This window comes from Silene latifolia, chromosome Y (assembly GCF_048544455.1).
Source record: "Silene latifolia isolate original U9 population chromosome Y, ASM4854445v1, whole genome shotgun sequence".
Taxonomy (NCBI): Eukaryota; Viridiplantae; Streptophyta; class Magnoliopsida; order Caryophyllales; family Caryophyllaceae; genus Silene; species Silene latifolia.
This window is the reverse complement of record NC_133538.1, coordinates 436,443,212-436,515,300: the sequence shown is the minus strand read 5'-3', so window position 1 is coordinate 436,515,300 and position 72,089 is coordinate 436,443,212.

Genomic DNA, 72,089 nt, shown 5'->3' with positions numbered 1-72,089 from the left:
AGCCGCCTAACATTTATAGTCACACCCCCACTTGGTTGTTTAATATTATAAGAAGTACATCTTACCCAGTACCCAATTTATGTAATATGGTATATATTCGACCCGTCGCAAGCTTGTAACGGGTATCGTCGTCGCAAGTTTGTGACGGATATCGCGGTCACAAATTAGAATTTGTGTTTTTCTTAATGAAGTTCTGATAAACTGATAACAATGAAGTATGGGAAAGATTGGCTTGAATAGCCGAATTAATTGATAATTAAAGAGACGTACAAGGCTAGCTTAAATACAACAAGGCTATCTAGGTCAAAACTAAATCCTACATACAAGGAAAATAAGATAAGAAAAGATACATTTATCAACAATATGGTAACTAATATATCCTCCGAATATCCCGAGCATATCTGCCACATAACTCGTAATATACAGTGATATATTTCCATACTCCCCCTTAAGTTGGAGCAGTAGGAGCCCGAATGCCCAACTTACGTTGCAAATATTCAAACGCATCCCTACCAAGAGCTTTAGTAAAGAGGTCCGCTATTTGCTCTTTACTTGGCACATGACTAGCTTCAATGTTTTTGCTTACCAAGTGTTGTCGAATGAAATGGCAATCGACTTCAATATGTTTTGTTCGGTCGTGAAAGACAGGGTTCTTAGCAATGCTCAAAGCAGAGGTATTATCACATAGCACACGCATGGGATGTGCATGAATAATGCCAAGTGAATGGAGAAAGGACTTTAGCCAAATAAGCTCACTAGTGACCGCTGACATTGCCCTATATTCTGCTTCCGCGGTCGATTTAGCAACTGTGGGCTGCTTCCGAACTTTCCATGAGATAGGCGTCTGACCCAAAGAAACAAAATACCCGGTTAACGATCTTCGGGTTAGTGGGCAACGTGCGTAATCCGAATCCGAGTAGCCATTGAGCTGAAAAGCGGTGTCTCGATGCATCACTATTCCCTTTCCCGGATCATTCTTTAAATAACGGATGACTCGTAGGGCTGCTTCCCAATGGTCCTTCCTCGGATTTTGAACAAATTGAGATAAGGTATGAACAACATATAACAAATCTGGCCGGGTTATTGTGAGGTAAACTAGTCGCCCAACCAGTCGCCGATATGCCAATGGGTCCTTCAATAAAGGACTAGTCGAGAGAGCTAATTCGTGGTTTTGAATAATAGGTGTAAAAACAGGTTTAGCTCCTTCCAACTTCGCCTCTTTGATAATTTCCATTGCGTATTTTCGTTGACAAAGGAACAATCCTGACGTTCCATGCGCCACTTCAATGCCCAAGAAAAATTTTAGTTTGCCAAGGTCTTTGATTCCAAATTTTAAATCGAGAAAACTCTTCAAATCAGCACTAGCTTTACTATTATTGCTTACGATGATCATATCGTCAACGTAAACTAAAATGCCAAGAAAAACGCCAGCTTTGTTCATCGTAAATAAGGAATAGTCAGCTAGGGATTGTGTGAATCCATACCCATTTAGAGCATCCGTCAATTTAGCAAACCAATTTCTCGAGGCCTGTTTCAAACCATATAAAGACTTCAATAGTCGACATACCTTTCTCTTACCAGTCGCTTCAAAACCTTGTGGCAATTTCATGTATACTTCCTCGTCTAAATCCCCGTGAAGGAAAGCATTATTGACGTCTAATTGAGCGATATTCCAATTCTTTGCTACCGCTACTGCCAAAAGGAGTCGAACGCTAGTCATTTTTGCCACTGGTGCAAATGTCTCATGGTAATCCACTCCTTCAACTTGAGTGAAACCTTGGGCTACCAAACGTGCCTTGTAACGTTCTATAGTTCCATCCGCCTTATGTTTGATTTTATAAACCCATTTGCATCCAATTGGCTTTTTGTTATCCGGTAAGTCAACAATTTTCCAAGTGCCATTCTTTTCAAGAGCCTTAATTTCATTTGCCATTGCCAATCTCCACTCTTCAGTTTTAACGGCTTCAAAATAATTTCTGGGCTCCTTAATCTTATCAATAGCACCTAGGAAATTCCTGTGACAAACGGAAAAACAAGTACTTGTGACATAATCAATTATTGGATAACGAGTACCTTTCGAAGGAGACGGAGGTTGAGACGAGGTGGCAGTCTGTGTGGTCATGACACGAGTGGACTTGCAAATGTAGTCTTTTCTCCATGCCGGTTCAAACTTCTTCCTTTCTCCTCTCCCAAGTCTCTCTTCTTCTGCAACTGAAAGGTCCTCCCCCTCAACACCAGAATTAGGAGTGCCATCATGATCAGCCTCGGCCGTGGCTGTGTTTGAAGGGTGCTCCTCTACCAAAATCTCCTCTCTCAATTCGGGTGTGCTGGGTTCTGTTTCAGCAGGAGTTGTTTCGACACCAGGGGCATGGGTCACGGCTTGAGGCATATCAACAGGGGTTGGTATATCAATGTCCGCATATCGGTCGTCGGAAGTAGTCTCATTATTTGTGATGGCATAAGGAAAAATATTCTCATAAAATTGAACGTCTCTGGAAACAAATTGACGTTTGTTTTTTAAATCATACATGCACCACCCTTTTTGAGTTTTAGGATAGCCAATGAAAATACAACGAGTTCCCCGTTCTTTAAATTTATCTTTCGGTCGTTGCTTATTATGAGCATAAGCGAGACATCCGAAAACCCGCAAATTTTCAAGAGTGGGAGCCTGACCATGTAATAATTCATAGGGTGTGTGGCCATCTAAGAGTCTCGTGGGAGTGCGATTAATGAGATACGCAGCGGTCAAAATACATTCTCCCCAGAATTCGATGGGTAGGTTGGCTTGGAAACGTAGGGCTCTTGCTTTCTCTAATATGTGTCTATGTTTCCGTTCTACCCGTCCATTTTGTTGAGGGGTGTCAATAGTACTCGTTTGGAAAAGCATTCCATTTTCTCTGTAAAAATGTTTCAATGGTCCCGAAAGAAATTCGGTCCCATTATCACTTTGAACAACCTTAACTTGTTTTCCAAATTGTGTGTGTACCATTGTGCAAAAGTATTTCATTAAGTCTCGAACTTCCCCCTTATCTTTCATAAGATGGACCCAAACACTCCGACTATGGTCGTCTACGATAGTCAAGAAAAAATGTGCCCCCGATAAACTACTAACATTGTATGGCCCCCAAATATCACAATGGATTAAATGAAACAAGGTATCATGCCGTTTATTATTAGGCTTAAAAACCGAACGTGTATGTTTGGCACGGCAACAAGGATCACATACAAAATCCAAATCAAAAGACAAAGGTTTCTGAATTAAATTACGTAATAATGGAAAAATATGGCGTGAAGGGTGACCTAGGCGTCGATGCCAGATTCGACCTTCATTGACATCAACTCGCGCTATCAACTCTCCAACCCGTGTCATGTAATAGACGCCATCTCTTAGCTCACCCCGTCCAATCTCCGTCTTCGTAGATTGGTCCTGGATTATACAATAATTAGAGTTAAAAATCACAAAGCATTTGTTCTCACGAATGAGCTGCGGTATCGAAATTAAATGACAGGCCAAATTAGGAACATATAAAACATCCTGCAATTCGAAGGATTTATGGAGTAAAACGCGACCATGGTCCTCTGCCATAATTATGGACCCATCCGGCAGCACAACATTGGATGGAGGTCCTTTCCATGGGCTCTCAAGAATACCCCGACAACCTGTCACGTGGTGAGAAGCACCACTATCGAGCATCCATTCGTTCAGATTAACACAATGCGTACCTTTTAATTGTTCGTTACCTGCAGCCTGTGTACTGAGCAAAGCTCTTAACTGATCAATTTCGTCAGTGGTAAGATCCTTCTTTGAGGATTCGCCTTCGCTGGTGGTGGCCGCATTGACTGCCTGGTTGTTATTTCCAGGTCCTCTTCCACCACGGCCTCCTCCACGGCCTCCACGCCTGCCCCTACCTCGACCTCGACCAGTAATTCCAAGCTTTTCCCAACAGTTGTCCACCGTGTGATACCATTTTTTGCAGTGGGTACACTTCGGTGGTTCATACTCCTTATTTTCTGGTTGAGCATAATTGTCAGAACCTCGCCCTCCTCCGGTACGAGTGCTCATGGCAACTTCAACTGTTGGTTCTTCGCGGACACGAGTAACAGCCTTGTGACGCTCCTCTCGCAGAACCAGGGCATACACTCGATTGAGGGAAGTGAGATCGTCATCCATCAATAAATTTGAACGCAAATTATCATATAAAGCAGTATTGAGTCCCATGATGAATTGGTGTACCTTCTCCTCCTCTTTCTCTTTGAGAAATTCAGCGGCAGCGCCACAAGTGCATGCAGGGACACGACTGTAAGTGGCTAATTCATCCCAAATTGATTTGAGATTGGTATAATATTCAACGACGGAACGATTTCCTTGTCTGCACTCGATTAAATCACTCTTGAGTTGGTGCACACGAGGTGCGTTACCTGCAGCATACCGATCTTTGAGTTCCTTCCAGATTTCGTCAACAGTGCCAGAAAAAGCAATACTTGGAAGCAATTTTTCGTCAATCACAGCACGCAACCAAGCCTTAATCATGGCGTTACACTGACGCCAAGCCACCACTTCATAATTATCTTCTTCCGATCCTGCAGGTTTCTTCACGGTTCCTTCAACAAGGCCTAACTTGTTCTTTGCGTCAAGCCCATTCCTTACCGCGTCAGCCCAGAGATCGTAATTGTCTCCATTGAAAATCGTGTGAGTCAGTTTTAGACTCGGACTATCGGAAGGGTGTAAGTATAGGGGAGATGACAGAGGTATTGATTCGTGGCCACTGCCGTTCCCTTTGTCACTCTTACCGTCTCCTCCAATTTTCGTCATTGATTAAAATAAAATATGTAAAAAAAATGACGGATGCGAGGATCAAACCTGCTCCGATGATACCATGTTAAATTCAACAACGGGCCTGGCCGCACCCAAACGGAGGAGAAAGAGTCCACAACGTAGGCCCAAGAGGGTTCCACTCTAAAACCAATTGGCGATAGAGGGAGTAGCCCCTTGCCTTATAAAGTGGTAATTCTTCTCCTCTTTTATCAATGTGGGACAACCCTCACATGTGGAAACTTCGGGTTTCTTCACACTCCCCCGCACATGTGAGGCCCACTTGAGGCCCACTTTTCACACAGACTGGACAAATTCATTCAACTGAGCAACTTTGCTCGTCCGACTGCAAACTTTGGCCCATGAAACCCAGGTCTTTAGCCATGGGCTCTGATACCATGATAAACTGATAACAATGAAGTATGGGAAAGATTGGCTTGAATAGCCGAATTAATTGATAATTAAAGAGACGTACAAGGCTAGCTTAAATACAACAAGGCTATCTAGGTCAAAACTAAATCCTACATACAAGGAAAATAAGATAAGAAAAGATACATTTATCAACAATATGGTAACTAATATATCCTCCGAATATCCCGAGCATATCTGCCACATAACTCGTAATATACAGTGATATATTTCCATAAGTTCCAACTTTGAGGTCCTTCTAAGTGTTGGGCCCTGATTTTGAGAACCTAATCAAACGTCCTATTAGCCGCCTTCGATTCATAGATGGTAAACCAACTAATACAAGAGAGGACACATGACTCCATCATTTATAACACTCAGCGTGATCTACCTACAACCGGTGATTGCGAATGTGCCAACTCATGAGCAACCTCATTCCATGTCACAATATCAAAATACGAAACTACCCTTTTATGACTGTACTAATAATGGCTTAGTTTAGTTAGCTCCAGTGATGGAGTCAGGATTTGACGTTAACGGGGCCGAGAAACTACATCAGGAGTGAACTACTAATGTAATTGAGTAAAATAGATTAAAAAAAAGTCGAAATTTTTCAACTAAAAGATTCAATTTTTTTCATTGTTCAACAGGTCCGACCATCCCTACTACACCCTGCCTAGCTCTGCTAGTGTTTATCTCACAAAATATGCAAATGTAAAAGGGACAAATTTTACATCTTACTTCCAGATTACAGACTTGCATATTGTGGTTTATACATTCATATAATCATGGATAAAAAAGCGGTCCACAAAAAATGATTACACAGTAAAATCAGGAAAAGTCTTTGGGCTTATGACAAAAAAAAAAAACAAAAAAAAGAGGCCAAAAATCAACAAATTTCAACCAAAATGTCATGTTCAGGTTACCCTATATGTCGGACAAGTTGGTGACCATGGTGAGACATGTTTACTTAATGTATACTACTCTCTCCCAATCATTATATTGTTCCCGTTTGATAAAGGCACAATACTTAAGGAAAGTATTAAAATAAGAGTAAAAGAGTTGTGTGGGTTGGTGATAGGAGAGAGAGATGAATTATTAGCAGTTAAGTAAAGAATTATGGGGTCAAAACATAAAGGAAAGTAATAAAATAAGAGTAAAAGAGTTGTGTGGGGTTTGGTGATATGAGAGAGGAATGAATAAAATAAGAGTAAAAGTTACTAAAAATAGAAAGGGGAACATTAGTTGAATAATCCGTTTCGGGAAAGAGGGAACATTACAGTGATTGAGAGGGAGTACATGACAATTGACATGGTACCATTTATTTCAAGGGACTTGCTAAATCCTACACACGCTTTTACTAAATCCTACACAAAATTTACACTTTTCCCGACTTTGCCCTCCCATTCCATACCCACAAACAACCCTTAATACAGAGAGAAAAGAAGAACGTCTTCAACAGTTCTACTACTTCAAATTCACGGTGTTAGGGACGCCTCCGGCGAGCACAAACGACGCATCCAATTTGACCATTAATTTCTCCGGTGTGAAAATTTTTACCAGTAATGAAAAGAACGTCTTTTGCTGATGCAATCTACGTCACACAAATCGATTATATTATAGGCGACTCACGCAAGTATATCTCCGACGACGCCAACCCTGACGCCGCACTCCTCCGGTCACACTAACTCCCTCCAATAGTGACCCACGACGTCGTTTTCTGCAGATCTGTCAGTATTAGTCTCGATTTTTATGTGACGGCGACGGTTTGGAGCCATAAATGGTGGGGCTTCGAATTTTATGGTTGGGTGCTATTTTTGGGCATGAGGAGACGATAGCACACAAGGACACCGGCGAAATCTCCGACTTCCGATGCATCAACCGGTGGGACCAGAGGCGGTGACTGTTGCTAGGTGGCGGTGCCGGCGGGAGGGGTTTGGGTCATTGGGTATGGGGGCTATTGAGGGGAGAGAGTTATTTTTTTTTTGTGTTTTAAGAGAAAGGGTATGAGGGGAAAAAAGTGACAAAATGTGTAGGATGTAGTAAAATGGTGTGTAGGATTTAGCAATTGCGTATTTCAAATTCCCACATATCCGCCTCCGATCCATCTTAATTCAAAATTGCTAAAGATCGCCCCTATATTACTCATTTCGTCCCTAATGTTCGTTTCACTTTCCAACTTTGCCCTTTACTCTAAAACATTCTCAAAACTAATTTTTATCGATAATTCAAAATATGAGTGACGGTGACCCATTTTACGATAATTAATAACCAAGCACGATTAAATTAGTAACAAAATTGACGATTAGAAACGTAAAAACTTCAAACGATCATAACTTTGTGCTCGGGTATCCGATTTTAACGAATTTTTTTTTTCAAATCACTTAACTCAACGAGACGAACGCAATGGTAAAAAAAATAGAAAATGGGCTCATTCGTGTGAAAAACACGAACTGGCCTATGCCGGTTCATGCCAGTTCATGTAAATCACACGAATGGGCCTAGGCCAGTTCATGTGGATTACACGAACTGGCCCTGGCAGGTTCGTGTAAACCACATGAATCAGCCTAGGCCAATTCGTGTTTTTTACACGAATGGACCATTTCTCAGTTTTTTTATTTTTTCATTGCGTTCGTCTCGTCGAATTAAGTGATTTGAAAAAAAAAATCGTCAAAATCGGACACGCGAGCACAAAGTTATGATCGTTTGAAGTTTTTGTAATACCCGTCCTTTTAGGGACTCGTTGACCAACCTTGAGCGACCTTGGGATCAGGTGGTATCACTTAGTGATGCGTGCTAGAGTTACCGTTTGCCTTGTTTGCCTTTATATGTGGGTGGTACTCAATAGAGTAGAGGGTACTCGATCGAGTAGCTTGGGCACTCGATCGAGTAGGGGCCACTCGATCGAGTACGTTAGTTACTCGATCGAGTACGTTAGTTACTCGATCGAGTACGTTAGTTACTCGATCGAGTAGCGTCTTTTCAGCGAGGGTTTATAATCGTGTTTTGTCAAAACCGCAAATAATTTCCGCCTCTTTCCTCTAAACCTAGATGTCGTCCCTTCCTTTCCCTTCAACTTAATTCTTTCCATGGGAGCCTTTGAGGATGCTAGTGGCTTGTGGATGGGTTTCTTGAGTCGGGTAGCGGTCTTAACGCTGATCTAGGATGCGTAAGTATGTCATCATCATCATCTTTTTCTTTGTTGTTCCTTGTAGGGTTGTGTTGGTAGTAATAGGCTTGTATACTGTTTGTATAGGGATTACTTGCTTGGTTGATGTCGTATGGTTGATCGAGGAATCGCTGCTTTTGGTTAAAGGTAGGTTCGCCTACTCAGTCTCTGTTGGTTGTTTAGAGTGTCGGTTGTTGTTAATGATTTATATTGTCGTTGATGTGGTTGTTGTTGTTGTTGTCGTTGCTGTGGTTGTTGTTGTTGTCGTTGTGGTCGTTGTTGTTGTGATACAGCTTTTTGTGACCGTTTGTCTGTGGTTCTCGAGGTGCGTCCTCGGCTGAGTGGAGTCACTTGTGGGAGTGGCTTCACGCCCTAGTTTCGCCCTCCGTGGAACCCGCCACGGGAGGGGATGTGCACATTAATGGGATAGGGTTATCGCTCAGTATGATGAGCGGGGATTTGGTGGGTACGGCTGCGGTCCCCCACTGGCAGGGCTGGTCCAGTGGGCAGTCGGTGATGGTGATTGATTGGAGTGGGTGTGCTTGTGTGTGTGTTTGGTTGGTTGTGTTTGTTTTATGTGACAGTTGATTGTTGTGTTTCACCTCAGTACTGACCTTGTGTGGTTGTCTTGTTTGTCTTGTGTGTCTGCCGTGATCCCTTATGGTGAGCAGTCCGTCTTAGCAGGTGCTGTCTTGGATGCCAGCTGGAGTCCGGGTTGGGATGAGCCCTCACGATAATGTCAGAAGTAGTTCTCTAGCTTTGACGAGTTGTACCTTTGTTTATTAGTATGGCTGTAACACTTGTAAAATAACTGTAATTGTTCTTCTATCGACTTTTGATGATTACTTACCTTGGGTAACCGAGATGGTGATTCCCTTATATGCTAAGGAAGGTCTGGATAAGGCTCCTTGGTATATGGGGGTGTCACAAAGTGGTATCAGAGCGTCGATTTTGGAACCTGGACAAATGAACCCAATGAACGTAGTGAGTCTAATAAAATGAACCTGGTGTATGTATAATGGGAGCTCCAGCTGATGCTAGATTTTGGGTGAGTAGGCGCCCTCATTTCAAAATCTTGGCCCCATTGTGCTTAAGCCAGTCACTGGGTATGGAAAGGTAGAGTCGGTAATCATGTGTTTAATGTGTACGGCGATTATGTTGAAATTGATTGTGATCGAGTCTATATGGTGAGGTGTACCTGTTGAAGTTAGCATATGCGTAATAGTTAAGTTAGAAGTCTATATGGTAAAATTTAGTTGGAACTTATATGTGAGTGGGATGATAATGAGGATCGTAAAAAGGTCTAATAAAATAGAAGTACGCGAAAGAGTAGAAATGTGTGATGTGATCCGGGATGTGGTAACGGCTATATTTGCTTCATCTTGTTGGTAATGGTAGTTTTATGCGATTTTATAAGTTCTATAATAGTGCTAATATTAGTAATTGAGATAGTTATAGAATTGTAATGAGAATTATAAAACGTTAATGGATGAATGTGATACATGTATGGCTGAAAGTTTCCGCGTATGATGTGATTAATTTGAGTAGATTAGTTGTTTAGGTTGAAGCATAATCACGTTGCTAGTACATTTGAATGATACCTGTGAATTCAATGTTAAAGGAGCGATTAGAGTAATGTGTTTATAAGTTCGTTGGCGGTATGGTAGGCAAAGGTTTAATTATAAGGTAATGCGTTAAATGTATACAGGAACGATTTAATAATGTGGTAAATAATGTCGTGTGAAGTTCGTTGTAGAATAATATGATATGAATCCGAGTGATGAAACCATTGCGAGACAATTGAGTAGTAACGGTATAATGTGTATGAATATGATAACAAGTGACGACTTCCGAACTTGGTTTGGATTCGGCACGTGATATTGTTTTGCAGGAATCTTTAGTTAACCTTGTAATTCCGACCGTGTACCCAACCTTACTTGACCGAGTGTAAGAGCTTACTAGACCGAGTAGACCTCACTTGATCTAGTTAGGAAGCTATGACGTCGAGAATGTAGGAATTTCCTACGAATACTCGATCAAATAGCGCCTACTCGATCGAGTAGAGGGCACTCGATCGAGTACCCTAGACACTCGATCGAGTAAGCTATAGTACCGGAAATTATACGGGTTCATAAACCCCTTTTCTTCTTCATTCTTCTTATTTCTTCTTCACATCTCGCAAACCCTAGCTCCTAAACCCCTCTCAAACTTTTGAATCCTTGTGTTTTTGGTGATTTATTTTGGTGATTTTCATTGCTTTTGTTTGCTTTTTCACTTCTTATTTGATTAAGGTATGATTTCTTTCCTATTTTAATGCTTTTCATCAATTAAGAGACAATTAGAATGATAGAAAATCCAAAATTTCGATTTATATGAAAGGAAAGTTGCTTGTAGTTGTTGTAATATGATCCACATGCTTCCCTTTTATGATTGTTATTGTTTATTATGCTAAAAATTGAATAGAAATTGCATAAATTGGGGCCGAATTTTCTAGGGTTTGAGAAATTAAGTTGATTTTTGGTTGTCTTTTACATGTTATAGGATGGAATTTGAGTAATGTATGTTGTATATATGATGTGGGAAGTTGATTTTTGTGATTTTCACCTCAAAATTTGCCTTAAAACTCTGTCTTAAAATTGTCTCAAATTGATATTCGTTTCATATGATTGAGATTTTGTGTTGTACATGGATGTAATTTGAATGTAGGAGTCCTAGGAATTGTAATAGGTGAATTAATTCATGTTGATTTTGACAAAATTTTCGCAGCTGTAAAGACCGTCTGAACTTTGAAAATTTGAATTTTACTTGTAATTTGGGAAATTGTTGGTGATAGTGTGTACTTAGATGATTCTTTCATGGCATAATTGGTGTAATTAGCATGTTTTGGTGCATCCACGTTGGTGTATTTAAATTATGTGTTGAACAGATGCCGAGACTAAACTTGGGAACCCGACAAAGTAAGAGGGGAAGGGCTTCTCAGCCCGAAGTTGGGGAGGGTAGCGGACCAGTAGTACCGGCGGTACCAGAGTACCCTTCGGTAGTTTTTGTAGACTTTAACCAACGGAAGAGGTTTGTAGCTTTACAGTCTCGCAAGATGAGACCAACCCGTTGTGTTGACACGACTATCTTAGAGGACCTGGGTATTGAGACGGATGTCCGTCACATTTTTGAGACTTTGGGGTTCACTGGGCTATATCGTCTACGGAAGAATTCTTATGCTTTTCTGACCCTTGAGTTCATGAGCTCGTTTAAATACGAGCCGATTGAGCATACTGTACAATTCCGTCTTATGAACACCAGTTTCCTTTTAACCATGGACATGTTTGCCTCCCACCTTGGTTTAGCTAAGCCTCCCAAGGGATCTCTCCGTGACATTCCAGCTGAGTGCGGGGTTTGCCTCCTTATGCCCTACATTACCGGGAAATCAGCTCCCACCGCTAGTAACATGTTGATTAATGATGTGCAACATGTTACCTTGAGGATCTTCCTACGTGCTGTGTCGAGCCTTCTTTACGAGAGGTCGGATATGAGTAAGTTGAACTCTCACGACTTGTTTCTTCGGATGGCCTATCTTAACCCGGAGCGGACCGAGAAGGTGGTCTTCAATGCTCCCGCTATGGTTTGTACCAGCCTTGCCTTGATGGCCTCTTCTAGTACCAGGTACCTGAGTTGCGGTGCTATTGCCACCCGGTTAGCTGAAAAGCTAGCTTCTTTTGAGGCTTCCTCCAAGTACATTCCCTTAGCCACCCCGGTGCCTACCATGGATAGAGATTATTTCCTCGACCTGAAATGGTTGAGAACTTTGGCGGATGGTAGCCTAGCTTGGAGGGTGTGGGGTGAGGATACCGGCTCCTGAGCACCTCCCACCGACTGAGCCATTAGATGCGGTTGATTCTAATGAGGAGGAGGATGAGGATATACCTCGGCCGAGACAGACGTACCTCATTGATGATGCGATCCTTCAGGTTATGCCCGAGCCGAAAAAGGGGGAGAATGTGAGAGCGGCGGAGGATAGACCCAGGTTAGGGAGAGGACCAGGTCGTGTGAGGGAGAGGATGACTGAGACCCAGCCACAGCCAACAGCACCACAACATCACCCATTCCCTTGCTATCCCTACCTTGATACCCTAGAGACACGTGCGAGCTACTTGGCAGAGAGAGTGTCCTCTACCTTGACACTCCGGAACATGCACAAGATGGCTTATACTCAGGGTATTGGGACCGAGGGACCGCATCCATTGTGGTGGAGCGGAGTTGGAGACTACAGCGGGGTTTTCCACTCCTACGGGGTGGACATGTCCGCGTGGGGAGCACCACAGTCTTTTGCTTTTGGCGGTTTGACCCCATGGTACGTGAATCCAGAGGTTAGAGCAGGGGTTGATGCGGATCTTGGGACTTCAGGATCAGGCACCTCAGGAGGTGACAGAGCTGGGGATGAGGTGACGGAGGAGCAGCAGCAGCAGGAGTGATACTCCTTTTCTTTCTCTTTTGATTATGGTTGTTGGTTATGTTGGATGTTGGTTTATTTTATTTCGCACTTATTACGTTGGTGTATGGGTGGCCATAAGGCCGTATTTTCTTAGCTTAGACTTGTTTACAGGATTTTGGGTCGGGTTATCATCACGACTCGCGGTTATGCTATATTATACGTATATCTTGTGTGATGTTAGGAAGTTTTCGAGGAGTTTTGACCTGTGGCCACTCGACCGAGTGCCCCTCACTCGATCGAGTAGTTGCAGGTGTGACAGGTAAGGAGCATTCTGATCTCGGGCTACTCGATCGAGTAGCTAAGACACTCGATCGAGTAGCACTGTTTCAGGGACATTTTGATAATTAAAATTGTTTTAATGCTTATATTCTTGCATGATTCGATGTTTAACGTGGTTGCTAACAATTAGTAACATGTCTGGACCGTTAATTTGATATGTTGGAGGACGTGCTTGGATTATGAATGCAGATTTGTGACGAATAGTGACCTAACTTATTTATTTTACATCTTCAACGTCTACTAGCTTAGTAACCTAACTTATTTATTATTGAAAAGACTTGTTATTTATTTCACAGAATTCGCATTTTTCTTTTATATACAAATTGATACATACCTGTACTCATGTTTGTTGCTAAACATTTGAGTAAAGTAGCGGATGCATTTATAAATCCATGTTTGTTATGATTAATGAGTAATGTCGACAGGGAATTATAAGTGTTGGGTAAATGACAAGAAATAAGTATTAGGAATGTGTGTAATAGCTCGGTGGTGAACTTCGGGAACGAAGTTCCTTTTTAGAGGGAAAGAGTACTGTCGCAAAATAAAAAGGCCGATATTATAATAATTTTGTTACCTGTTTATAATGTTTTTTATTGTTTCTGTTGAAATTTCCAGCATGAAATTATAATTATTTTCATTGTGTGATGAGTAAATTGTATGTTTAAGTAAAAAGTTGAGTAATTTACTATGAAAGGACGGTCATAGAGAGATAAGTATGTCAGGAACGGTAACGAAGTAGTAAAGCTTTGAGTCATGCATTGTAATAGGATCGTTTGGTAACATGTTTGTGTTGTGTGACATATTTCGTGTTGGTAATCATGGGCTAGTGAGAGTATAGTTCTATAGCTGCGTGGCTAAAAGTTCGAAGTAGCAGTATGGTCGTTTGATGGGTTAGTACATGTGGTGAATTTGGTAATTAACGTTGTGATTCGTAGAAGTTGGTGTATATGGTATTAGACAGTTGGTGATGATGACATGGTGGGCTAGTACTTCTAGAGAGTAGCGACTTGTGTCAGAAGAAAGGTGGTGTCGACCTTGTTTCCGTGTCTTGTGCTTTGGGGAATGGTGAGTTGAACTTCAAGGACGAAGTTCTTTTTAAGGGGGGAAGACTGTAATACCAGTCCTTCTAGGGACTCGTTGACCAACCTTGACCGACCTTGGGATCAGGTGGTATCACTTAGTGATGCGTACTAGAGTTACCGTTTGCCTTATTTGCCTTTCTATGTGGGTGGTACTCGATAGATTAGAGGCTACTCAATCGAGTAGCTTGGGCACTCGATCGAGTAGGGGCCACTCGATCGAGTACGTTAGTTACTCGATCGAGTAGCGTCTTTTCAGCGAGGGTTTATAATCGTGTTTTGTCAAAACCGCAAATCGTTTCCGCCTCTTTCCTATAAACCTAGATGTCGTCCCTTCCATTCCCTTCACCTTAATTCTTTCCATGGGAGCCTTTGAGGATGCTAGTGGCTTGTGGATGGGTTGCTTGAGTCGGGTAGCGGTTTTAACGCTGATCTAGGATGCGTAGGTATGTCATCATCATCATCATCTTTGTCTTTGTTGTTCCTTGTAGGGTTGTGTTGGTAGTAATAGGCTTGTATACTGTTTGTATAGGGATTGCTTGCTTAGTTGATGTCGTATGGTTGATCGAGGAATCGTTGCTTTTGGTTAAAGGTAGGTTCGCCTACTCAGTCTCTGTTGGTTGTTTAGAGTGGCGGTTGTTGTTAATGATTGATGTTGTAGTTGTTGTGGTTGTTGTTGTTGTCGTTGTGATCGTCGTTGTTGTGATACAGCTGTTTGTGACTATTTGTCTGTGGTTCTCGAGGTGCGTCCTCGGCTGAGTGGAGTCACTTGCGGGAGTGGCTTCACGCCCTAGTTTTGCCCTCCGTGGAACCCGCCACGGGAGGGGATGTGCACATTAATGGGATAGGGTTATCGCTCAGTATGATGAGCGGGGATTTGATGGGTACGGCTGCGGTCCCCCACTGGCAGGGCTGGTCCAGTGGACAGTCGGTGACGGAGATTGATTGGAGTGGGTGTGATTGTGTGTGTGTTTGGTTGTGTTTGTTTTATGTGACAGTTGATTATTGTGTTTCACCTCAGTACTGACCTTGTGTGGTTGTCTTGTTTGTCTTGTGTATCTGTCGTGATCCCTTATGGTGAGCAGTGCGTCTTAGCAGGTGTTGTGTGTATTTTATATAAGGTTTTCACCTCATTTTTACACGCATTTCGGTACTATTTTACGTGGCATTTCGCTACAAATACCCCTGAATAGTCTACTTTGGTTTGTCTTGTGTAAATTGCAGGTATAGACCAAAGAGGAGATAAATCGAGCCTAAACTCGTCCCATTTGCATGCATTTATGGAGAACAAGGAGCTGGGGCTTGGAATCTATCACTTTGAAGACGAACGAGCTGAATTCGGAAGGTGTCATAGTGCCTAACGTGCCAAAATAGCTCGATCGACCACTTATCTAGTCGATCGAATGCTTTATACCATGAAGATTACTCGATCGAGTTGTTTATTTACTCGGTCAAGCAGGCCACAATAAGGAGTTACTCGATCGAGTAGTATTTCTACTCGATCGAGGGGAATTTTGCTTAGTTTACTTGATCGAGCGGTTTTATTCCACTCGATCAAGTGGTTTGCCTTGTATTTTTATTTTTCCGCCTATTTTCATATGGGCTTTTGTAATTAGGCTTTGGATTAGGTTTAAGGAGGAGATTTTCGGCTGCTACTAAAGGTAGTAGACTGCGTAACTCTTCCTAACTGACCTCTCCTGGATCTTACTCACTGCTTCCCTCTTCTTCACTCTTTTCTACTCGGATTCAAACTTGGAATTGGTATTATTATTCCTTTTTAATTTGTTAATCTTAATTGTTATTTGAATTCCTTCCTTTCTATTATTACTTTTATTATTGCTTATTTCATCTCTTCATTTTCATTATTATCATGTTTAATTCCAATTGTCTATATATTATTGTTGTTGATTCGATAGTAATGTGTAGCTAATTCCCTCTTGCTAAGACTAGGGAATCCATGATTATGAAGGAAGAGTAATTGAATTATTAGGTTAATGCTTGTGTAGTCCTTGTTGTTAATCGCTGTTGTTAATTGTTTCTTTCTAATTGAGTCGACACAATTAGACATTTAATCGTGGTAAACCTTGACCTGGACCGGAAGGTTGGAAAGGGTGAGACTCGTAGCAAACATTAGGGCACCTTAGTGAGGGCGAAATTTAAGCTATTTGTGCTTTAGGGCGAATTGAGACCGGAAGGAGATATTCACTGCCCCTTTGACCATACTTGCTTTGACCTGAGACCTAGATTGCTTGACTGAATGATCATGGTGAACCGATTGTCTTAGCTGCTTTTCCTTTACCTGCTTAATCTTTATTCTCTGCCTTTTTCTCTTTCTCGTTCTCATTAGTTTAGAACAACCCAATTAAAACCCCCCCAAATTGGTTACCGTGACGAACTTAGACAAAGTTGACATTTTCCCATCTCCCTGTGGAGATCGACCCGACTTCCTTAGCTATATTAGTTAGAGCCAGTTGGTTATTTTTGATAGGTATACGACTGCCCTGTCAAATTTTTGCGCCGTTGCCGGGGATGTGGCGCAATTTTGTTGCTTTATTTAAGTTTGTCTCTCGTCTCAAGGAACTTTTTCCTTGAGACTGATCTCATTTTTGCAAAGTTTTTAATTAGTTGCAGGATATCTGTTCTAGAAAGAGAACATTATTATACCTGCTCCAGTCTGTAAATTCTATCTGCTAGAATGCCACATATAGCCGGCCATTCAGAGCCTAATGTGGATTCCCTTCCGAAAGTTTTCTTACTACCCACTATTGAGTCGGGAACTTTTGGAATCCACCCATCTTACATACAGTTGGTCGAAAGAAATCTTTTCAGGGGGGGTACCTGAAGAAGATCCGTGCAGGCACATAGAGCTATTTACAGAGTATTGCTCTACCATTCCTCTTGCTGCTGGGGTAACACAGGACAAAGTGAAGGGAGTTCTCTTTCCCTTTTCTTTAGATGATGATGCCCGGGAATGGTTGAGGGATTTAGATAGGGAACCAGCCGGTGTAACCGACTGGAGTTCTCTTGCTTTAGCCTTTTACAGGCGATATTTTCCACCACAGCGCACCAATGCTTTGAGAGCTCAGATTGCTTCTTTTGAGCAATTGCCCACCGAAGACTTGGATGGGGCTTGGACTAGGTTCAAGAAGCTCGTCCGTTCTGTGCCTTATCACGGTTTCAAGCGTTGGTTCCTATGTACCCAGTTTTACAACGGATTATATCGAAACCAGAGAGCTATCCTTTATAGTGTAGCTAAGGGGAGATTCACTAAAAACGTGGAAGATGATCAAGGGTGGCGTCTTATTGAGGAGATGGCCATCCATGTTGCCGAATATGGAAATCCCAGAGGAAGGGGGCAAGTTAACGAATTGGTAGCAGCTGAAGTGGAGAGTCTTAGCAAAAGTCTGGGCAATGTGGAGATTACGGAGGCTATGGGTGAGCATGCACAAGTTTGTGCAATTACTGAGCATGTGGACATATGCGGTAGGTGTGGTATGGAGGGGCACGATCCCGTTGATTGTACGGCGAGAATAGAGCGCGTCCTTGCTTATCAGAAATACAAGCAAGGAGTTCCTTTTTCTCAATTATATGAAGAAATGACAAATGTTTCTACTCCTTCTACGCCAGTGCCGCAGCCAGATCCCCCTTCTACAAACGAGGAAATTGCCGAACTGCAGTCCTTGATGTTGAACTTAACACGATAGTTTGGGGAGAAATGCAACAAGAATGAAACTGTCATTGTGGAGTTAAGAGAACAAGTCGCGCAGTTAACACTCGCGAAAGACCAAGCTAATCATCCACCGACATGCGACCCAGTTAACGCTATCAATCTCCGAAGTGGCTTTGCCTATGAGGGGCCAAAAATGCCAAAAGACGGGGTTGTGACAGCTGATAATGCCCCGGAAGAAGAGCTAGATGAGTTTGTGGACGATATCCCTGCTGTATATTGTCCCGTCACTCGATCGAGTGAAAATACTACTCGATCGAGTGAAATTACCCATCAAGATAGTCGATCAAGTATAAATACTATTCGATCGAGTAGTGCTCAATTTGAAGAACTCGATCGATCAATGAATGAATTCTTCTCGATCGAACAGTTTAGCAAATGAAGTCATTCGATCGAGTGAAAATTATACTCAATCGAGTGAGCCAGAAATCCAAGAGCTCGATCGAGTGGATCAAACAGCTCGATCGATTAATTTCCAAGATAAAACCACTCGATCGAATGAAAAAAGTGGTCAATCGAGTGCCAGAGCGAGCGGAGATCCTATTTTGACATCCAATTCTGCTATCGTGTCCTCTTCCCCTGCTGTGAAGACGTCACGAGTCGATAAAAGGTAAAGAGAAAGTTGCGGGTCCATTCATTGCTACCAAGGTACCCTTCCCAAGTCGTTTGAATCACGCGAAGGTCGAGCGACAGTACGGTAAGTTTGTGGACATTGTGAAAAACCTCCAGGTAACTATCCCTTTTACCGAGCTTATTACCGAGGTACCCACTTACGCTAAATTCATGAAAGATATTGTGACGCGTAAGAGAGAGCTAAGTGAATTTGAGACCGTTTCATTTTTGGAAGAGTCTAGTAATCTACTTTTAAATAAGGCTCCACCTAAAATGAAAGACCCGGGTAGCTTCTCTATTACTTGTGTTATAGGGAATGTAGTTATTGATAAGGCTCTTTGTGATTTAGGAGCCAGCGTCAGTGTCATGCCCCTATCTATCTTCAAGAAATTGAATATGGGTAATCTTAAATTGACTAACATTACCCTACAGATGGCTGATAGATCTGTTAGGCGACCCCTGGGTGTCTTAGAGGACGTGCCTGTGAAAATAGACAAGTTCTTTATACCAGTAGATTTCATTGTTTTAGACATAGCTGAGGACACCCGGACCCCAATTATATTAGGAAGACCGTTCCTTTGTACAGGTGGGGCCAATATTGATGTCAAACAAGGGCGTTTGACTCTTCCAGTAGGGGATGACGCGATTACTTTCAGTCTGCCTAGCACTTTAACTCGGCCAATGATAGAGGACACATGTTATTCTCTTGATATTATTGACCAGTCTATTTATGACTTCTGGGCGGGTTCTTTTATAAAGGACCCACTAGAGGCTCTTATGCTTTTGGATGAGTGTGCAGATAACCCAGATGACAATGATGCTGTGTTGGATTTAGTTAAAGATGATTTAGATGAGTGTGAACTCACCGACGCTGAGGGAGAGCAAGTGAAACAGATGATCAGTACCCTCTGCTCCATTGAGGTAAAGGTGCCTGAGCGTAAGCCTCTTCCCTCTCATCTAAAATATGTTTTCTTAGATGATACTGAGCAATATCCAGTCATTGTTAGTGCTAAGCTTGATAATGATCAGCTGACTTCCTTGTTAGCTGTGCTTAAGAAAAACAGGAAAGCTTTGGGTTATTCCTTGGACGATATCAAGAGGATTAGTCCCGATATTTGTATGCACAGAGGATAGAGTGGAGGAAGATCACAAACCTTGCGAGATGAGGGTCGGTCACGCCAGGCTGAACCGGAAGATGCAAGATGTTGTGATGGCTGAGGTAATGAAGCTGCTTGATGCAGGTATTATCTATTTCGTTGGTCATTCTAAGTGGATGAGTCCAGTGCAGGTAGTCCCTAAGAAAGGAGGGACCACCGTGGTTAATAATGACAAAAATGAATTAATACCTACTAGAGTAGTGACTGGTTGGCGGATGTGTATAGATTATAGACAGCTGAATGCCGCCACCAAGAAAGATCACTTTCCCCTTCCTTTTATTGATCAAATGGTAGAAAGGTTAGCTTCTCATAAGTTTTTCTGCTATATAGACGGGTATTCAGGGTTCTTTCAGATCCCTATTCACCCGGACGATGAAGGTACGTTTACTTGTCCTCAGGGCGTGTTTGCTTATCGCAAGATGCCTTTTGGTTTATGCAATGCCCCTGCTACCTTTCAAAGGTGCATGATGGGGATATTTTCAGAGTATATCGAGTCTATTATGGAAGTTTTCATGGACGATTTCATTGTTTATGGAAGTGATTTTTCTAACTGTCTGTCTAACCTTGACAAAGTTTTGCAGCGCTGCATTGAGGTTAACCTTGTGCTTAACTGGGAGAAGTGCCATTTCATGGTCAACGAGGGAGTTGTCTTAGGGCACTTAGTTTCTGATAGGGGAATAGAAGTTGATAAAGCAAAAGTGGAAGTGATTCAGCAATTACCTCCTCCTGTTAATGTTAAAGGAGTGAGGAGCTTCCTTGGTCACGCCGGCTTTTATCGCCAGTTTATCAAGGACTTCTCAAAAATTGCTAAACCACTTACACAGCTGTCGCTTAAGGATGCCCCTTTTGTATTTACTGACGAGTGTCTTTCTGCTTTTAACAGGTTAAAGCAGGCTTTGGTATCTGCGCCGATCATACAGCCTCCCGACTGGGACTTGCCGTTTGAGATAATGTGTGATGCCAGTGATTATGCATTAGGAGCGGTGCTAGGCCAACGGAAAGACAAAGCTTTAAATGCAATCTAGTATGTGAGCAGAACTCTGGATGAGGCTCAAGTGAAGTACACCACCACTGAAAAAGAGCTGCTAGCTGTAGTTTATGCCTTAGAGAAATTTCGTTCTTATTTGATTGGGTCAGAAGTTACTGTTTTTATTGACCATGCAGCTTTGAGGCATCTCCTTGCCAAGAAGGAAGCTAAACCATGGCTATTGAGATGGATACTCCTTCTCCAGGAGTTTGATTTGCAGATTAAAGATAAGGAAGGAGCTGAGAATGTTGTAGCTGATCATCTGTCGCGACTGCCGCGACAAGAGGGGGAAGATTCTTTACCTATTGATGAGTCTTTTCCTGATGATTATTTATTTGCTATATTATCGTCCATTGTTAACCAAGAACCTTGGTATGCAGATATAGCTAATTACGTTGTCAGTGGCAAGCTGCCGCCTGACCTTTCTCATCAGCAGAGGAAGCGTTTTCTGTATAACGCAAAGCAGTATTTTTGGGATGATCCTTGTTTGTTTAAGGAATGTGCAGACGGTCTCTACAGACGGTGTATTCCGCAGTGGGAGACCAAAGTAGTCCTGGAAGGTTGTCACTCCTATCCCTATGGTGGTCACCATGGTCCTTCGCACACCGTGGCTAAGGTACTTCAGTCTGGTTTTTACTGGCCTTCTTTGTTTGCTGATGCTAAGGCTTTTGTTTCAGCTTGTGATGCCTGCCAACGATCAGGGAATATTTCAAAGAGATAAGAGATGCCACAAAATGGTATCTAAGAGGTCGAGGTTTTCGATGTCTGGGGCATTGATTTCCAAGGACCGTTCCCATCTAGTAAAGGTAACAAGTACATTTTAGTAGCTGTAGATTATGTGTCGAAATGGGTTGAGGCAATCGCCTCACCCCATTGTGATGCCAAGACCCTGATAAAAATGTTTAAAAAGGTCATATTTTACCAACTTGGTGTCCCTAGGGTCGTCATTAGTGATGGGAGAATGCACTTTAAAGAAAAGAAACTAACTTCCATTCTGTCTAAGGTTGGTGTTCAACACCGGCGTGGTTTGGAGTATCATCCCCAAACCAATGGTCAGGTTGAGGTCTCTAATCGCGAGATTAAAGAGATCTTGTCTAAGGTAGTTTCTAAATCACGGAAAGACTGGAGTCTTAAATTGGAAGACACATTATGGGCCTACAGAACTACCTTTAAGACACCGATTGGTGCATCACCTTATAGGTTAGTTTATGGGAAATCATGTCATTTACTTGTTGAGTTGGAATGTAAGGCTTGGTGGGCAATTCGTGAGCTTAACTTTGATCCTAATTTGTGTGGTCAGAATCGTCTTTTGCAGCTAGATGAATTGGAAGATTTTAGGCTTAATGCCTATGATAGCTCGCGCATTTACAAGGAAAAGACGAAGAGATGGCATGACAAAAGAATTCTACCTCGGGAATTTCATGTCGGGCAAAAGGTGTTGCTGTTTAATGCCCAGCTGTGATTATTTCCTGGCAAGCTGAAGTCCAGGTGGAGTGGTCCTTACACGGTGATAGCTGTTACCAAATTTGGATCCGTCGAGCTAGAAAGTCCCGAAGGAAATCGGTTCAAGGTGAATGGGCAGTATGTGAAGCATTATCACGAGGCAAATGAAGTAGACAATCATGTTGAAGTCCTGTACTTCGATGAGCTTGACGCGCCAGTTAATTGATGCCAGAAAGGTCGTGCGGGACCTCTTAAACCTGCGCTCTCCGGGAGGCAACCCGGACTGTTTTGTTGTATTTTTGTTGAACTTTTTCCTTCGCATTTAGTTTTTGTTGAACTTTAAACGCTGAAATATACGTCCTTTGTATTTCCCTTGCTCTTTACTCGTGTTTTGCAGGTGCAACAACTCGATCGAGTAGTTTTTCTGCTCGATCGAGCACATTTGAGTTGATAATTACTCGATCGAGTAACATCTATACTCGATCGACAAGCTGCGAATCCACGATCAATCGATCGAGTAATAATTTCACTCGATCGAGCATTTCTGACACCATTTCACTCGATCGAGCTATTCCAAGCCACTCGATCGAGCTGTTTCGTCTTCAAGATGCTACTTTTCGTCTGTTGAGCTACTGCTTGACTTCTTATTGACTTCTTATGACCTCCCATGTTCATGGTCGATTTGGGGAGGTCCCTTTTCATGACGTTTTGTAAGCTTTCCGACTCCACTTATCCTTTTCTCCTTAGTTTGCATTTCTTTCCCTATTTTTGGTACAATGAGGGCATTGTACGGTTTGGTTTGGGGAGGTATGCATCCATATCTGTGTCTGCATGTTTTCTTGCATTTCTATTTGCACGTCTACTCATTTTAGCATGCATTGTTGTTTCTAAATTCAACAAAAATCACATAAATTTCAAAAAATTTCACGTTTAATTTAAGTCGGAACGTTTGAACTTTGACGCCACATTGAATCCTTACCTCTGCCTTGTATATTCTTGACATATTGTTGGCATGATAATGTGCATGATCTACAAGTTTTTGTTTCTCTCTTTTCTGAACGAATAGACTTGACTCATATATTGGCAAGCTACTTTACATTCTGAGGATTAGAGCTCTATAAACTGGTGACATTCATGACCGGTTTCATTTAGGATGTGAGTAGTACTCTCTGTAAGGCATGTAACATCAATTTTCATAAGCATGAGTCTAGTCTTCTTAATACCTATATGCATTCGGTCTGTGGATGGTGACACATGTAGGAGAGGCAGTTCCCTTTATTTCATTCTACCTATGATCCTCACATAGCCAAATTGCCCTTTTTGTCCTATTAGCTACATTCTATAACTTTGCCTACCCTAGCCGAGCTAGTTATGTGTAGTTGTTTGGAATGTTTCACTGCAGTTTGGTTATATATCTGATTTCAGAAGTTGGTGGAAGAATCGAAGGGAATGAAAAGAAAGAAAATGTTGAAAAAAAAAGAAAAGAAAAAAATGAAAGAAAATGAAAAAAAAAAAGAGTTGAAAGAAAGAAAAATCATATATGAGGAATGAGAAACCGTATAGATGATTTTTACTCCCAAATTTTATTTATACTTTATGGGGAGTTGACAAGTTTATGCTGTATTGTAAGTTGAGTGCATTGAATTTGCACTGCTCTGTACTATTATATTGAGTACGAAGTTGGGATGCAGTTTCGTAATTTAGATCTGTGCTGCTAGTTTGGCTACTAACTCCACATTTCCAAATTCATCTTAGCCTCTTCTTACCCATTACCTCACTTACCCAAATGTAAGTCCTCGGCATGTGTCTTGGTCATTAGTTTGGTTGGAATGCATATGTACGGTTGTAGAGACTTTATTCATGTTAACTGCATGCATGTTCTTATAGGTCGAGCTAGGTGAGTGTCTTTACTTCTTTCCATCTCTCACATATATACTCGCCCTGTGCCTAAATTTGAGCGATGAGCCACCCGTGAGAGTCCGATTTCTTTGAGTCTTGCAAGGTCGACGGTTCAGTAAGTTTGAAACATTGACTTAACTTGTTTGCATTTATCAATTATCACTTTGTTAGTTGTTGCATTAAACTGGTTTTGGCGGATGATTTGTAGCTGATGCGTTGGTCCCGTTCCACTGTTTATTCTTAGTTGCATTCATAGTTTGCTTAGGGACAGGCAAAGGTTTGGTTTGGGGAGATTTGATGCGTGTATTTTATATAAGGTTTTCACCTCATTTTTACACGCATTTCTGTACTATTTTACGTGGCATTTCGCTACAAATACCCTCGAATAGTCTTCTTTGGTTTGTCTTGTGTAAATTGCAGGTATAGACCAAAGAGGAGATAAATCGAGCCTAAACTCGTCCCATTTGCATGCATTTATGGAGAACAAGGAGCTGGAGCTTGGAATCTATCACTTTGAAGACGAATGAGCTGAATTCGGAAGGTGTCATAGTGCCTAACGTGCCAAAATAGCTCGATGGACCACTTATCTAGTCGATCGAATGCTTTATACCATAAAGATTACTCGATCGAGTTGTTTATTTACTCGGTCGAGCAGGCCACAATAAGGAGTTACTCAATCGAGTAGTACTTCTACTCGATCGAGGGCAATTTTGCTTAGTTTACTCACTAGCTACAAAGAAAAGGTTCCATAGCGACAGAAAACTCCGTCGCAAATATGCCAATCCCGTCGCAAATACAGAACTTGCGACGGAATTGCGACGGATTTATTCTGTCGCTTTATTTCGTCGCAAAATTTAGTTTTGCGACGGGAATTCCGTTGCACAGGAAAATTTGCGACGGATCAAAGCGTCGCAGTAACCCGTTGCAAAAGATGGACTTGCGACGGAAATTCCGTCGCAGTTCACTGTTCATGAGAGGCCACGTAGACACAATGGTCAACCAGAAAGTCAAAATATGCGACGGAAATTCCGTCGCAGTTCACTGTTCATACAGGCCACGTAGGCACATTAGTCAACCAGAAAGTCAATATTTGCGACGGAAAATCCGTCGCAGAATACTGTTCATAAAGGCCACGTGTCCCCAAAGTCAACCAGAAAGTCAACATTTGCGACGGAAAATCCGTCGCAAATTCCGTCGCAGGGCAGAATGAACCAGGGGGTTTACAGCGCTTTTCCAGCTCCCCCATTGCTTTGAAAGCAATTACATATACTCCCGGTTTCCTACAAACATACAGAAAATCCAGCAATTGACAAATTCACAACTCGTTCAAGACGAGATTTCCAAACAAAGTATTCGCATTAACTTAAAATAAAAGGTTTACAACCATTTAGTACAATAATTGTTCAACAAAGAAAGCTAAATAAGTCCATAAACTACGGGGTAGGAGTGATAACTACTAATCAACTAACAACTACTAATACATACAGGGGAGTAGGAGTAGGCCTAGCATTGTCGCCACCATCATCATCAAAGTCATTTCTAGCTTGAGATACACCTCCAGGGTTACAAGTTTGAGTGGTAAAACCTTGTTGGCTCAAGAACTCCTCTATTGCCGCAAGCCTTTGAGATTGTTCGGCCTCGACTTGGTTAAGTCGGGCATTCCCTTTTGCGACTCTACCAACAAAACCCGGAGTATGAGGAGTTGAAAAGAGGTTACCAGTCGAGCGGCGGTGGTGCTCCCAAATTTGTGGTGTTGCATTTCCCGCGCCAAGTACTCTACCTTTCTTATCAAATCCTCCATGTTCTTCAATATAAATCTCATTATCATCGATGTTCTCGACCCCTTGACTCTGAAGCTGAGTTTTCTTTGAGATGATTTTACCCTATATCATTAAAAAAACGAAAGATTAGATACCATCTACTAAATAATCATGATTGAAAAAATGAGTTAAAAATTAAATAATTATAGTAACTTACGAAGAGTTGATTGGTATTTTGGATAACCATCCTTTTGTGCTATGCTTCTTTGTCTTCTCCAACAACTGCAAAGCGGGCGGAATTTCTCCTTTCCCATCTTTATCAACCTACAATTTTGATACTTGTTAAATATAATTACTAACTTTAAATAAAGTTAAAGAAAAAAAGGTAATAAATTAAAAAAGGAAGTGAAGAAATTACCATTGAGTCCATATATTGCAATGTGTTTTTTCGACCCATTAGGTGAGTACCCAACGCCTTCCCTTTCTCGTCACTTCCCGACCTACGGTTGGCCGAATTCTGCTCCGATCTTCCCGTGAAACTAGGATCTTCAAGTGGTCTATTCTTCAATTAACGGTGCAACTCAACACTAATCCGATCCGGCTTTTCATGCTCTTCCTTATGATAAGCTCGATAAATCATTTGCCGTAAACGGGTCTTCATGGCATCTTCCTAAGCCTTCTTAACCCTTGCCTTGTCGCGGGGATCGTAACTAACACGCCACTGTTCAATAAACAATAAAGTTAGAAAATAAACTTCATTGTAAATAAATATAAAATAAATGAATAAAATACCTAATATTAAATTAAATGACAATTGCTAATACCTCAAACCAATTCCACCAATCCTTCTTTAGAGTAGATGACGCCGATTTCCAATTAGGAGCATGTTCTTTGTAGTTGCATCCAATATTATTCGATTTCAAGTTCACAACGGATTCATCACTAAACCTGAAAAAAAAATGACAATATTATTCGAACAACTAATTCACACGGTGATGGATAGAAAAGACAAGACAACCTTGAACCCAAATGCACAAAAATACATGTTACAACTTTGTTCAAGGTCGCGAAAGGTGGACTCAGTCGTTTTGAAAAAAGAGCAGAAGAGAGTGTTGTGTGATTGGATATGTAATTTAAAGTTTCCAGACGGCTATGCTTCAGATTTGAGAAGATGTGTCGATATGAATGAGTTGAAGCTACATGGCTTGAAAAGCCATGTCTGTCATGTGTTTATGGAGCGTTCTTCACGGTTGCTTTAAGGCACCTTCTCCCTAAAAATGAGTGGAATGCCATAACTGAGATTAGTCAATTTTTCAGAGACTTGTGCACTTCATCAGTACAAATTGAAAAAATAACAAGTCTCGAGAAAAATATTGTCGAGATAATCTGCAAATTGGAAAAAATAATTCCACCTTTATTTTTTAACTCAATGGAACATCTGCCAATTCATTTGCCATATGAAGTGAAAGTGGGTGGTCCTGTGCAATATAGGTTGATGTATCCTTTTGAGAGGTAATATCAATATCTTTTACGAAGCCTTTTAAGGTTATTACTTAATTTCATTCTTTCTTAACCAATTTTTTTGTAGGTTCTTGAATCATTTGAAAAAAAAAAATTGGAAATAAAGCTCGTGTTCAAGGGTCATTATGCAACGCATATTTGCTTGAAGAAATAACAAGTTTTTGTTCTTTTTACTTTGAAGATCACATAGACACAAAGGCAAAAGACCTTGACATAGGTCAGAAAAAGGCGAAGTATTCTACCTTGCCCGAGCTATTTCAAGATCATGAGGGCACTACTTCTGGAAAATGTCGTGAAAGATTTTTGGAAGATAACGAATATGAACGTGCACACCTCTATGTTTTATCTAATTGTGATTCTGATGAGTTGAAACGTATGGAAAGGTAGGTGAAATTTTTTAAAATTTTAAACGTTGTTTCAAGTAAAACATGCAAAAATTAATTCAAAACTTAATTCGACATTTTTGAATAGGTTGTTTGAGGATTACATCAAAAGAGAATATCCTGAGGTTTCTATGGTCGAGGATATTTGGAACAAATTTGAAACAAAATTCCCTGACTGGCTTAGAGGTCAAGTAAGTAAATAATATATATTCTATAATGCTTATTTAAATTATATTATTATTTGGTAAATAATTGGTTCATTATCATTAATTCTAGGTAAATAATTTAAAAGATCCAGTTGTAGTTGCCTTAGCAAATGGACCTTCAAGAAAAGTAAGAACATGGAAGCGTTATTCCATCAATGGATACAAATTTCGAGCTTTCATAGATGAGAAACATTTGGAAAAGTCGACAATTAACAATGGAGTGTGTGAGTTCGACTGAAGGAGCTGACTACTATGGAACCCTAAATGAAGTTGTTGAGTTGTCTTATACTGGTGAGAAAAACCCTTACAACGTTATTTTATTCAAATGTAATTGGATAGATAACTCAGAAAGAGGAATGCAAGTACATAAGGAATATAAACTTGTGTATGTTAATCGGAGCAAAAAATTTCCAAAATATGACCCATTTGTGTTAGCATATCAAGTGGAACAAGTTTGCTATGCTCGTGATTTGCTAATCTTGATTTATAAACTTGTGGAATATAAACTTGTGGAATATAAACTAAGTTTGCTAATCTTGATTTATATATATATATATATATATATATATATATATATATATATATATATATATATATATATATATATATATATATATATATATATATATATATATATATATATATATATATTTAGTTATTTATTTATCTATTATATTAATATTTGGATAAGGGGCATAACAAACTTGTTCCACTTGATATGCTAACACAAATGGGTCATATTTTGGAAATTTTTTGCTCCGATTAACATCCACAAGTTTATATTCCTTATGTACTTGCATTCCTCTTTCTGAGTTATCTATCCAATTACATTTGAATAAAATAATGTTGTAAGGGTTTTTCTCGCCAGTATAAGACAACTCAACAACTTCATTTAGGGTTCCATAGTAGTCAGCTCCTTCAGTCGAACTCACACACTCCATTGTTAATTGTCGACTTTTCCAAATGTTTCCCATCTATGAAAGCTCGAAATTTGTATCCATTGATGGAATAACGCTTCCATGTTCTTACTTTTCTTGAAGGTCCATTTGCTAAGGTAACTACAACTGGATCTTTTAAATTATTTACCTAGAATTAATGATAATGAACCAATTATTTACCAAATAATAATATAATTTAAATAAGCATTATAGAATATATATTATTTACTTACTTGACCTCTAAGCCAGTCAGGGAATTTTGGTTCAAATTTGTTCCAAATATCCTCGGCCATAGAAACCTCAGGATATTCTCTTTTGATGTAATCCTCAAACAACCTATTCAAAAATGCCGAATTAAGTTTTGAATTAATTTTTGCATGTTTTACTTGAAACAACGTTTAAAATTTAAAAAAATTGCACCTACCTTTCCATACGTTTCAACTCATCAGAATCACAATTAGATAAAACATAGAGGTGTGCACGTTCATATTCGTTATCTTCCAAAAATCTTTCACGACATTTTCCAGAAGTAGTGCCCTCATGATCTTGAAATAGCTCGGGCAAGGTAGAATACTTCGCCTTTTTCTGACCTATGTCAAGGTCTTTTGCCTTTGTGTCTATATGATCTTTAAAGTAAAAAGAACAAAAATTTGTTATTTCTTCAAGCAAATATGCGTTGCATAATGACCCTTGAACACGAGCTTTATTTCCAATTTTTTTTTTTTCAAATGATTCAAGAACCTACAAAAAAATTGGTTAAGAATGAATGAAATTAAGTAATAACCTTAAAAGGCTTTGTAAAAGATATTGATATTACCTCTCAAAAGGATACATCCACCTATATTGCACAGGACCACCCACTTTCACTTCATATGGCAAATGAATTGGCAGATGTTCCATTGAGTTAAAAAATGAAGGTGGAATTATTTTTTCCAATTTGCATATTATCTCGACAATATTTTTCTTGAGACTTGTTATTTTTTCAATTTGTACTGATGAAGTGCACAAGTCTCTGAAAAATTGACTAATCTCAGTTATGGCATTCCACTCATTTTTAGGGAGAAGGTGCCTTAAAGCAACCTAAAAGAACGCTCCATAAACACATGACAGTCATGGCTTTTCAAGCCATGTAGCTTCAACTCATTCATATCGACACATCTTCTCAAATCTGAAGCATAGCCGTCTGGAAACTTTAAATTACATATCCAATCACACAACACTTTCTTCTGCTCTTTTTTCAAAACGACTGAATCCACCTTTCGCGACCTTGAACAAAGTTGTAACATGTCTTTTTGTGCATTTGGGTTCAAGGTTGTCTTGTCTTTTCTATCCATCACCGTGTGAATTAGTTGTTCAAAAAAATTTTTCTCAATATGCATGACATCAAGGTTATGTCGAATTACTAGTGTGCTCCAATATGGAAGCTCCCAAAAAATACTTTGTTTCCACCACCCAATTCGTTTCGCTTTAACCGTTCTCAATTCATGGTCAGATGCATCCACGATTTTTGGTAAATCTTTCTCACATTCCCACACTTGTTCGCCCGATAACCTCGTTCCAGCAACATCGTTCTCTATTCTTCCTTTTTGAAAGTGGGCCTTATCCTTGCGAAAAGTATGATCAGTGTCTAAATATTGTCTATGACAATCAAACCAACTCCATTTTCTGCTATGCTGAAGCCAAGTCGATTTAGTCTCTTTTTTCGTACAACATGGACATGCATTCTCACCTGCAGTTGACCAACCAGATAACATGCCATAAGCAGGAAAGTCATATGTAAACAATCCCGTGTCCCACAATTGCTTCAACTCGTAAATTAGAGGCTGTAAATAGACGTCAAGGTTTTGTTTGGGACTCTTTGGTCCAGGAATAATTAATGTTAAGAACATAAATTGTCTTTTCATGCATAGCCAGGGTGGTAAATTGTAAGGTGTAAGCATCACCGGCCAGCATGAATACAAGTTCCCGAATGGCCCAAAAGCCGAGAAACCATCGGTGCAAAGTCCAAGTCTAACATTCCGAGGCTCAGATGCAAAAGAAGGATGAAGATGATCAAAATGTTTCCACGCCTCACTGTCACTTGGATGAGACATTGTCCCACTAACTCGGGGGTTTTCATAATGCCAACGCATTTGTTCCGCGAGGTTTTTTGTGGCATAAATTCGTTGCAAACGTGGCCCTATTGGGAAATAATTTAAGAAATTTTCGGGGACTCTTTTGCCATTTGCATTCTTTGCACTTTTGTACCTAGCTCTACCACATTTTCTACACTTGTCAAGAAGAGTGTCGTCCATCCAAAAAAGCATACATCCATTAAAACATGCATCTATCTTTTCATGAGGAAGTTGAAGAGCTTTGAGAACATTTTTGGTTTCATAGAAGTTACGCATCAAAATATGATCTTGAGGAAGAAGGTCTCCCATGAGTGACGTGAAACCATCTACACATTATGGGCTAAGTTGAATTCACATTTCAGAGTGACAAGCCTTGCAGCCGACTGTAGCAATGAGAGTCGACATCCCTCGTAGACAGGTTGCTCGGCACGTTTTAACAATTGAAAAAAGGCTAATACATTGGGATTTAGAGATTCATCAACCACCTCGGCATTAAGAGCTTCTTCCCTAATTTGATCAATGCTATCGCGCAACGCATCCTCTACCATATCCCTATAAGGATTGTCAGAGGGCATTGCCATTTCCTCTTCCTCAACGGGGAATTTCTCTCCGTGACACACCCAATCATAATAGTTGTCACAAAAACCCTTTAGACCAAGGTGTTTTCGTACTTCTTGTTCAACTAAAAACTTTTTATTTTTGCACTTACTACATGGACACCTAATTTATTTATTTCTAATGAATTCGTCTTGTTGCTTAACATAATCAATGAATTTATTAACCCCTATTACGAATTCCTTCCTTAATTTTTTATTGGAATCCAACCTTTCATACATCCAGTTTCGTTCTAATCTCTTCATTGCAAATCTACATATATATTAGTAAATAAAAATTATTAATAAAAATGGTAAGAGCATTCATAAACTCATCTTTGAATCTTTCATACAACAACAACAACAACCACAACCTGCAAAAAAATACTTTCAGTATTGGGGTCCTTATCTCTCCAACCTAAACCCATCTTTGAATCTTTCATACCATTAGTAAATACCCAATTTTTTTTCTTGATTGTAATGAGACAAAAATTCGGCAGCATTTCCTTACAGTTCTCCAAATACATTATTTAGAATGAATTCTCACTCTACATATGTATTCGGAGAACATTAAAGGAAATGTCAACCAAATTTTGTCTCATGACAATCAAGAAAAAAATTGAGTATTTACCACCTAAATGGCATAAAAGATTCAAAGACAGTCCCAAAACGGGGACTATTCAAGAATTACACCTAATGTGTAATCCCTGAACGGGTACTAGGTTAAAGTTATATTAACAATCAGAACACAAGCATAAGATGAATTAATATTTTTAAAAAAAATACACATGACACAAATGTACACAACTTATCAAAACAAACTTAATAATTACTAATAAACCTTATAAAACTAAGCAAAAATAGAGTAAGCATCCTAAAATTGGTTTAAAAATCATAAATTGGCTTTTAACTAAACTAAATTAACTGCCCTAATAATCCTAAATATCCTAATTGTCTTTTAATTAAACTAACTCATTTTAATAATCCTAAACTTAATTAAACTAAGCATTATAAAATTGATTTAAACATCCTAAATTGGCTTTTAACTAAATTAAACTACCCTAATAATCCTAAACATTCTAAATTGGATATTAATTAAACTAATTTATTTTAACAATCCTAAACTTAATTAAACTAAGTATTATAAAATTGATTTAACCATCCTAAATTGGCTCTTAACTAAATTTCACTATCCTAATAATACTAAACATCCTAAATTGGCTTTCAACTAAACTAAACAATCCTAATAATACTAAGCATCCTAAACTAATCATAATTAATCAAAACAATAACCATAAACCCTAATTAATCAAAATAGTAAAATAAATTAAACAAACCTTATATTAATTAAGAGAAGGAGACAAGGGGAGGGAGCGGCGGCAACCGTTGCAGGCGGCAGAAAAAAAAAGGGAAAGGGGAAAGGAGAAGAAAGGGGAAAGAAGAAGAAAGGGGAAAAGGGAAAGGAGAAAGGAGAAATAGGAGGAGTGATTTGGGGAGTAGGGTGGTGGTAGGAGTGGTGGTTGTGGGAGTGGTGGTGGTGTGATTGAGGGAGACGAATTTTAGGGAATTTTTGGGTAAATAATTGAAGAGTGATAATGAGGGAGACGGGATCCGCTGCTGCCCGTATAAAGAAAGCCTGCGACGGACTTTTTGTCGCAAGAATAAAATAATAATAAATCCTGCGACGGAATTTCCGTCGCAGGCATAAAATAATATTATTTTTCCAGCATGTTAAGAGGTGTACAGGTGGACACTAAAAAATGTTTGCGACGGAAATTCCGTCGCATGAAAAATATTATTTTAATGCAGCGACGGAATTTCCGTCGCAGAATTTATTATTATTTTAATATAGCGACGGAAATTCCGTCGCAGACCTTCCCGCCATGTCAGAAAATTTGGCGGTCTGGGAAAATATGCTGCAACGGAAAGTCCGTCGCAAGTCCGTCGCAGATTCTGAGGTCCATCGCAGGTTTAAATTTGCTACGGGTTAATCTTCCGTCGCAATGTGTCCGTCGCATCGAAACGTTTTTTTTGTAGTGACTCGATCGAGCGGTTTTATTCCACTCGATCGAGTGGTTTGCCTTGTATTTGTATTTTTCCGCCTATTTTCGTATGGGCTTTTGTAATTAAACTTTGGATTAGGTTTAAGGAGGAGATTTTGGCTGCTACTAAAGGTAGTAGACTGCGTAACTCTTCCTGACTGACCTCTCCTGGATATTACTCACTGCTTCCCTCTTCTTCACTCTTTTCTACTCGGATTCAAACTTGGAATTGGTATTATTATTCCTTTTTAATTTGTTAATCGTAATTGTTATTTGAATTCCTTCCTTTCTATTATTACTTTTATTATTGCTTATTTCATCTCTTCATTTTCATTATTATCATGTTTAATTCTGATTGTCTATATATTATTGTTGTTGATTCGATAGTAATGTGTAGCTAATTCCCTCTTGCTAAGACTAGGGAATCCATGATTATGAAGGAAGAGTAATTGAATTATTAGGTTAATGCTTGTGTAGTCCTTGTTGTTAATCGCTGCTGTTAATTGTTTCTGTCTAATTGAGTCGACGCAATTAGACATTTAATCGTGGTAAACCTTGACCTGGACCTGAAGGTTGGAAAGGGTGAGACTCGTAGCGAACATTAGGGCACCGTAGTGAGGGCGGAAGTTAAGCTATTTGTGCTTTAGGGCGAATTGAGACCGGAAGGAGATATTCACTGCCCCTTTGACCATACTTGCTTTGACCTGAGACCTAGATTGCTTGACTGAATGATCATGGTGAACCGGCTGTCTTAGCTACTTTTCCTTTACCTGCTTAATCTTTATTCTCTGCCTTTTTCTCTTTCTCATTCTCATTCGTTTAGAACAACCCAATTAAAACCCCCCAAATTGGTTACCGTGACGAACTTAGACAAAGTTGACATTTTCCCATCTCCCTGTGGAGATCGACCCGACTTCCCTAGCTATATTAGTTAGAGCCAGTTGGTTATTTTTTATAGGTATACGACTGCCCTGTCAGCAGGTGATGTCTTGGATGCCAGCTGGAGTCTGGATTGGGATGAGTCCTCACGATAATGTCAGAAGTAGTTCTCTAGCTTTGACGAGTTGTACCTTTGTTTAGTAGTTTGGCTGTAACACTTGTAAAATAACTTTAATTGTTCTTCTATCGACTTTTGATGATTACTTACCTCGGGTAACCGAGATGGTGATGCCCTTATATGCTAAGGAAGGTCTGGTTAAGGCTCCTCGATCGGTATATGGGGTTGTCACAGTTTTTTGGTTCTTTACACTACTACAGATACATGCTATAACAACGGTTAAAAACCGTTGTTATATAAAAAAGCGGACGTTGTTAAAGCGTCCGTTGTAAAAGGTTTTAACAACGGTTGGTTTTCTTAAGGAACCCGTTGTTGAAACTATTAACAACGGTTTTAAGTATAAAAACCCGTTGTGGAAAGTGTGACTCAATTTTGGGGGGAAAGTTATAACAACGGTTGTAATATACAAAACCGTTGTTATAACTAAAGACAACGGTTTTTTTAATAAATAACCGTTGTTTATTCTTAAAAAATAAAATAAAAAAATAAAATTAAATATTACTAGATGCATGCATAATTACGGCCCGTTATAATTCCGATGCATACATTATTACTGCCATCACTGTGCATATGAACGGACAATATGGAATGAGAAGGGTTAGTAATAAGATTTGAAGCAGCATTGAGAGATATGATGATGATTATGGCACAACTTCCTAACATATATATTAATTAAAAAACAACTCAACCCACACATTGCTTAGTATAATTACATGCATTATCTCAACTAACATTTCCATTATCTCACTATATACATCTCCAAACCCTAACTGCTAAAACAAACTCCAAATAAATTAACCCTACTTATTCTTTCAAAACAAACCCCAAACTCCAACAAAATGAATGATATCATCCTTAAGACTCTTACTATGATCGAGAACAACAACAGTTTCATCCGCCGGTTGCTCCACATTGAGGAAAGTTTCAGGAGTTACCTTGCGGATGCTCGATCCATTCTGAAGGACGCCAAAGAAGATGGCTTGACGGAGCAGCAGCAGTTGCAGCTATATGACGATATAGCAACTGCTGAACGGAACCTCCAAATAGCCAAGGAGGAGAGGACGGATATCATAGAGGAGAATAAGACCCTCTATGAAAAATATAAGAATTGCATTTTTATTAATGTAATTTTTTTTTAAATTTATGTATTTATTATATATATATATATATATATATATATATATATATATATATATATATATATATATATATATATATATATATATATATATATATATAGAGAGAGAGAGAGAGAGAGAGAGAGAGAAAGAGAGAGAGAGGAAGGATCAACTAAGGCCACTTATATATTTGAGTCCATAAGTTCTATTATGAGCCATTGGATGGAGGGAGATGGAGGGATGAGATGAACTCACCCAAAGTCATTATAGAAGCTAATTAACACACTTTACTAATCCACCCTAATTAACCACTAATTTACTATATATTTGTTTTCTACCCACCCATTTCTCTCTCATCTCACACATTTCATTCTTCTCTTCTCTCTAAACCTCAATAAAAAAACCCCAAAAAATCCAAATAAATAAAAAAAACCCAAAAAATCCAAATAAATAAAAAAACCCAAAAAATCCAAATAAATGAGAAAACCCAAAAAATCCAAATAAATCAAAAAACCCAAATAAATCACCCACTCCTCTCATCTTCATTCACCACCACCCACCACCATCCCACCCGACACCAACTAACCACCCACCACCCCCGCCGCCGCCCAACCGCCGCTGACTCGGTTTTTTTTTTTTTTTTCAACTCGGTTTTTTTTTTTTTTTTCGTTTTGTGTTAATTTGTATGTTTTGAGTTGTTTTTTCCATTCATTATTTTTTTTGTCTTTTATTTTATTTTAGTTGTCTTTTATTTTGTTAGTTCTCATTTTTTATTCATTTTCTTAAATCTTTTCTTGTTATACGTTTTTTTTAAGATTTCGTGTTTTAAATCTCGTTTTTTTTTTTTTGTGAGATACTTTTTTTTCATCTAAGACAAAAATGGACTAAAGTTATACAAAAATGAACCAAAGTTATACAAAAATAGACCAAAGTTATACAAAAAAAGACTAAAGTTATACAAAAATTGGACTAAAGTTATACAAAAAATTGGACTAAAGTTATACAAAAATGAACCAAAGTTGTACAAAAATGAACCAAAGTTATACAAAAATGAACCAAAGTTATACAAAAATGGACTAAAGTTATACAAATATGGATTAAAGTTATACAAATATGGGCTAAAGTTATACAAATAAGGACTAAAGTTATACAAAAATGGACCAAAGTTATACAAAAATGAACCAATGTTATACCAAAATGGACTAAAGTTATACAAACATGAACCAAAGTTATACAAAAATAGACCAAAGTTATACAAAAAAAGACTAAAGTTATACAAAAATTGGACTAAAGTTATACAAAAAATTGGACTAAAGTTATACAAAAATGAACCAAAGTTATACAAAAAATGAACCAAAGTTATACAAAAATGAACCAAAGTTATACAAAAATGAACTAAAGTTATACAAATATGGATTAAAGTTATACAAATATGGACTAACTTTAGTCCATTTTTGTATAACTTTGGTTCATTTTTGTATAACTTTGGTTCATTTTTGTATAACTTTAGTCCAATTTTTTGTATAACTTTAGTCCATTTTTTGTATAACTTTGGTTCATTTTTGTATTACTTTGGTCTATTTTTGTATAACTTTGGTTCATTTTGTATAACTTTGGTTCATTTTTGTATAACTTTAGTCCAATTTTTTGTATAACTTTCGTCCATTTTTGTATAACTTTGGTTCATTTTTGTATAACTTTGGTTCATTTTTGTATAACTTTGGTTCATTTTTGTATAACTTTAGTCCAATTTTTTGTATAACTTTCGTCCATTTTTGTATAACTTTGGTTCATTTTTGTATAACTTTGGTTCATTTTTGTATAACTTTGGTTCATTTTTGTATAACTTTAGTCCAATTTTTTGTATAACTTTAGTCCAATTTTTGTATAACTTTAGTCTTTTTTTGTATAACTTTAGTCTATTTTGTATAACTTTGGTCCATATTTGTATAACTTTAATCCATATTTGTATAACTTTAGTCCATTTTTGTATAACTTTGGTTCATTTTTGTATAACTTTGGTTCATTTTTGTATAACTTTAGTCCAATTTTTTGTATAACTTTAATCCTTATTTGTATAACTTTAGTCCTTATTTGTATAACTTCAGTCCAAATTTGTGTAATTTTAGTCCAAAATTGTATAACTTTATTCCATAAAAGTATAACTTCAGTTATTTTTTTTATAACTTTAGTCCAAATTTGTATAACTTTAGTTCAAAATTGTATAACTTTAGAACTATAAATTCAAATTTGAAACAACACATAAGAAGATGATATTAAAAAAACCAATAAGTCAAAAAAGTACAATAAAAAAACTTCAATAACAATAATAAAAAATTAACCAATAATTAAAAAAAAACAAATAACAAAAAAAAACCAAAACCAAACCAAACAAAAAAACCAACAAAACAAACTTGAATGGTTGTATAACTTCAATTTATACAATGTATAACTTTAGATGTTAATAGTGTAACTTTAATGTAAAAAAGTGTATAACTTTAGTCATAAAATGTATAACTTTAATGTTTTAAGTGTATAACTTTAGTCGTAAATAGTATAACTTTTATAAAAACAAATAAATATGAAAAATCGTAATTAATCAACAAATATTAAATCTGAAAAAAAATTAAATAACAACCATCAATAACCAACAAAAAATTAATAACCAACAAAAATTTAAAAACCAAATAACAATAACCAACAAAAATTAAAAACCAAATAACAATAACAAAAAAGTATAACTTTAATGTTTTAAGTGTATAACTTTAGTCCAAAATTTGTGTAACTTCAATTTATACAATGTATAACTTTAGACATTAACAGTATAACTCTATCTTGATTATTGTATAACTTTAGCCCAAAATATTTTTATTGGTTACAAGATCTAAAAAAATATTGTATAACAAATATTTTTTATTGTTGTATAACTCTATTTTTTATTATTGTATAACAAATATTTTTATTTGTTAACAAAAAATCAACAATAGATATGAAAAAAATATTTTTATTGGTTACAAGATCTAAAAAATATAAAAAAAAAAAAAAAAAAAAAAAAAAGCAAGAACAACACGATACAAACAACCCCAAAAAAAAAAAAAAAAAAAAAATAGAAGTGGAGGGAGACACCACCACCACACATCAACAACCATCGCCACCACCACCATTCGACCTCCCCATTCCGCGGCTACCGCCCATAACGCCACCACCACGCATCACCACCACCACCATTCCGCGGCTACCACCACCACGCATCACCACCACATAAAGGATAAAAAAATTAAAAAAAAAACAAAAAAAAATGTCAACCAGCAACCATATCTAAAAAAAAAAGAAAAAAGGAGAGGAAGGAGGGAGGCCGGCGGTCGGAGGTCGAAGGGTAGAGGGGCGGCTGAAATGGTGGAGGTCGAAGGGTAGATCTGAGACGAGGAGGGTGGTTTTCTTTTTTTTTTCAGTTTGGTTTTTTTTTTCAGTTTGGTTTTTTTTTCATTTTGGGTTTTTTTTTTTTTTTTAGAGAGGGTGGGAAGAAAATGAGAGAGAAAGAGTGAATGTGAGAAATGAGAGAGGATGAGTGAATGAGGAAGTGAGTTGGGAGATTAGAATGTTGGAAGAGTTGTACAAAATTAGGTAGAGTTATACACAATTAGGGAAGGAGATTAGGGAGGGAGAATTGTGACCCTTCAATGAGATGTAATCTCATCCCTCCATCCCTTCCATCCAAGGGCTCTTATAAGGACTTATGGCCTTATATGGTATGAAGGCCTTATAAGAACCCTTCTCTCTCTCTCTCTCTCTCTCTCTCTCTCTCTCTCTCTCTATATATATATATATATATATATATATATATATATATATATATATATATATATATATATATATATTAACGGAAATTTCCCATGGTACCCTCGAATTTTGACAGATTACATATGGTACCCCTCATTTTAAGTTTCTACATATGGTACCCCTGTGTTGACCTTTTTCCTTCCCAAAATACCCTTACCAGACTTTCCGTTATAACACCGTTAGTTTACATCTCCTAAACACTATACCTCTTGCTTTTACCCATAACACAACTTCTAATCTCACTCATCTTCAAGCTTAATCTCACTCATCCCCTCTATCATCACCACCACACCACCACGCGCGGCCCCACAGCCACCATTGCCAACGACACCATCCAATCCCACCACCACCAATTCAATCTCAATCACACATATTGTTGCGAGACCGCATTTTCCCCAATTGCAAAACAACTTCACCTCACAACACAACACAAACTGAAATCGTTGCAAAAAACATAGTACTCCGTAATTAATAAAACAAGTTTCATACACTACCAAAAGAAATGAATTCCAAAACTATAATTCTTGGGAGCATTTTAACAAAATCACAAATACCTAATTCAAAATAAATAATTAAGGTAAATACCCACAAAAAACTATAACAAAAGATTCAGCTAGATTGATGCAAAATAAAATAAAAGAAGATCAAACAGTATATAAGTAATAATGTTATAAATAAGAAGAAGAAGTCACATCAAGATGAAAAGCCTAGCTTGTGGTGCTCGCTGGTATCGGGTTCGGCACCACGACGGTGCTGTTGCTTGTGAGACGAAGGTGATGAGAGGGTAGGCTACCGTCGTGTTTGCCTGGTGTTTGATTTTAGGTAAGATGACGGCTTGATTTGCTGCGAATGGTGGTGTCGTACTGGAATGCTTGCGAGGAGAACCAGTATGTTTGAGGGTGAGGAAGTGGTTCAAGTTAAAATCATGGGATCATAATCGATTGACGGATTTATTTAGGTTTAGTATATATGTTTGGAACTTTGAATGAATTGGGGAAAATATTAGGATTAGACTAGTTATTTGGATGATGGTGGCTCATTACGTGCTGGGTGGAATACAGGGACGCGCGCACGACCTCTGTCGGATCTCCGGTGTCGGCGACTAGTTGTGATTGTCGGAATCTGGTGGTGATGGGGTAGCAATGGGGGATGAGTGAGATTAGGGGGATGATTGAGATTAGATAACAAAAAAAATAAAAAAAGGCATCATAAGAGCTAAATAAGTGTATTATTGACGGCGTTATGACGGCAAACGTAGTAATGGCATTTTGGGAAGAAAAAAGTCAAATTGATGGGTACCATATGTAGAAAGTTAATTTAAGGGGCACCATGTGTAATCTGCCAAAGTTCGAGGGTACCATGGGAAAAAACCGATATATTAATTATGTTTGTCGGCATTCCTCTCTATCATCTTGCTTCATCTTTGTTAATTAAGCGAATAATGACGATGAAAGACGAATTAAGCGAATAATACTTAAAGAAATAACATAATGGTCGATAAAAACTAACACATACACATGCAAATGAAATAATTAGAAAAAGAAAATAATGACGATGAAAGACGATGAAACCAACAGTGACGGCGAGATTTACCTGATAATTAGACGATGAAATCAACAGTGACAGCGAGAAGATAAAGAGACGATGAGAAAGAGAGAAAGAGACGATGAGAAAGTGTGTTTTGTGTTTGTGCTTGTGTTTGTGTTTGTGTTTGTGTTTGTGTTTGTGTTTGTGTTTGTCTGCTGGGTTTGTGTTTGTGTATTAAGGTTTGTGTTGTGTGGCTGTAGCAGACTTGTGTTTGTGTGGTTTATAGTATGGAAGGTATTGACAACGGTTATAAAGAACAACCGTTGTCAAATAAGTTTTAACAACGGTTGTAAATCAACAACCGTTGTCAAATAAGTTTTAACAACGGGTTCGAAAAGTAACCGTTGTGATTACTTTTCACTAACTTTGCGTCAATTTTGCGCCAAATTATTAACAACGGTTGTGCATGTGTAACCCGTTGTTAAAACATATAACAACGGGTTTTATAACCATACCCGTTGTAATTCATTTTAGTAAAATTCGCGCCATACATTCTACAACGTCTATTGTGATTTTCGTGAATAATCGTTGTTGAAGGGGCGTTGTAGTTGCCTGGATTTGTAGTAGTGTTAATCGTCAATTTTTGTCCAATTTAAATCGCTATTTCGTATTATTTTGAGACGGTTTTGTTTTTGTTAATTTCTGAAGCGGTTTTTTTGAAATTTTAAATTTAAAATCGAAAATGAGTGAAAAGGAAGGTATAAGAGGTTTTAATTACTCAAGGGCAAAAAGGTAATACTTAGGGGGTGAGATGCGTAAAACTAGGGGCGATCTTTAGCAAACCCGTTAATTATATCATCCTCAACTCTTGTCTCTACACTTTCACTATTGTGATATTATGAACGTACTTCGAATTTATTCCCACTTTGACATTAGATGGGTCAAATAGATTAATAAGATAAAAAACAAGATGCTTATATAATATCGAAAGTGGTAATTAGACCCTGTTCTTTTGGACTGAAACTAATCTAATCTGATCTGAACTGAACTGAACTTATAGGATCTGAACTGAACTTATAGGATCTGAAGTGAACTTAAATTAAGTGACGTATAGGATATGAACTGAACTTATAGCATCTGAACGACTGAACTGAACTTATAAGATCTGAAGTGAACTTAAATTAAGTGACTTTAAGTTCAAAAGAACAGGGACTTAATCCCCTAAACTTTATTTAATTATGAAATTAAAACCCATAAATTTCATTTGGAGCAATCGAAGACCTTAAGTTTCACCAAAAGTAAAATTCAACCCCATTTTCTAAATTCTCGTCAAATTCTTCTAATAAAATCACTTTTAATACTCCCTCATATTCCGGATAACTGTACCTATTCAAGGGTGACACGAGAATTAAAGAAACCTGAATTAAGCTAAATTATTGTGGTGGGGTGAGGTAATTGGAGAGAGCGCAAGTATTGTGAGGTATTATTGTGAGTGAGGTGATTAAAATAAATATTGTTGTCGGGTGAGGTCATTAAAATAAGTATTGTTGTGGGGTGAGGTGTAGAGTTAGCATTGGGCAGTGCTGTGCCGGCCCATCGCGCCTTCTCCAAAAAATGGCCCGGCTCAGGCACAGATATTGGGCTGGCCGTGCCGTGCCGTGCCCACTCGCCTCAACCCCCGCCGTGGCCCACTCCTGGCACGCCCAGTTTCGTGCTCGGGTCGTGCCTGGCACGTGGGCCGGCCCAATAGCCTTAGTAATTTTTTTTATTTTTTTTCTAAATACTTTTTCATTTATATAAATAATGAATATTAATGATTTAACTAGATATTTTATTAAATATTAATGTACTTGATTAGTTGATTACTTGTATTTTTAATGTAATCGATTTAATTAAATAATTAAAATGATATTAAAAAAAATTAATTAAATAATTAAGAAATGGGCCAAATCTCGGGTCGTGTCGTGTCATGCCCGCCGTGCTTGGTTCGTGTCGGGCCCTCCGTGCTTGAGTCGTGTCGTGCCTGGGCACGAGAATTCGAATTTCCAAAAAACGCTGCCGCGGCCTGCCTCCAACCCGTTCGTGTCGTGCCCATGCCGTCAGTATTGTTCATCCGTGCTGTGTCGTGCAGTGCCCGTGCCGCCCACCTTAGCCCGGCCCGAATTGCCATCTCTAGTGAGGTGGGGTATTGTTGTGGGTTGAGGTGATTAAAATAAGTATAAAAGTTTACCAAATAAGGAAAGGGGGACATTATTGTGATTTGTGAATAGATGAATAAGGAAAGGGTGACATTTATTTATAATAGGAGGGAGTACAATTTATCAAATATAAAATATTTTGTTTTATGATTTTAAAACTTTTATATTTATATTAAATATTGAGAATTGTTTTTTTTTTAAAAATTTTTTTATAGTATATAGACAATTTACTATATATGTATTAATACTAAATTATAAACAATTTACTAAATATGTATTTAAAAGTGTTCTTCAATGATTAATAAATTATGTGGAATTTCATAAAGTTGCAATTACTAATTTTTAGTATTTAATAAATTGTTTAATACTAATTTCAAATATAATATTTTTTTTTTAAAAAATTGTAGTCCTTGGAAAGATGATCGATTTGGAGAAAAAATTATTACTTTATGAACTCGTAAACACGAGTTAGCTGGCCTCTTAAAGTTTTCCGGAACAAAAAAACTGGATATTTTGGATAAAATGTCAACCTCAAAGACACCGCGTGCATTTTCCGTAACGTAAAATGGTAAGCAATTGTTAATGTAAGTAGGTAACCAAGAGATTTAGGATTTAAGGAGGCAAATATTGGGCCGTAACACCCGGACAAGGGAGGTCCAGGGTCCAGCTACAATTTAATGGCCTGAACTAGTTTTAGTCCCGTGCAAAAAATGCACGGTTATGTTAGATATTGAGTATGCACGAACAGGAATTGACAATAAAACCGCACCGAATCGCTATGCTTTCCTAATAGAACAATTCGACCCTTACTTTAGTGCCTGGGTTGTATCGAACTTTCTATTGAGATAAGACGGTTGCCCTCTGTATTCGGCACAGAATACAGAGATATAATTAAGAAGTATTTTTGAGTAGGTTGTTAGATTGTTCAATGATGCAAAAGATGAGATTGTCTATGTTCCAAATATCTTCAACCTCATTCTATTTATATAGATATGAAAAGGTGTAGGGGGATGTATTTGTGAAGAGTAGTAACTTTTCACAAATTCCGACATATTAAATGTCTATTGTGGGAATTAAAACCCATCAAAGTTTCCCGGGCATTGCCCCGAAGCCCCCCCTGTCATAGTTGTTCAAATGAAAACTATTCCGTAAATTCATAAATAATTATGCAAGTGTACACTCCGTACTACCCGAACTTACATTATATTATAACGAACTTACCCATCTACGAACCAAACCCGAGTACGCTAAAATGAACCGGTAATTACACTTAAATCACCAACAATACTATCAAAATTTTATCAAAATTTTAGACAGACGGATATAGTTATAAAGAGTTGAATAGAGAGTCGTATTTTTAATGACTTGATAAATGAATTAATTTCTATGTTATTCTGATAATCTAAACCCATGTAAATTTGCACATTATGATTTTTAAAACATTAACTTTAACTAAAAGTATACAAAAAATGATTACATTCTCTGTCAAGTCATATATAACATTTTAAATTTGAAATATAAATTACATACATTAGATATTAATTAAGATATTGTACATATGCTGAACCCGCGACATTTCTCATAACCTGCCTTTTAATATAATAAAGTGTAGATTAGCATTTCATTTTTTTTAGCCTCTATGTACGTTTTTTAGTCTTCAAGCTTCTCTTACGTTTTATATTTTTTCTTAAAAGATACTTTAATCTGTCAACAAAGAAAAAATTGTATTGAGAGAAAATTAAATAAATCAATGCAAGTTTGTGGTAGGGTCCACCTATAGAAAATGCAATTGTTTACCCCGATTTTAAGGAACCAATGAGAAGGCTAGAAAGAACCTAACTTTTATACTAGGTAGATGTAACGTAACGAAGACACTAACTTTCAAGTACACAAAGCCCTGTAAATGTGTAATGACGCTCCATTCATTAATCACTTCTTAAATGAACGTTTAAGGACGTAATTACTTATTAGTATTCCATTCGTCATGGCAATTTAGCAATCACTCACCCAATTATTGGTCCACCAACCCACAAAGGGCCTATTTAATATGAGACAGAACCTAGCTATGAACAGTTAGATAAACTGATAAAAAACGTTGTTCTAAATTAACAAGAGGTCTCAGGTTCGAATTCTGAAAATGTAGTAGCGTTATAAACTCTTGAGAGAGGGGTTTGTATTATTCTCTTTATACTTTTGCGATGTTAATTAACTTAGTGAGTCAAGTCACCAACCCTCTAGGCTCTAAGAGCATTCATAAAGGTGGGATTTTACTTCCCTATTTGCCTTCTCGCTCTTCAAATGAGCCTCCTTATTGTTGCATTAAGCTCCCCAAATATTGGAGTTCCTCCATTTTTAGAGGAGGTTCCCAAATGAAAAGGCAAATTGGTGTGCCTTTTGGGGAGGTTCCCATATTTTGTACGTAAACTTGTGTTGTTGGGGAACCTCATTGTTGGAAAGATATAGTTATGAAATGGGGAGGGTAGATAAAAAGGTTAGTAAAAAATGAGGTAGACGAATGAGAAAATGAGAGATAATATATGGGGCACCTCACCTTTGCGAATGCTCTAAGTGCCCCTTTAATATGAGATTGGATTCGCTGTTTCAGGCTTTGTTTTAGGAAATTTATACTCCCTCCTATTCAAGATAAACCTCCTTATTTTTATTTCCGTCTATTCACAATAACTTCCCTATTTTCTTTTTTGGTAAGTATTTGTGTGATCCAAATTTAATTGTATGGTAGGGTAGTGTATTTATGTGGTTCAAATTTATATATATAGTGGGGTAGTGTGTTTTCTTAATTTTTGTATCAAAATGAAATGGGAGGTTTATTGTGGATAGGAGAGAGTATTATTCTATGTATACTTTCGAGATGTCAATTAGTATAGTGAGTCAATGTTTTTCCTATTCCACGTATTATAACCTTTATTATACTCCCTCTCATCCAAACCAAAGGTTACATTTGACTTTATTACGCTTGTTGAGCCGCGTTTTGTAACGTGAATATCTTTAGTTACACATTATTAAAAATTACGAAAACTTGATATTCTTATAGCATTCATGACAATGAATCAAACAAGATCTCGCATGACTATATTTTCTCTTATACATTACTAATAATACCAAAAATTCTCTACAATTATGAATAGTGACAAAAATTCAAATGTAACATTTGGTTTGGATGGGAGGGAGTATTTATTTTATACAGTGTAATTTTCAATAGGTCATTAAATATTGGATTAATAAGAAAGATAGTATATTGTCTTTTTTCCAGTTAAAAGTTGTACTCCCTCATATTCACTAACATCTTCCACATTTCTTAAAACGGAAAATTCACAAATATCTTCCACTTTCCTTATTTGTCTATCATTTATGGTTAATATCACATGTAACCGCACATTCTCTTTATTGCTTTCATTTTCCTCCACATATTACCACTCCACTAAATATTGGTACTTCAAAACCAAAGTGAAAGATCATATAAAATAAGAGGGAATAATTTAACTATAAACTTTAAAAAATTATGAAAATTACGAGTATTTGTATTGTTATATTTATGTCAATCTTGACCATAAAAACACGTATATATTTTAACATTTTAAGAGATATCTAAACACGCACTAAAGTTAGCATTTGAAGTAAGACCAACAACTAAGGACTAAGGACAAGACAATAAAACGAGAACGCCCTATGCTAGTTCCTAGTATGTTATTGTTGTATACTTGTATTAATTAAAAGTTTATTATTATTATGATAAAGATATACTCCCTCCAATTTATCATAATGATCTCCTTTGAGATGGGTACAATACTTAAGAAAAATGAATAAAAATGAATAAAGGACAAATGTGAGGTTTGTTGATAGGAGAGAGATGAATTATTAGGAGTTAAATAAGGAGTTGTAGGGCCAAAATATTAAGGAAAGTAATAAAATAAGAGTAAAAGAGTTGCGTGGGGTTTGGAAATAGGAGAGAGGGATGAATAATGAATAAAATAAGAGTAAAAGTTGCCAAAAAACGAAAGGGGAACATTACTTGAATAATCCGTTTCGGGAAAGAGGGAATATTATAGCGAATTGGAGGGAGTATAACATTAAGACAATATTAAAAGTAACTTAGTTTTGAGGCCCCAAATATGAATGTATAAGTATACTACACGTCGAGGTTTGTGTTGAATTTTATCAATAAAGCTTATAACTAGAGGCCCGTTCTCCTACCCGTGGTCGCCCGAGGTATTAAACGCCCATGAGTAGCCCATATCACGTACTTTATAAAATAGCAACCAAATAATAATAATAATAATAATAATAATAATAATAACCAAGTGGTGTTAGTCCAGTTGTAGTTGGGTTAAACCTTGAAGCTTGCAGAAATGCAGAAGTTGAGAGATCCCGGGTTCGACTACCAGCTGGGACGATGATCACTTGGCCACTGCAGCCCCCGAAGGGGGTGGCTTACATGGTCTATGTGGTGGTGCGGAAATGCATGGGCCCGGAGGACTCAACCCCCTCGTCATCAAAAAAAAAAAAAATTAATAATGCATGTCTAGAAACGAGAATTATATCGAACGACGAATTAATTGGACGTGCATTGCATGGTACACCTCATGGTCGGCATTATTTATTCATGTCAAACGTATCATCAATTCATCACTATCTTAGGTTATAGTTTTAAGTTTTTAATTTACCCTATATATGATTATTCATTTGAAGGAAGAATACTAGGAGTATTTTAATTTAATAAAAAATAAATAATTAGTTGAGACAGGTCGAGAAAGTACTAATTTTATCCCAATTTTGACCATCCTCATCTAATCTACAAAAACGTAAAAATGTGAGGCACTTTAATTTGTCTCAATTAATTATTAGAATAGTTGTTTTATTCATATTACATACATGTACCCATACATAAATATAACCTTTTTATGTGTATGGTGAACGAGTCATAATAACGATACAGTAAAAGCGAGGGGAATTTGAACATGAGTATGCCTAAAATCTAAATAAGTAAGACATGCTCGGTATGTGCACCTCTAAACATAATGCCAAATATATAAGACGCAAATGCTAAATTTTGCGACACACATATTTTTGAGCAAATAACGTGATTTTGCGGTAAATAGGTGAAATTAAAGGTTGCATGAAGTAAGTATTAGCCGTTAATTTAAAGCGTCGTTCCTTCAAATTTGAAAAACAAGGTAGGGCTTTAAATATAAAGGGCTAAGGACATAGAAAAAGATGTGAGGAATTAATAATTTTTTTTTAACTTCACTTTCCAATGTAAAAAGATTCTTAGAGCAATTGCGACAAAGATGTTAGATGAACACGGCGTGTACAGGGGCTTGGTACATGGATCAGTCAGCGCACGCCACGTGTAAAGGTAAGTCAAAGATTCTTTTTTTGTTTGGAAGGAAAGTTGGAGGGAAATATGAGAGGGATTTGGCAGGAGTAGTATTGGGAATAACCCCAATATTAATTAACACTTATTTTAATCTAATCTGCATAATTAACAACAGTTATTTTAATCTAATCTTTATAATTAACACTTTATCACTCTTATTATTTTCATTACTTAAACAATTCTAAAATTAAATACAGTAACTTATACTCAAACAAAAAAATACAGTGATTAGTATTGTAATATTAAAAATTTCGAAACCTTATTTTTTTATACTCGTTCAGCATTTGATTAAATAAGGTTTCGAAATTTTGGACGTACAATACAACTTTTGGACAAATGCCAGCAGATGATAAACTTTGGGGCACGTGTCAGCAGTTGCCGAACTACGACGCGGGTTTGATTCCGTCAGAAACGGATACGTAGGCGCCTAAGGATAAGGCTCAATCCACCATATATGCAATTTATGGGTCGACGACCAACGACGATAATCTGATACAACAGAAGCAAGAGTCAATCCCCAACGAAGTTTCAGGTATGATCTCTTCTTATGGCTGGCGAGCTTATATACGTAAGTCTAATGGACTATAAACGACCCGAAGAATCCTCAGGTCGAGAGGGACCTGGGGTATACTTTGACTTTCGCCTTGTCTAAGCCTCAGTCAAAGTGGGGGCTCTGTAGATACCCGAATCCGTCGATATTGGAATTTATAGAGAACCCGACAAACACCCGATGATGATAGGACACATGTATTCTTTAGTTGTCATTGTCATTATTTGGAGCTCGTTTTACGATGTAGAATGGGCGTCGTCGATGAAGTATTTTATTAATTTAAATGATATTTAAATTAAATGTTTTTTTAAGTGAATTCATTTTATTAATTTAAATGATATTTAAATTAAAGCTTTATTTTGAATTTATTTTCTCATGTTTATTTTATTGAAAATAAAATAAATATTTGATTTGAAAAGTCATTTTATGAGTATATTTGATTTGAAAAATCATTTATTTTAATGTGTTAATTGATTTGAAAAATCGATTTAAAAATTGAAAACTCGTTTTTAAACGCATGTTTTTGAGCTCGATTTTAGCTCGGTTTTTGGGCCCGTTTTCTTTACGAGTTGGCACGAATATCGAGTACACTAACCAACCTAAGCCTCTACCCATCCAACCCAGTTCGAACCCCAATAACCACGGCCCAAATTCCATCCCAAACACCCCCCAAACAGCCCGCATACAAACGGCCTACCCCCTGTTTTGCGTGATGAAACCCGAGTCCAAAACCCGCTCCAAACACCACCAAAACCCGTGCCCATTAACCCTAACCCATACCCTAATATCCTACCCATATTACCTTACCTTAATCACCAAGAAAAACCCCCAAACGAACCCTAGAAAGCCCCCCAAAAGCTGCTGGACAGCAGCTATGCTCAACAGGCCCGACTGCCTCTTCCTCTCTTTTACCCTACTTTAACTCCTTATAAATACCACCCCTTCACCATACATTCATGCCTCTAAGTTCTCCCCACATCCTACCTTCACTTACAAGCTTTAAACCTCAGAAACAAACCCTAATTGCCTCTCAAAAACCCTCTACAAAACCGACATACAAACTGAAACTGTTTGTGTGTCCTCCTCGAAAAACAATTCGTTCCTCCCTCAAACCTCCATCAAAACTCGAGTTTCTTGTTCCTAATTAACCATATAACATCCATCTACACATTAGATAAAGATTTACGAGCCAAATTACCCTTGAGAGTACACGAAATCCCTCGAAAAACAGAGTGTTATACACTCTGTTTTCGCGGTTTGTTCCTGTCTGTCCAGTTCTGTTTGTGCTCGTTTTTCGTGCCCAATAACTCAAAACGAGCGGGGATTGCTTTAAGATCTCTGTTCTCCTCTCTTTCTAGTTTTCAAAACATCTTTTAAATCGAATTTTCATCGTGAAACGAGGGAGAAATCATTGTTTGAAAGTTGCTGTCCAGATTTGCCAAAAACGCGTGTTTGCTTTGTTTCTTCGTCGACGACGGCCTCTCGAGATAAAATCTACCATCGATTACGACCCAAGACGGTGTTAACGATACATGTAGGTTGAGGGTGCATCAAATCCTCCTCTTTCTCCTTTTTTTATTTCGTTTTTATGTTTGTTCTTTTATAGTTTGTTTTGTTTGTTTATCGCTTTTTATTTATCGTTTAAATTAACTATGAAACTAGTTTAGTCCAAGTATGAGTTAAAGTACCACCATGAACACCCGCGTTGACTTGAGATGGGAAAAGAAACCGCTACATCAGTCGGTCGTACACCCCCGTCTCATTTACATATCCTCGTGTTCAAGGTAGGGCATAAATAAAACGAATTTCTAACTTCCGTTCCTCGCTTTTGACCCTTTGTTGTCTCGGCCAATTCGACCCACCTTAGGACCCGTTGCATGTTAGTATGACCTCTGATTGTTAACATATAACTTATTTAGATGACATTAGATCAATTTAATAACCTAATTAGACACTTTAGGGTATATCGACATAGCTTTAAAAATCAACTAACAATTCTGTAACTTAATGAACGCATCTCTCTCTTTCACCTAATTTCTCGCTAGTATAAGAGTGCGTGATTAGCACCTTCTTATTAAAACTCGATGAGTTAAATTAATTAGCGAACTTGACCTAATTTGACCCCTTTTGAGCCGTGTAGAATACACAATTGCAAGACCTCTTTTCAATCGATCAACGTCGTTTCTAACTTGTTTTCTAATTGCCCGAGCTCGTTTCGCAATCAATTGATCCAACTAATGAACCTGACCTAGGACTTAGGATAGCCTTGTTTGGGTTTGGCCGTGATTTGGCCGTGGCCTTTGGCCTTTCCTGGTTCGTTTGTTTTCGTGATCGTTCGTTCTTTATTTGTTTTGTCACTTGTAATTTATCGTTTGTTAGTTTGGTTGTAATTTTCAAGTTAGTTTTCTTTTATCGAGTCAAAACCTCTTTCAAAAAACCTTAGTCTTGTTTGGTTAGATGGTTGTGCCTCAATGCTTGTAAGAGCGTAGTAAATCGCATGTTGTTTAAAGCAACATGGCCCGATTTATGCTAATGCATGCTTTGGTGTGCGGCCCTATGTCTAATTCGATGAGATTGAGCGAAAGCACACATCACGAGGAGTGACCCAAGGCCGTGAGTCATGTAGGTCGTGGGCCACCCCTCTTGTGCACGCTTTTCTAAGCCGATTGGCCGTGTGTGTTGTCGGGTATAGTGTTGTATGTAGCAATTGTATTTAGATCGAGTTGTATCTTTAATTTATTGTTGTGTCGGCATGAAATGCCTGGTTTGTAATAGGTAGATCCCAACGGCTCCCCCATTCCCCCTAAGCCTTGTTTGCTTTCGTTTATATGTTGCTTAGATCAATCAACCCACATGCTAAATTACAACTTTGACAAAGTTAGTTTAGTTGCATCTAAAACGACATAGAAATTGTTGTCACATGTTAGGGTTTAAAACGATGTTCGCATATCATATATCGTAGTAGCTATGACCTTGTTTGAAATCCATACTTGACTTAGTAGAGGCCGTTATTGACGGGCGGGGTTGGGTGTCCTTATGGGCTTCCCAACACGTACCCTCACCCCTTACTCAAGATCTATGGTTTGTGGATCCGTCTAAATGCCATTGGATTACGAGAGTCATTCAATCGAGTGATATAGGGTACAAGTCTTTATCTTTAATCACTCGTAGTCGATTGGCTTTATGCTTTTCGATGAAAGGTGTAAAGTTGACTTGAACGGTTCCAAGTTCCCAAAAAACTTGGTGGCGACTCTAATTGGTCTTAATTCGATTCGAAAGAACCTCGAGTCGATTATGCCTAGTGTGGATCCCGCGGACGCAGTTCCCGAGGGCCTTGTCCACGATTTGGCGACTACGGGGAAAAGAGGACTAGTTACACTTTGTTTCTAGGGTCTTTTCCTCCGAGGTGAAACTTGAAAAGAAAGTGTTGGAAAGTAAAACATTACTCATAGTGCTACGATTCATGCATAAACCCTTAAGGATTTTCCCGGGCCGTCCCAGCGTTTTTTTGTGATGCGTGGGGGGCGACGTCCCACTATGCTAGGAAGCTGCACATTGCTCGCTTCCACTTCACCTCGCGTGGTTCTTGATGGTGGGGACGATCTTCTAGGTACTCTACCTTAAGACACCTTGCTCTATAAGACCGCAAAAGGATGGAGGGCATAGACCTTCTTGTAGAAGACTTGCCGAGACTTAGAGATGTCTAGGAGCATACATCCTTATAACATGAGAATGACAATGTGCAAATTGTTTTCCCGAGTCTTTTCGAAATTTTCCATGTCCTTTTCGAAAGCGAACTTTTGAACAACTTACTTTCAAAATAGCATGGTTTTAAAAACGCGGAATGCTGCCCAAATAGGACTAGAAATTTCGGCCAAAATGAGCTTTTATAGTCGGCATGCTGCCCATTTCAAATCTCATTTTCAAATCAATCCTTCGTTTTTCAAAATCAATCCAAAATGCCTCTCGAACCTCAACCAAGCATGAAATGCGTCGAGTCGTGTCCGGGTCATGGCCGTGTTAGGCCGGGTGTGTTTCGTTCTAAGAGTCTAGAACACGACCTCGTTGGGTCACCCAAGCTCACCTCTTGGGCCTTGAGTCATGTTGGTCGACCATTTGGTCTAGGATAGTCCACAAAAACGCCCAAGCTAGGCCATTTAGGGCATTTCACCCGAACCTATGGGCTATGTTAGTCCAATCACGGGTTTAGTCACACCGAGTCCAGTTTAGAATCGTGCTATGACAGTTTGAGTCACGTCGTTCTGCCGAGTCTAAAATGAACCAAGGTCTAAATCCAACCGTGAGTCGAACCTTTGGTTAGTCAGTCTCAAGTCGAGTCTTTGTTTGAGTCAAGTTGGTGTCGTGTCCTTAAGTCTGCAGGGGCTCTTACTTTAAATATTGACTCAGTACGGGGTTTTCTTGTAGAAAGGCTGCCAAAAACCCGACGTCAAGCAATGGAAGATGCTGTTAACAAGCTTACTGAGGCCGTGAACCTCATGATGATCCGCATGGATGCAATTGAATCTAAGCTGGGTGAAGATTCCCCTCCATTTACCCCACCTCTGACCGATCTGGAGAAACGGTTCAAGTTCATCGAAGACCGTTTGAAACTCTCCCAGGGGAAGAACATCCACTATGAGAATGCTAGGGCCTATGCCCCAGTTCAGGATAAGTTGCCCACGAACATGGTACTCACTGACATCCCAAAGTTCAAAGGCACCGAAGATCCAGTCCACCATGTTAAGGCCTATAAAGGGTACTTAGCACTGAAGGGAGTGCCTGCTGACATGCTCTCTGAAATTTTTGCTCAATCTCTGGATGAACACCCGAAGGCGTGGTTCTATAATCTTGACCTTAAGAACTTCCCCACTTTCGAAGATATTACGGTGGAGTTCTGTAAGCATTATGCTGACAATGTTGAGATTCAAACCAACATAAGGACTTTGGAAGTAATGACACAGAAGGAAAAAGAGGGCTTTACTGAATTCCTCGCAAGATGGCGCGCTGAAAGCGTGAAATTAGCCAAGAAGCCTGACGAAGTTGAAATGGTAGATAAGTTCATAAAGAATCTACGACCTATTTACCGCAATGCTCTGAAATACCAGAATTTTGGCTCTTTCAAAGAATTGATAAGAATCGGGATAAAGGTATAAGATGATGTCATAAGGGCAGAGGCTGAAAAGCCGAAAGGGTACCAAGGGGCCTCATCGTCTAAGGCCAAGGCCCCAGCAATGACCCATATTGATGAAGCCATCAATCTCTTAGAAGGGCAATCGAAGAAGTCGCAGCGCCAAACGCCTAGGGCATTCACTGATATCGGATGCACTTATGCATATGCTCTCCAAAGGCTCATAGCCCAAGGAAAGCTGAAGCCTATTGGTCCAACTCCGGACCTTCCCGCTGATCAACAAGGTAAATGGTATAAACCAAATGCCTACTGTGCCTTTCATCAAGGGAAGGGACACGATACTGAAAGATGTTATCGACTGAAGCACGAAATTCAAGACATGATTGAGAGTGGAACACTCCCGATCCCAACTGTTAAACCCAACAACATCACCAATCCATTTGGCGATCACTCCAACTTTGTTTCTGTCGAAGACAATGTCGATTATTCCCATCTTATACGCCCATGTCACTTGAAAGGGGGGTTCATCGGGAAGATATTTGTGGATTACTTTGAATTCTTGCCAAACCCGAAGAATGAAATTCAAGTCGGGAGTCTTGCTCTAGAATGTACTCCTCTCGTTAACGAAGTTAATAAAGGACAATTCGATTCACCAACCTTTATCACTGGCGTAGATCCTCAGAGGACTACCTCGGGATGGAGGCAGACCATCAAAGGGATCAAGGACCAGAACCGAGCATCTAAGCTGGCAGCTGGACAAGGGAAAGCTCAAGACCAGATTTGAAATTATGAGTCGGGATCTGTTTTCTTATCTTAGTCGAGTCGAGTCTAGGACTTTCTTTCCCTGAAGTTGAGTCGTTGGTTCCGCGATGACCTAGGGTGTGTCCTAGGAATCTTTCCTTCGAGTCTGTTAAGCATTTGTCATTCCAATAAAAGTTGTAGTTTCTTTTCCAAATATGTCTTGTTTCCCATCCTCAATCATTCCGAAATATGATAAAACGCACAACACACTCAAAGGAATCCCTGGGGTAGAAATATGTCCCGTTTCAAAACGTAAGGTACAATAGGATTCCGTGTTTGATTCCTTTACCTATTCCATGTCTGGTGGTAGAAAACCTCCATCTGAACCAATGTTTGTGACAAGCTTTTAGATGATTCTATGACAAACCCGGACTAGCTCCTTGTTTCCCCTATCGATGATGGAAGGCAAGCCTTTTCCCCAACAAAATCATCCCATCTCGAAGAGAGAAGATATCAACCCGTTCTAACAAGGAATTGTTAGTTCTTACCCAAATTAGTTGGCGAAGCCCAGTTTTCAAGGTGTATCCATTTCTGACTAAGAGAATGAATAGAAGATCATTTTCAAAGAGAGAAAAAAGATGAAAAAGAATGAAAAAATGAGAATAAGAGAAAAATTGGAAAAATGGAAAAAAATGAAAAAAGAAAAATGAAAAAAGATGAAAGAAAAAGAAAAAAGAAAAAAGATGTTGAAGTTCTTGCGGAATGCTTTTTGGTTGGATGTCGAAGTTACAGAGGCCAGAAGTCAAGTCAAGTACCCATAGTTGAAGTTCAATGGGCGAAGCCCAAAAGCTTAAGTAGTAACCTCTTTACCCCTAAGTCCTTCCTGAGACAGTTACAAGGGGATATTCGGGAATTTTGAGAATCATTCCGCTTGTGTTGTTATACCTAGCCTTTAGGGTCCAGACATGGAAATTTCAACCCACATCATTTTTCAACCCATTTGCACTCGTGTTTCATCAAACCCGAGACACCCATTCCAACCACATCAGCAGCCATAGCCCTTGGCCTTAGCACCACAAAACAAACCTTCAGAATGATGGTTAACCATTCCAACTTTTTATTACCAAGCTCCACATCCCAAAAGATCCAAGCCTTTTACACCTAACCCCTAGACACGGGATACAACGGTACCTTACAGGCTAGAATAGGATACGACATGATACCTTAGGTGAAACCTTAGAGTGTGTACACACAATCAAAATGCCATGTTTATGCACCTTGATCGAACTACGTCGGATTTGATTTCGCTCCACGCGAATACGTAGGCAGTCCTTCAGAATAAAGGATTCAATCCACTCATCAACCAAGTTGTCATCTTGTCGGTTTCTTACGGGTCTTAACCAAGTCCAAATGAAGCCACCTTTGTTTGAGTCGGTCTTAGCACTCGATGTAGGCTAGGATGAGGATATAGGTTCGGATGAATAGTACCGAGTCTCAGAATGAGCTTTATCTAACGGTTTAGGCAAAGATGCCGAGTCATATAGATGTAGGTTTGTGTTGGGAATAGAAAATATGAAAAACCCGCTGAAAAGAAAGAAGGCGTGGAAGAAAAATATTAAAAGCCCGCTGAAAAGAAAGAAGGCGGTAGCAAGAAATGATGAAAACTCGCTGAAAAGAAAGGAGGCGAGGAGAAGAGTGACAGAATGTTCCCAACAAGAGTGATGTGTGATGTCTAAGTGTTCTCATAAAATTAGTCTGTGTTTAGTGTCTGGGCGAAGCCAACGTTGTTGCTCAGTGAGTTTAATCCACCCTGTCAATGCCAAGTGATCTTGATTCCCATGTGCCCTTGGGAGCACGCCCATGCCATACGATATCTCTATCTCAAGTCCAACGATCTTGTGATTCCCGTTTGCCATCTTTTGGCGCCAGAACGGCCAATTTACCTTTCTACCCCCAACAAGTCAATAATTGAATTAAAACCCGTGCACACTTACGGTTTTATTTTCCTTTTTTGTTTTACGGTAGCGGGCTACGCCCACGTTTTTTTACGGGTCATACAGAGTGTCTGAGTCGTATTTCATGCTCACCCATCAAGGTTCGATTTCAAAAAAAATTCAAAAGTTCAAAATTCCGAAATTTCAAAAACTTTTTGCAAACTATGGATAGATGATCCAAGTAGTAGAATCTTTTCGGGTCGATGATCCAATCTTTCAAAATTCAAAAATTCAAATTCAATTTTTTGGGTCGATGGCCCAACATACCAAGTAATGTCAAATTCAAAATTCAGGTCGATGACCCAGTTTTTCAAAATTTTCAAATTCAATTTTCGGGTCAATGACCCAATCTTTCAAATGATCCAATTTCAAGATCGATGATCCAAATGTGCATATGTCATGATTATTGCTTGTACTTTTTTTGTGTTTCAAATGTAGCAGGATATGCTTCAACTGGGGGCTCTAAAGTCTTCGACTTTAGAGCCATTGCAAACTGGGGGCTCTGAAGCCGTTGGCTTCAGAGACCATTATCAAGATGTAAAGGATGACATCCACCAAGAATTCAATTCGATACAAGAGTATGAAATGGAAGAATTCCGTAGCTGAAAGCAAATGATGAAAGCGGCGGCAACCTCCTTGGAAAGTCCCGTCCCATTCGGACAAGCGCCAGTAGATGATAAATTTTGGGCAAATGTCAACAGATGATGAATTTTGGACAAATGCCAGCAGATGATAAACTTTGGGGCACGTGTCGCAGATTCTTAGAACTACGACGCTGGTTTGATTCCGTCAGAAACGGATACGTAGGCGCCTAAGGATAAGGCTCAATCCACCATATATGCAATTTATGGGTCGACGACCAACGACGATAATCTGATACAACAGAAGCAAGAGTCAATCCCCAACGAAGTTTCAGGTATGATCTCTTCTTATGGCTGGCGAGCTTATATACGTAAGTCTAATGGACTATAAACGACCCGAAGAATCCTCAGGTCGAGAGGGACCTGGGGTATACTTTGACTTTCGCCTTGTCTAAGCCTCAGTCAAAGTGGGGGCTCTGTAGATACCCGAATCCGTCGATATTGGAATTTATAGAGAACCCGACAAACACCCGATGATGATAGGACACATGTATTCTTTAGTTGTCATTGTCATTATTTGGAGCTCGTTTTACGATGTAGAATGGGCGTCGTCGATGAAGTATTTTATTAATTTAAATGATATTTAAATTAAATGTTTTTTTAAGTGAATTCATTTTATTAATTTAAATGATATTTAAATTAAAGCTTTATTTTGAATTTATTTTCTCATGTTTATTTTATTGAAAATAAAATAAATATTTGATTTGAAAAGTCATTTTATGAGTATATTTGATTTGAAAAATCATTTATTTTAATGTGTTAATTGATTTGAAAAATCGATTTAAAAATTGAAAACTCGTTTTTAAACGCATGTTTTTGAGCTCGATTTTAGCTCGGTTTTTGGGCCCGTTTTCATTACGAGTTGGCACGAATATCGAGTACACTAACCAACCTAAGCCTCTACCCATCCAACCCAGTTCGAACCCCAATAACCACGGCCCAAATTCCATCCCAAACACCCCCCAAACAGCCCGCATACAAACGGCCTACCCCCTGTTTTGCGTGATGAAACCCGAGTCCAAAACCCGCTCCAAACACCACCAAAACCCGTGCCCATTAACCCTAACCCATACCCTAATATCCTACCCATATTACCTTACCTTAATCACCAAGAAAAACCCCCAAACGAACCCTAGAAAGCCCCCCAAAAGCTGCTGGACAGCAGCTATGCTCAACAGGCCCGACTGCCTCTTCCTCTCTTTTACCCTACTTTAACTCCTTATAAATACCACCCCTTCACCATACATTCATGCCTCTAAGTTCTCCCCACATCCTACCTTCACTTACAAGCTTTAAACCTCAGAAACAAACCCTAATTGCCTCTCAAAAACCCTCTACAAAACCGACATACAAACTGAAACTGTTTGTGTGTCCTCCTCGAAAAACAATTCGTTCCTCCCTCAAACCTCCATCAAAACTCGAGTTTCTTGTTCCTAATTAACCATATAACATCCATCTACACATTAGATAAAGATTTAGGAGCCAAATTACCCTTGAGAGTACACGAAATCCCTCGAAAAACAGAGTGTTATACACTCTGTTTTCATGTTTGTTCTGTCTGTCCAGTTCTGTTTGTGCTCGTTTTTCGTGCCCAATAACTCAAAACGAGCGGGGGTTGCTTTAAGATCTCTGTTCTCCTCTCTTTCTAGTTTTCAAAACATCTTTTAAATCGAATTTTCATCGTGAAACGAGGGAGAAATCATTGTTTGAAAGTTGCTGTCCAGATTTGCCAAAAACGCGTGTTTGCTTTGTTTCTTCGTCGACGACGGCCTCTCGAGATAAAATCTACCATCGATTACGACCCAAGACGGTGTCAACGATACATGTAGGTTGAGGGTGCATCAAATCCTCCTCTTTCTCCTTTTTTTATTTCGTTTTTATGTTTGTTCTTTTATAGTTTGTTTTGTTTGTTTATCGCTTTTTATTTATCGTTTAAATTAACTATGAAACTAGTTTAGTCCAAGTATGAGTTAAAGTACCACCATGAACACCCGCGTTGACTTGAGATGGGAAAAGAAACCGCTACATCAGTCGGTCGTACACCCCCGTCTCATTTACATATCCTCGTGTTCAAGGTAGGGCATAAATAAAACAATTTCTAACTTCCGTTCCTCGCTTTTGACCCTTTGTTGTCTCGGCCAATTCGACCCACCTTAGGACCCGTTGCATGTTAGTATGACCTCTGATTGTTAACATATAACTTATTTAGATGACATTAGATCAATTTAATAACCTAATTAGACACTTTAGGGTATATCGACATAGCTTTAAAAATCAACTAACAATTCTGTAACTTAATGAACGCATCTCTCTCTTTCACCTAATTTCTCGCTAGTATAAGAGTGCGTGATTAGCACCTTCTTATTAAAACTCGATGAGTTAAATTAATTAGCGAACTTGACCTAATTTGACCCCTTTTGAGCCGTGTAGAATACACAATTGCAAGACCTCTTTTCAATCGATCAACGTCGTTTCTAACTTGTTTTCTAATTCGTTCCGAGCTCGTTTCGCAATCAATTGATCCAACTAATGAACCTGACCTAGGACTTAGGATAGCCTTGTTTGGGTTTGGCCGTGATTTGGCCGTGGCCTTTGGCCTTTCCTGGTTCGTTTGTTTTCGCATCGTTCGTTCTTTATTTGTTTTGTCACTTGTAATTTATCGTTTGTTAGTTTGGTTGTAATTTTCAAGTTAGTTTTCTTTTATCGAGTCAAAACCTCTTTCAAAAAACCTTAGTCTTGTTTGGTTAGATGGTTGTGCCCCAATGCTTGTAAGAGCGTAGTAAATCGCATGTTGTTTAAAGCAACATGGCCCGATTTATGCTAATGCATGCTTTGGTGTGCGGCCCTATGTCTAATTCGATGAGATTGAGCGAAAGCACACATCACGAGGAGTGACCCAAGGCCGTGAGTCATGTAGGTCGTGGGCCACCCCTCTTGTGCACGCTTTTCTAAGCCGATTGGCCATGTGTGTTGTCGGGTATAGTGTTGTATGTAGCAATTGTATTTAGATCGAGTTGTATCTTTAATTTATTGTTGTGTCAGCATGAAATGCCTGGTTTGTAATAGGTAGATCCCAACGGCTCCCCCATTCCCCCTAAGCCTTGTTTGCTTTCGTTTATATGTTGCTTAGATCAATCAACCCACATGCTAAATTACAACTTTGACAAAGTTAGTTTAGTTGCATCTAAAACGACATAGAAATTGTTGTCACATGTTAGGGTTTAAAACGATGTTCGCATATCATATATCGTAGTAGCTATGACCTTGTTTGAAATCCATACTTGACTTAGTAGAGGCCGTTATTGATGGGCAGGGTTGGGTGTCCTTATGGGCTTCCCAACACGTACCCTCACCCCTTACTCAAGATCTATGGTTTGTGGATCCGTCTAAATGCCATTGGATTACGAGAGTCATTCAATCGAGTGATATAGGGTACAAGTCTTTATCTTTAATCACTCGTAGTCGATTGGCTTTATGCTTTTCGATGAAAGGTGTAAAGTTGACTTGAACGGTTCCAAGTTCCCAAAAAACTTGGTGGCGACTCTAATTGGTCTTAATTCAATTCGAAAGAACCTCGAGTCGATTATGCCTAGTGTGGATCCCGCGGACGCAGTTCCCGAGGGCCTTGTCCACACGTAGAAGTACACAGGTCTCTAAAAAATTGGCTTATCTCAGTTATTGCATTCCAAGGACCTGTCGGGAGCAACTCTTTCAAGGCAACGGGGAGTAGTCGTTCCATAAAGACATGACAATCATGACTTTTCATGGAATGTAACACCATCTTTTTATGGTCAACACACCGACTCAAATCTGAAGCATAACCATCCGGGAATTTTAAGTTAGCAACCCAGTCACATAGAGCCTTTTTCTCCGCGTTTGATAAAACAAACCTAGATGATGTGGTCCGTTTATAGCAAAGTTCATTAAAGTCTTCTTTACCCTTAGTGTCAAATTTAGTTTTACCTGGTACATCCATGATGGTGTTGATAAGCTGTTCAAAAAATTTTTTCTCAATGTGCATAACATCCAAGTTGTGTCGAATCAAAGAACGTTTTCCAATAGGGAAGTTCCCAGAATACGCTTTGTTTCCACCAACCTTCATTCTGATCTTTCAATCTTTTCAATTCTTTATCAGAAGCATCAACTATTTTAGGCAAGTCTTTTATGGATTCCCACACTTCATCACCCGTTAGTTTCGATGCGGCTATGCGATTCTCAGTTTTTCTGTTTTTAAGAAAATGCTTACAATTGTCGCGGAAAGGATGATCAGGTGTTAAGAACTCATGGTGACAATCAAACCAACAAACCTTTTTGCTATTTTTAAGCCAAAAAGATCTATGATCATTTTCAGGACAATAAGGACAGGCACAATATCCACTTGTGGACCAACCAGAAAGCATGCCATATGCCGGGAAATCGTTGATCGTCCACATTAATGCAGCCTTTAATTGAAAATTTTGTTTCTTAGAGACATCATAGGTGTCCACGCCGGTTTCCCAAAGTTGTTTCAACTCTTTGATCAACGGTTGGAGGAAAACATCTAAATTTGTTTTCGGATTCTTAGGACCGGGAACTAGCACAGACAAGAACAGAAATTGTATCTTCATGCATAACCAAGGAGGTAAGTTGTACGGAGTCACAATCACGGGCCAACAAGAGTATTTCGTCCCAAACTGCCCAAAAGGTTGAAATCCATCCGTACACAAACCTAGCCTAACATTCCGGGGTTCACTTGCAAAATCTGGATGCTCTCTATCGAAATGCTTCCACGCTTCTCCATCACTTGGATGTGCCATTGTCCCCCTTTCTCTTAATCGAGAGTTTTTGTAGTGCCAACTCATCTCACCTGCTATGTGCTTGGTTGCATATAGTCGTTGTAACCTTGGCGCAAGCGGGAAATAAGTTATTGGTTTACATGGAATTCGCCTCCCACTTGAATTCTTTTTACCTTTATACCGAGATGCACGACACTTTGTACATTCTTCAAGATTAGAATTTTCCTCCCAGAAAAGCATGCATCCATTGATACATGCATCAATCTTTTCATGGGGAAGTTGGAGTCCCTTCAGAACTTTTTTAATCTCATAAAAATTGCGCGCCATTTGATTTTCCTTTGGAATTATGTCACCAACGAATGACACAAAACTATTAGCGCATCTAAGAGATATGTTGTTCTCACATTTGATTGATAACAACCTAGCAGCTGCTTGCAACAAACTCATATCACTTCCCTCATACATCGGTTTTTCAGCTTGCTCTAACATTTTAAAGAACGAAGAAACTTGGGGGTTCGGGGTTTCATAACGCACTTCTTCATCGTTAAGGTCATCAGGATTAAGTCGATCCTCCAAAATTTGGTCAACAGTATCACGCAATGCATTTTCCACGAACTCACGGTAAGGATTCTCACTAGCATTTGTACTAGGTAGTTTCTCACCGTGATACGTCCATACATAATAATTATCGGCGAAACCATACGACCAAAGATGAATTTGAACATCTGCTTTCCTTTTAAAACCTAGGTTTTTGCATTTCTTACACGGACACCTCATTTCACCTAAATTCTTGTACTCACTACTTCCTTCCGCGAATTTAATAAACTCTTTCACCCCCTCTGCATATGCTTTCTTGGGTTTCTTTTTTTCGTCTAATCTTTCATACATCCACTGCCGTTCTAATCTTTTCATGTTATTATATATCTACACATTTATATATGTCATTAAAAAAGATAATAACCTAACAACAATCAAAATCAAGCATAACCAACAATCAAAATCAAAATCAAGCATAAATATTGTATTTCTTTGAATTGGGTCCTTATCACTCCAACCTAAACCCATCAATGTACGTTTTAAGTCACTAGCAAACATGTACTTGTGATTTATTAATGAGAAAAAAAATTCGGCAGCAATTCCCATCCGTTCTCCAAATACACAATATAGAATAAATAATTACTCTACATATGCATTTAGAGAACATTAAAGGAATTGTCACCAAACTCTTTTCTCATTAACAAATCACAAGCACATGTTTACTACCTAAGTGACTTAAAACGTACAAAGACAGTCCCAAAACGGGGACTATTCAAAAATTACTCCTAGTGAGTAATTTTTGAACGGGTACTAGGTCAATATGAACAATAATTTTAACAATATTAAAAACAAAACATACAACAATGACTACTTTTTCAATTAACATAAACTAACATGATTTACTTTTCATTTTACATATCTAGTCTAATTATCATTTTAAAAACTAACATCAATAATTTTTCAATTTACATATCTAGTCTAATTATCATTTTAAAAACATTAACATTTAACAAAATTTAACAATAATCTAATTAACAAAAAAATTAGATGCATACAATAAAACCGTCACAACATAAATTTAAACAAAATTGGCTTCTATCCTAAGTCAACATGCATCAACATCAACAATAATTCAACAGTAATTAAAACAATAACTAATATTCTAATTCAATTAAGATAATTAAACAAAAAAAATTAAAAGAGAAAATACCTAATTAGTTCAACAAAGAAAAAAATGAAAAAGAAGGATGAGAAAGAGGGAAGTGGCGGCAGGGGGCGGCGGCAGGGGCGGCGACAGGGGGCGGCGGCAAGGGCGGCAGTAGTGGCGGTGGGAAGCTATGGAGAAAAAAAAATTAAAAACAATTAAAGAATAAGGAAAAAGAGAAAGGAGAAAAGAAGAAAAACAAATAAAATTACCTTATAGTGATGGCGACGGCGTGGTGGTGTTGTTGGTGGTGGTGGCGGCGCCGGAAGTAGAGGAGGTTGGTGGTGGTGTCGGGTTTTAAGGTGGTGGAGGAGGGTTTGGCGATTTTTAATTTGGGGGAAAAAATTGGTAAAGTGATACGGGATGTTCCCGTGGTTGAGATAAAAGGAGCCACTGACGGAATTTCCGTCAGTATAAAAAAAAAACTGACGGGATATCCGTCAGTATAAGTCACAAAACTGACGGAATATCCGTCAGTGATACCCTTATCAGAACAATAATGCAGCCACTTTACACGTCACAATTATTTGCCCCACTGACGGAATATCCGTCAGTTTTTTAAAAATACTGACGGAATATCCGTCAGTAGGCCAATAATTGTGACAACCTGTCATCAACACAGCATTCAAATAACTCGGCCTACTGACGGATATTCCGTCAGTGTGCTTAATGATTTCCAGCTGTACTCCAATTTAAGGTGTGAAGCCCACTGACGGAATATCCGTCAGTATTGTGGGATTACTGACGGAATTTCCGTCACATTTGTTTGGCGCCTTTGACTTGGTCAACGCGCCAATAGATACTGACGGGATATCCGTCAGGAAATGTTACTGACGGAATTTCCGTCACAAATCCGTCAGTAACCCGTGTTTTCTGACGGCCTCTTTTTTCCGTCGGTAGGGCCGTCAGTAACCCGCGTTTTTCTTGTAGTGGGAGTACGTGACTTACTCGATCGAGTAAGTCGGTTATCGGGTGATATTTGACGGGTTTTCTTAATAATGCGGATTAATATATATAATACTCCGTCATCTTTTCCTAAACACTTTTACAAACCTAATACACAAAAAGAGAGATTGCAAACTACGTTGTTCGATTCATTCGCATTATTGGCAAATCCTGGAGCTAGAGGTGTCAGATTCCTTTATTCTTTATACCATTGTGATCCTTGCGTCAAGGGTAAATTCTACGTACCATTTTTATAGCAATTTATTAATGTTAGTTAAACCCTAATTTGGGAATTAGGAGTTTTTATGATTGTGTTGTTGTGGTAGTAATTGTATGAATATGTGTATAAGAGGAGGGTTCGTAGAAGAGAGGTTTTGAGACAGCTGCTAGATCGTCTGATTTGTGATTGCATTCCAGGTAGGGTTTCTGTAACACCCCCATTTATCCAAGAGCCTTAACTAGGCCTTCCTAGATAAATGAGAGCATTACCATCTCGGTTTCCCGAGGTAGTGAATAACAAAGTCCAACTCACCAAAGTACTTTATACAAAAATTGAATGATTTCATGTTTATTACAAATTAACCAACTAAAACTTAATTCAAAATATTTACAACTCGCAACGGAAATAAATAAAGTGATATAATTGTTCTATGTGATCTAGACTTCAACTATGGTCCAAGTCGAGCTCTCATTCCAATGCTCCCGGGTCAGCTAATCTTTAGTTCCTGTCAAATCTGCTCCCCATAAAACGGTTCACCGCAGGTGTTCACGAATACACAGTCAACCACGAGGTTGAGTAGGAATAACCAACAACAAGTCAAAGTGAAATGATATGATATATAATGCAAACACAATTGTGCTCATCACCCGAAACATGCTCATCACCCGAAACACCCGTTCATCCCGCCAATCCCTGGCCCAGGGTATTCATCATTCCAACCGAAGTTGAAGTATTCACCATCCCAACCGAAGTTGAGGTATTCATCATCTCAACCGAAGTTGAGGTATTCATTTATACACCATGCCAGTTATAAAAACCATCTCAGACACGAGCTGAGGTATCCAATGCAAACGAAATTCCAATATAAATAATCAATAATAAAAAATCCAACGATATATAATCCACATCCATTAATCCATTCAATTTCACAATACTTTTATAAATTCCACAAACCAACAAAGACAAGACGAGTTGAGTAGTTATCCTACCTTTTCGCAAATCTTCGAGTCACGCGAGTCACACAAGTAATCAAAATTGATTCCTTACCAATTCATAACCTACATAACATAATTATGTACAATTACTATATAACCAATAATCAACCAACTAATCATGCACTTATCCTATGCCCATCACGTCCTAATCCTTTTGACAACTTCAAAGCTAAATCTCTAATTCTACCGTTTTACAGCACTGTTCATTCTCGCTATAAAATTCATAATTAATTCATCAAAAATCAAAACGATGCAAGACCAGTGAGGTTGGAACCCTAAGACACATATCTACAATTCTTGTGAATATACTTTCTTCAAATTCCAGACGTATCAGGGGTTTCTTGAAGAAATCATAAATACTAACGAATTCCGTCGCATAAAAAGTATTGACCTCTAAAATAAGTTTAACAAAACCATTTCAAGTGAAACAAAAGCCTAACATTATCTAGACTCTCCAATGTTAATGTTTGCAAAAGGCTCAACTCAATTTCAGTTTATAAATTAGGTTTGCAAAATAAACTTTAGACCACTAGTGCATTCGCGGATTCTCAGTTGACATGTTCATAACGAATTTATTCTGGAAAATATACACGCTCAATTGCTACGGAATTTTATAGGCATCAACAAGACATAAAAATAACCTAAGTCTATTCTTTACGTTTCTGAAGACAACGACTTTAAGATAGTCTGGTAGTTCGTTTAAAACAACTTACAGATTTATTGAATTGCTGTAACTTTATTCTAAACATTGAAAGATTAAAGATGAACTTACAAAAAAAAAAGATGATGAACTTCTCTTTTTTTTTTCCATTTTAATTCTCTCTCTCTTTTATGTGATATTATGGGTTTTTATGTGGAATAAGGATTTATGGTTAGGTTAGCCTTGCTTATATACTAGTAAGGTAGTATTATTTTAGGAAAGTTTTTCTCTTTATTATTATTATACTATTCTTATCATAAGTAGGATTACCATACATCTCTTTTACTAATTTAATTATTAATATATTAATATAATTATTATTAATTTCCATATTATTATTATTTCCATATTATTTATTATTAATTCCCAATATAAAAACCCGATCACACCCATACTATACTAATAAATTTCGGTCCATATAATAATGGCACACGGCCCAAAGCACAAATATTAGCTAAGCCCAATTCCCGACTTGGATGCTTAATTTATTATTTAATTAACGACTTACCTATACTTATTATTAAAAATGTCTTTAATCAATTATTAATGTACATAAATTATTCTCAGAAATTATTATCAAAATACGGGGTATTACAGTCTTCCCCCCTTAAAATGAATTTCGTCCCGAAGTTTGCCTATAACTACTACAACAACACCTATAAACATCCACACAACTGAGCACTATCCAACTGATGATAACACAATTATCCATTTACGATTATCAACCACACCAATCTTATCACAAGGTATCACAACAATAACTCAAAACATTCGTAGTATTACATTCCTTCCCTCTAAAAATAAACTTCGTCCTCGAAGTTCGAGATAACAACCAATGGAAATAATTAGACCATTTATCACCAGAACATATAATACACATTGTAACATAAGATGACTATTATTTTCAACAGAACATCGATTGATGGCATAATTAATTTTATACAGCAAAACCACATTGTATAGTATATTCGAACCAATCTTTATTTAAACTCAACTACTTTACTTAACTACCGACGAATACATTGCTAGACTAAATAATAATCTATAGCAAAATACGCCTAATTTTTTAGTATAATGATCACTTAAGCCAATGAGGTACTATCCACCATTCCTTCATAATTGATTTAAATTTATTTTTCGTTCATTTTAATCCTTACCTAACGTCATCTAACTTAAGCATGGATGCAATTATCATGAGCATATATATGGCTTAGGGCAACACATTCCGCATATCACTAGACATGTTATTCTACTTCACATAATTGACAAAATCAAATATAATGTTCAAGAGATCAAAAACAAAACTTATTATACATTTTACATGTTATAACTTCTAGCAATCTTCAAGGCTAGGAAAACACGTCACAACTCTTAACAATCATTAATACATATTAACATAACTACTTATTGAGAACATATACTTTTTAGAAAAATACAGAAAGTTAATAAACCATGAGAAAAAGAATGAAGGCCAAAGCTCATAAGATCAATTTATAATGCATTTTACAAACTACTTGGTCGAAACAGAAATTTTACAGCAACTGTCAGAAACTTAGGTCAACTTGTAAAAATCACTATTAATTGTCAAAAATTTAAATTGCGACGTGGCTTATCAATTTGAAGACTTAAATGAGTCTATTAAACAGTGGAGTTGGAATTATAATAAATCATTAATTATTTTTTAAATGACAATTTTTACAAAAACATGGGACGAAATTATTACTGTACAGGAATATTCCGACCACTGCCCATTAAAATATTTATTTCTCCTAAACCGTATATTAGTTGAACATGATACCAGTGGCATATGAAAGCTAACTCACAATGGTATCACACATAAAAATATTGGGAAATAATTTTAAACAAACAGTAAATGGCAGCCAAAACAATCAAGGGTAAAAATCTTGTGAAATCAACCAAAATCGCATTCTTCACAATTTTACACAAAAATTAATACCTCACATGCTTAATCATATTCACTCCTTCCACATACATGCCCACATACTTCCTCATATCAACATGCTTAAAAAAATGCTTAAAAGAAATCATGTCACACCCCTCCTCCGTAAAATAAGGTTACGCCCCCGTAACCGCAACCATTAATGACAACAATACGCAACCAAGACAAACAAAATTCCTAAGAGAAATATACTATATTCATTTTAAATTACCCCACACTCTCAAGTATTCTCTCAAGGTTCCCGGTTCAAAATTGGAAGGGCCAAGGTACGAATTAAGGCTAGCTTCTTAACCGCACTAAGAGGGGCTCCTAACAGTTTCAACCCGGGGTTCATTTTATTTAGACACATCCTAAGTTCATTATTATTCATTAGTTAGGCCTGAGAATCGTTTTGCTCTGATTCCACTTTGTAACACCCCCATTTATCCAAGAGCCTTAACTAGGCCTTCTTAGATAAATGAGAGCATTACCATCTCGGTTTCCCGAGGTAGTGAATAACAAAGTCCAACTCACCAAAGTACTTTATATAAAAACTGAATGATTTCATGTTTATTACAAATTAACCAACTAAAACTTAATTCAAAATATTTACAACTCGCAGCAGAAATAAATAAAGTGATATAATTGTTCTATGTGATCTAGACTTCAACTATGGTCCAAGTCGAGATCTCATCCCAATGCTCCCGAGTCAGCTAATCTTTAGTACCTGTCAAATCTGCTCCCCATAAAACGGTTCACCGCAGGTGTTCACAAATACACAGTCAACCACGAGGTTGAGTAGGAATAACCAACATGCAACAAGTCAAAGTGAAATGATATGATATATAATGCAAACACAATTGTGCTCATCACCCGAAACATACTCATCACCCGAAACACCCGTTCATCCCCCCAATCCCTGGCCCGGGGTATTCATCATTCCAACCGAAGTTGAAGTATTCACCATCCCAACCGAAGTTGAGGTATTCATCATCCCAACCGAAGTTGAGGTATTCATTTATACACCATGCCAGTTATAAAAACCATCTCAGACACGAGCTGAGGTATTCAATGCAAACGAAATTCCAATATAAATAATCAATAATAAACAATCCAACGATATATAATCCACATCCATTAATCCATCCAATTTCACAATACTTTTATAAATTCCACAAACCAACAAAGACAAGACGAGTTGAGTAGTTATCCTACCTTTTCGCAAATCTTCGAGTCACGCGAGTCACACAAGCAATCAAAATTGATTCTTTACCAATTCATAACCTACATAACATAATTATGTACAATTACTATATAACCAATAATCAACCAAATAATCATGCACTTATCCTATACCCATCACGTCCTAATCCTTTTAACAACTTCAAAGCTAAATCTCTAATTCTACCGTTTTACAGCACTGTTCATTCTCGCTATAAAATTCATAATTAATTCATCAAAAATCAAAACGATGTAAGACCAGTGAGGTTGGAACCCTAAGACACATATATAAAATTCTTGTGAAATAGACTTTCTTCAAATCCCAGACTTATCAGGGTTTTCTTGAAAGAATAATAAATACTGACGAATTCCGTCGCATAAAAGTATTGACCTATAAAATAAGTTTAACAAATCCTTTTCAAGTGAAACAAAAGCCTAACATCATCTAGACTCTCCAATTTTAATGTTTTCAAACGACTCAACTCAATTTCAATTTATAAATTAGGTTTGAAAAATAAACTTTAGACCACTAGTGCATTCGATCGAGTGGGTAGTTTACGTTTTCTGGGCAGAAGCGAGATTTTGGGCACTCGATCGAGTAAGTAGGGGCACTCGATCGAGTAAGTAGGGGCACTCGATCGAGTGGGATCATCTCGATCGAGTGGGCTAGAGGCTCGATCGAGTATGTGTTAGAAAGTTTCTGGTCAGATTCTGGAGTCGAGGCACTCGATCAAGTAGGTGTGGCACTCGATCGAGTGGCCTCAACTCGATCGAGTGGGTTTCGGTACTCGATCGAGTGGGTTCTATACAGGTCTTATGCGTGTTTTGGGTTATGGTATGCATGTTTATGTCTACCTTTTCTTATCTAGTTACAAGATGCCGCCAAAGAAAACCGCTTTGTATGCTAGAGCTGACAGCATGAACATTGATGATATAGTAAAGATGTTGTAGCACCAAGATGCTCTTACGGAAGCTTTGAAGAGAGTGGGAAAGGATAAGGAGGTTGATCACTCCAAGATCAGTATCCACATATCTAGGTTCAATCCGAAAGAGTATAAGGGAACCGGGGCACCAATTCTTCTGGATAATTGGTACAGAGAGATGGAGAATATCCTGGAGTTAGTTCATTGCCAGGATGAGTTGAAAGTGGAACATGCTGCGTTCTACCTAAGGGAAGCGGCAGGTGAGTGGTGGGATAAGGTCAAGGTGAGTGCTAGGGAGATGTATATGAAGCAGGGACTACCTGTAATACCTTGGGATGAGTTCAGGAAAGTCATGAGATGTGAGTTTGTGCCAGAGCATGTGAGGAGTAAGCTGAGGGAGGAGTTCAATGAGTTTAAGATTACATCTGATATGACGGTGGCTGAGTACTACCGTAAGTTTAATGAGAAGTCCAGATATGCTGAGGACATGGGGTTGAGTAAAGAGAATCTAGCTTTGAGGTTTGAGAAGGGGTTGACCCCCAAGATTATGGAGAAGCTACCGGTGGGAGTCCTTACAGATGTTAAGGAAGTCTGTGAGAGAGCTGGGAGGGCTGAGAGGTTGGTGGAGATGACCAGGGAGAGGGGTGCTGAGAAGAGGAAGGCTGAGAGCGAGGGTGGCGGTCAATCCAACTATAAAAAGGGTAACCACACTCAGGCGAGAGAATATTTATCTGGTTTACGGTTTAGTGCTGGGGCTTCATATGGGCGTAGCCGTGGGAGTG